Genomic DNA, 72,089 nt, shown 5'->3' with positions numbered 1-72,089 from the left:
TGCTTTTGCGAATCTCGCACCTGCTTCGATATCCCAGGACTGATTGATGTTCCCAGGGATCCGCGAGTGCACTCGCCCCACTGCACAATGCATCTCTCCCGTTGATGATTAATGACGCGGAGTTAGATTACTTACTTCTTCCGCGTCGTATCCCGCGGGTACACCGACGGGGATAATTATCTGCCGAGAGGACTACCCCGGGAAAAAGGGAAGAAAATGGGAAAATCAACAGCCCCGATGAACGTCGGCGGCCCCTTCGGGGGTGCATCATTAAACTGCAGTTCCCATTTTCGCTGCACTTTGCAGGAAATCTGGTCGCTTCGTCTCCGTGATCCGGATATCGGAAGAATTATTTCGATTCATATTTAAATATCTCCCCAATGAAAANCACGGTTTCCCTGTTTCATCGATTTCATTTGAAAAGTTCCCTTCCATTGAGGGTCCAACTTGATATTTTCGACAAAGTCCAAGATCATATCCTCCTCGCTTAGCGCGGGGTTAGGAGGACGTCTCATAACCTCAATTCCAGGGTCCTCCCGTTGCAACGAAGAACGAAACGTTGTCGCTGATGGCACGGTTTCCCTGTTTCATCGATTTCATTTGAAAAGTTCCCTTCCATTGAGGGTCCAACTTGATATTTTCGACAAAGTCCAAGATCATATCCTCCTCGCTTAGCGCGGGGTTAGGAGGACGTCTCATAACCTCAATTCCAGGGTCCTCCCGTTGCAACGAAGAACGAAACGTTGTCGCTGATGGCACGGTTTCCCTGTTTCATCGATTTCATTTGAAAAGTTCCCTTCCATTGAGGGTCCAACTTGATATTTTCGACAAAGTCCAAGATCATATCCTCCTCGCTTAGCGCGGGGTTAGGAGGACGTCTCATAACCTCAATTCCAGGGTCCTCCCGTTGCAACGAAGAACGAAACGTTGTCGCTGATGGCACGGTTTCCCTGTTTCATCGATTTCATTTGTAAAGTTCCCTTCCATTGAGGGTCCAACTTGATATTTTCGACAAAGTCCAAGATCATATCCTCCTCGCTTAGCGCGAGGTTAGGAGGACGTCTCATAACCTCAATTCCAGGGTCCTCCCGTTGCAACGAAGAACGAAACGTTGTCGTAGCAATTAACGTCGACGAGGTGAAAGGGAGCAGAGAGAAGTTGCTGATGGGGTAGTGGAGGGATAAAAAATGGAAAGCTCGAAGTTCGGGATTTAGTCGAGATGCTGGGTCCAGGTCGTGAATCTCGCGCCCTCCTTCGGGGTGTCGGGCTCGGGATTTAATGAAACGAGACCGAGGTACATCCGCTGTTTCGGGTTTACTCGTTCTTCGGGGGTGAAATACCGCGGGCGGTCTCCCTCCCCGGGGCAAGAAGTCGAATAAAAATCCCAAGTCCAAAAGGAGCGGCGGGACTGCGGGGAAAGTTAAAGTTTCATTCATCCGAAGCCGTCAGCGGTGCACAATGCCTCCCAGGACCAACTTCGGGGAAGTTTGTTCCGATTGTGTGCCACCGACACGCGCGTCCCGCCGCAATGGCGTAAAACGCGTCCCCGGTAAACACATCAGGAACCCCGCGGAACTTCTCCGCGCGGGGACGCGATTTTCCGAAACTTTTCCGCCGCCGAGCGAACTGCCTAATCCCGACCAACCACGGGACCGATTACTCGCAAGGGCGATAAAACCCGAGAATTCCCATAAACTTCCCTCAAGGATAATTCCTTCCGAAGAAACTCCAGGATTTCGTTCCTATAATTTTTCCTCATTTTCCATTCCGTGGGGCGAAACGAAAAGTGAAACACTCATGTGTCCCGTCTAACCATGCGATCGATTGCTCGCAAGGGCGATAAAACCCGAGAATTCCCATAAACTTCCCTCAAGGATAATTCCTTCCGAAGAAACTCCAGGATTTCGTTCCCATAATTCCTCCACATTTTCCATATTTTTCTTTTAAGCCCAATTTTTCGTCCCATGGTCCTGGAAGCAAGCTTGTTAAAACTGGGGGCGAAACGAAAAGTGAAACACTCTTGCGAATTATCCCGACTAACCATGCGATCGATTGCTCGCAAGGGCGATAAAACCCGAGAATTCCCATAAACCTCCCGCGAGGATAATTGCTCCTCAGGAAACTCCAGGATTTCGTTCACACACTTTTTCCTCATTTCCCACTTCCTACTCGAATTAATTATACGTAATCTGGAGGCTATGAGACTAATACGTCCATCTTTATGCCCTCATCTACTTCCACCCTTTTCACCAGATTTATAGGTTATGGGAGTAGAAGCCTTAAAGTCTCTTACGGGGGGTACATTTCAGAGAGGGTTAGCAATCTGGGCGACCCAATGACGTTCAATGATGCTCCTTGCATCGGCCATGTCGAGACCTAATCTCCGGCGAGCATCGGTTCGCTATATCGTGTACCATCTAGCCGGTACACGCCATCATGGCCGGTACATGAACGCATTAATTAAGCTGTCAGTTACGAGATGGAGGTGAAACAAAAGCATCGCTTTATCGTCCGTTAACGTGGCTCTCTTTTCCCAGCTTGGTCACTCCGATAATGGCCAGGAGCAACGAGGGATGACAGATTGCGTTACCGATCGCTTTGCCATGACAATAACTGCTCGCTTATTTCCACCCAACTCACGAGTACCGGGTCGAACGCTCCTTGCAATTTGGAGCCGACAATGCGATGATAACGACAATGCCCTGTTATCAAAATTCTCCCCCTGTCCCGGAATCAGACCAAATCAGACCGAGTGAAACCTCCTGATTGATCCAACCTCCTCTTAAGGGACCTTCCTATCAGAGACCGTGAGCGGAATCGATCGCTTTGCCTTTCCTAAAACAATGAAAGTCCTCCAGGGCAACGAAAAACATGTAGGGCACCTGGAGAAATTTATTCCACCCTAACATATTCCGGAATTAATAAATCATGTCAATACCTTCGACAATAACGTTCATCATCTGTTTCAGGTAAGCGGTCCATGGAGTTGTGTGGTATTTCCGGATGGGACTGTCGAAACGTAAGTTTATCTGCATTTTGTCAACATGGTGGAGGTCTTGCGTTTGTGATACGGCAGGGCAAGGAAGGTGGAATGTCGAGGACCGACCAGTCCCCCTGCAAAAAGCCACGCAGAAGGTCTGATGATCATGCTCCCCGGGTCCGCGACGGTCAATTAACGCTTACCGACAAATGAAACGCCGTAAAAGCGAGATTATCCCCAGGCTAGGGAGAATATTCAGTCCAGAGTCGGCTCCATGCTCCACGGCCAGACGAGCGGCACTTGGGGTGTGGGCTTCATTCACTTACCATTATTCCGAAATGCCTGGCCGTCGGCGTCGGTGGCCGCGAGACTGTCGCACTTTGTAGCGCCGCGGAAGGAAGTAGTTACCTTTTATACTCGGCGCAATAATCGTTTCCAGAGTCTAGGGCGGTGTGCGCGGCTTCGCCTTAATCGCGTACTCGGAGCTCTTAGCGGGCGCGCACTTCCAACTCCCAACTTCCACCTTGGGCGAGGACAGCCCAGGAAGAGAGCTTTCCGGATGACAAAAGCACGTCATATGGACTGGCAATCGTCCCGATGATCGTTTTCGAGAACGGGATGAACCTCCGCGAGGCATTCTGTATTTGTAGTCGTAGGGATCAAGGTGCTGGGGCAGGACCACACAAGAAACCATGCGACATGTGGGTGGCATTTGCTAAAGACAACGAAAGATGGGGTTTTTGGTTCGGGAACGGGCTTCCTTTTCTCGCTCCAAGAGGCGGCCAATGGCTCCGGATGGTACAGGCGAAAGCACGTCGTCCTGGCTGGTAATTGTTATCGAGAGTCGGGCGGCTCCGCCATTTGCGGGAGCGTTTATGAGGACTACTTTCCCGCCGTGATTCCGACGCTCACGGGGGAAATGGAATTTCTCATTGATTTCTCCGGTTGCAGACGGGCTGGCTGGAAACCGCGGATTTCCATTTCCTAGGGAATTCCTAGCGAACAGGCGAGGCTTGCACCGCGGAGTTCCGTCGCGCCCATCGAACCACCCGGTGGGTGTTGGGTGTTGGGTCGTGGGCATCGGTTTGCAGGCTCCACGGCCGATTGGAGGTGGCCAGCAGACTCGATTCCGGTTTCTTGGTGTTCCTGGTGGAGGGTACGACCCACCCGATCCAACGGGGGAGATAAACCAGCGTTACGACACCCTGCAATGGCGTCTTCTAGCCGGGACCCTGTTGGGCTAGGACGGCCTATCAGGGTCCGACTAAAGGTGAACGCCTTTGCCGTTTCGCGGCAAGCCGTTAATTAGAGGGAGGTTATTTACCGCCTCGGCCCTCGTAAATTGGTCGATGTGTGCCAGTAATGGTCCCGCGTATAAATAATCGATAGAATTCGTTTCCGGGGCCGAGAGGCGGCGTCCACTTTCGGCCGATGCTCGTTCCACTCGACGCTCGCTAACGAACATTCATCCCAATATCCATGGCCGGGCTAAACATTGGCAATTAATTCTAACCGCGCGCCATGAATGTACAGTATCTGCTGTCTGCTATCTATTCGGAACTCCGGGGAACCGTGCATGTGACAGCCGAATCCATCGCCCCTTCCATTCGTTGCGCACCCATCCCTGATGGCCGACCTGATACCCGACCTGATACCCATCAACCCTTCCCGCCGGCGCCTGCAGCCAACCTGGCTGGCCGGAAAATCTTGCCAGCGATGTTACCGACCCTGGCCCCAACCCTGGCCCCAACTCCCACTCCAACCCCAAGCCCGTCATTTCCGCGGGTCTCCGCTCTCCGGCGCAGAATTCCCTCCTGTCAGAGGTGACGGATTCCCTCGTGCCGTTATGAAACTTTATCCTGGAAAATGAAGCGCGCCGAATGAACGATGGACCAAAGGGAGAGCCCGCTGAATTTGGGTACCGAATCCCAGAAGAGCCACCAACCGAAATTCCAACATGGTGCTGATCATGGACCCCGCAAACCCAAACGTTCCCTTGATACTCTGGCGAAGGCAGCGAAAAGGGACCCAACATATGTCTTATGTTGCTGTTGTCTTTATATTTAGACCAGCATGTTGGGTCTATGTCCTGAGTGGTGCTGATGATCTTTCTTTTTGGATGGCTAGCTTTATCTAGCGTGCTTTTTAATCCCTCGTGCTGGATGTTCTGAAGAGTGACAAGTTAGAAATTCCGTTTAGTGGTTGTCGCGGTCGACTTCGGAGCTGGATTCGGTCCTCGGAGATGACTCTGCAGAGGGAAGACGAGTTTAAGTCTCATTTGTGAGTTCGGCTGAACTCTTGTAGGGGACCGAGTTCCGCGGAAATCTTCTCAACGTCGTTACCAACCGTGACCTCGCCCAATCCTGTTACTCGCGGTGGTTTCTCCTCTCTGGAACCCACTCCTGTCAGAGGTGACGGATCCTCCAGTGCCGTTATGAAACTTCCGGGAATTAAGCAGCCTTGAGCAGATGATGGAGCGAGGAAGGAGACTGGCTTCCATCGATTTAGCATCTGTGCATCCTTAAGTCATCATCTTCAACCAGGAAGATCTGTCATTCAAAGTCCGGCAATATGACGATCACCCCTAGATGATGGACCCATATGATCCAGGAATCTTGGGGTCCGGCGGCCTCCAAAAATCCTGGAATATCATCCCCTTACGAAGACCAGTTCCTATCGATTTTGCACCTCCTTCATCCTCAAGTCATCATCTTCGACTTGGAGCCCCGTCGAACTCAGCCATTAAAAAACAGACGGGGAGGTGATCGTCATCGAACCGATGATGCCACCTAGTCCAGGAATCTTCTGCCTGACGATGGACAAATCCCGAGCGAAATCGTAGGAGCCACTTTTATCTCCGGCTCCCGGGACATGAGCATTTTAATCCCGAAATCCCTGGTCGTATTTTTTATTCCCTCGGGATTGAATGCCTTAACCGCTTGAACCGGGGATCGCAACGAAGCAACCAGGTTAATCTCCCGGTGCGTTGCGTTGCATACCTGTGGATTGCAGCGAACAAATGAACCTACTTCACCGTCCGTATTCGATACAGCGGGATAGAGGAATAATCAGTCGGGCGGATTACATCCCGGCTCGAACCGGAAGCTGGAGCTCGACTCGAACTCCTCTCTCGCTCCACTCCATCATCCACTCGACGAGACTTCTTCTTCTCGAGCAAACTTCCAGGATGGCGAAAGAGGATCCGTTACGTTTGACGGGTGATGAGCAGGACCTTTCCACGGGATGCTGGATCCTGGGTGGAAGGACCAAATTGGGAATCAAGAACTCCTGGACGACCTAATCGACGCATCCGGCAGATCAATCACCTGCTGATGGCACCTTCTTTGGCACCTTCCTTCCGAAGCTGGATGCCATTTTTTAATGCCGTTCGGAAACAAGGTCGATTTTCATGGCTGAACATTGTGTGTGTAGACGTGTTCCTGCTGGTGAGACGAGCACCCTCAGGAGCAATACACGATTCCTGGGCCTCTCAAGGGTGCGCCGTTAAAAGAAATGGTTCCTCCCTTATTGGCCATCCTATTCCACCCCCTTCGTCGGTTTAAAGGGAACTAATAAAAATCCACGGTGTGCATTTCCACACAGAGGGTGGGAATAAGGATTGGAACCACGTTTTCTATCTTCCAGTCTGCCCTGTCATTAAGGGGATGCGAAACTGGCGCCAAAGAGGTCTCGTTCGTGTTTTTCTCCAAACTGGCCGTGCCGATTCGATTTAAACTCCGCAATATAAATATGGAGGGTGCAAAGAAGGTCCAGAAACTCTCGAAATTTGGCCTGCTTAGAAAGGAACCTCCTAAAAGTCTTGGTTGTACGTTCGGACCCGATATCGGAATGATTTCCAATACGCGCCGGGAATTGTTACCGTCAGTTTCCTTTTTCCCATTTTCTGAAACTGGTACGAAGAACACGGTGGTCCATTTCGGGATGCTGGATCCGGAGGTGCGTCAATCGAATGCAGTTCGCCCCGAAAATTGGCCCGGGCCAGCAATTTATAATACACCCCCCACAGCTTTCGCCCTGAATTTCGATGTTTGCCCTCGCTTCATTTGTTATTGCTCGCTCGTTGTTCCGGCCCGGTCGGTGCATGAAACATCGGTACATCCCCCTTGTGATTATTTCCCCTACGCGTGTGCGTCAACGTGTAAATTCGACGCGAGCTTGTTCGACTTACGCTTAAAGCGTCCAACGCATTCTACGCATTTATTCCAAACGTTGGACAACGCTTCGAGTACCCTAAACATAACAAAATCATTATTTAATAACACTTAGAGCATAATAACACCGAACATTCGACGTCACGACGGTGTAACTTAAGGCGATGGGAAAGCGCACCAAGTTATCATACTTTTTTCACATTTCTAGAAATTTATCATTAAACCTTTTATGAAATATGAAATTTCATGAGTCTCTGGACCTTCCTTATGATCTCCACATTCACGTTGCAAAGTTTCAAACGATTCGGTACACCCGCTACGGAGAAAAGTACATGAACCGCTGTTCAATCTGTAGTAATTCGCATTTAAGGCTGGATAGAAGCTATGATTTATCGGAAATATTAGTCAGTTTAATGAACATTTCTAAGAGGCGCCCTTAAATTTAAGGCTCTTCGTTAGGAACTTGCCGAGGAAGTTTCCCATCGCCTAAGTACCAACCACGGATTACGAAAAACCACGGGGAATCCGTCAAGCTGCGGTAAACGCCGAATTATACAAAGTCCTGTGAATTTAAGCCCCTTAAAGTTTGCCTCCCCCCTCTCCCGTGGGGTTTTGAATTTTTATCCCTCGAGGAGAGGCAGTCGTGCGTAATGGAACTCTCTGTACGCTTTGCGACTACTAAACAGCGACGAGCGAAAACGCGCCTCGATGTCGACGACGTTACCCCCTTAATAGAAGGAAAAATGTTGAAAATTGACAATCCTCGTAGTCTGAATAACTCTAAATAATTTATTCCGCGTTTCTTGGGGATTTCTTAACGAAGCGCTGGCGCCTCTCGATGGCTCTCGAGAGCCCTTAAGGCGATACGAAAGTGGCGCCTAAGTACCCTCGTTTATTCCCCTTTTCTGTGAAACGGGTGTAGGGAAAGGTCGGGAATTTGACTACATGAATATTAAGGCTGTGAGGAAGGTCTCGACACCCATGAAACTCCGTTTTTCGAAGTAATTATGCGTTTATAAAAGAAAAGTGAAAATGTTTAAGGGTGCAGCGATCGACCGGGCGATTCGTCGAGCCGCCCCTTTTGGCAGTCCGGCTAAATAATTGGCGAACCCGGGGGGGGTGCAATTACCCTTAATGCATCGTAACGACGTAACGCGGAGTCGCGGGTTAATTTATCTTTTCGTCTTCCCTAACTGCGGGTCATCCGCAATTTACGGGGGTCGCAAATCTGCGAGGCGGCTTCGGCGAGTGCCAGCCACTTTGTTAATTACACGACGGTGGCGCCACCGGAGAGGCGGACTCCCTATCTACATGCCTGGATTTCCAGTAAAATGCACTCCCCGATCCTCCCGGTAATCAAGAGACGACTTACTCCCTTCCTGCGACCTCTGAGGAGGGATCTTGAGTAATGACTGCTCGGTGCCGAGCACTTCCTTCGACGAGACATTGTGCGTGCTGGTGCCGACTTCTTTTGCCAGGATGTGCCCGAGAATTTTTCCGGAGGACCACGGGGGACCTGGGTTTATGCTCGGGAGCTCTGATGGGACGTCATCGGGGAGGAGCTGAAAGGTACTTTCCAGGAATGTCTAGGGTACCATTCTCTTCCCGAGACCAGGAACCTGGTATCAGCAAAAGTTTCAATGTCTAAGCTACTTAGGAAATTCCTGTTTAGTCCAGGACTTTCCTTCATTGATCCTGACGTTGAAAAGCAGAAGAAGCTGAAAGGTCCCTATCGAAGCCTTAAGGAAAGGTACTTTCCAGGAATGTGTAGGGTACCATTCTCTTCCCGAGACCAGGCTCCCGGTGAATGAGCCTGGTATCAGCAAAACAGAGATACTGCAAAAGTTTCAATGTCAAAGCTACTTAGGAAACTCCTGTTTAGTTGATGATATCACTGGTTATCTTTGCCAATATATCGGATTTCCTTTCCATGGCGTATCCAAGACACTAGGCGTTGAGCCACTCTGGTCGTGTCCAGGCTCCAGGACTTTCCTTCATTGATCCTGACGTTGGAGAGCAGCAGAAGCTGAAAGGTCCTTATCCAAGCCTTCTGTGGGATTCCCAGGACCTTGGACGGATATCCTGGTCCCCCAGCAAGGTTGCAATGGCGCGATTATTGGCGCAGCTCGGCAGGATCGAAGCTGATCCCTGGCGCGCCTCCACCAGGAACTGGACCAGCAGTTTTCTTCCAACGTCTTCGGCTCTAACTTCCGGGGATGCGAACATCCGTCGAGTTAGCGAGTGGGCTGAGTTTTCCTGTAAAGTTGAAAGTACCTCGTCGGGTTTATTCAGCAGGATAAATGAATTAGTCGCGTAGCCGCGAATGAGACAGAGCCCTGCGGTGAAACCTTAATACCCAACATCGTCCTGGTAGGTTGCATTACCGCGCCTCCCGCGTACTCCAAACTTCTAAGCGCATCTGAAATTCATCCTGTAGGAGTTAATAAACCAGGGATAGGGGGAGTAGGTGTCGGAGCCTTCCTTTGAGGCCTCTTCGCACCTCGCCGCGGAAAGTTATCCCCAGGAAGAGGTCCCGGGGTTAGGAAGTCGAGGCCTGACTAGAATCCCGCCTCGCTCCCCAATCAAATCCCGAGCCGATTCCTGGAAGAAGTCCTCCTAGGATGAAAGATTACCCTAAATCGGTCCCAACCATAAAACTGGTCCACGTCCTTTGGCCAAGCTCAGCACATCACCAGAACATGGTTAAGGGCATCGTTCAAGAAATCCTCACGTTAAAAACTTCCAGGAATCGAGCGTCGACTCGAAGACGCGTTCTTCAGTTCTTCGGGGCAAAGAGCGGTGGATAGGTGATGAAAAAAAATTACCAAATCAGGAAAACAATCCTTTCAATAATGATTAACCATTCCCAGGAGCCAGGAATTGTCCGAAGGCACCTTCCTTCAGATTCTCGGAACGATGCACCAGGGTGGTTCTTTTTTTTAAGGGGGCGCGAAGCAACGAACGTGCATCCCAACTGCATCAGCCGACGTTGAAACAACCACCCTAGGCGAGATTTTCCGAGAGATAACAAGAAATAAGGGAAAATCCACGAAGGGAGCTCCATGGCCACGCGTTCGAGGTTCCTCATCGAGGATAACGTCGCGCAAGGGCGAAGCCGCAGGGGGTCTTTTCATGGAACCTCCTGCCCCGCGCAACCCGGGCCGAGACTTTGATTATCCTTCGTTTACTTTGAGGTTGCCGCCGGGAAATATAATTACGATGTTTCGCGGCCGGAGCTCGGAGTGTTTGCTGCGTTCCCGGGGCCAGGAGCTCCTTTGTCGGGACGTTAAGGGCGAAAGTATTCGGCAAACGTCGGAGGCCGCGGGGCGCCTCCGCGGAATTTCACCGGAAAACTCGAGTTTACCCCTCGCTGTAATTTCTGCTTCCTGCGACGATGACTCCGGGGTCTTAATTAATTCTTCAGGTCCTAGAGGCGTCTCGTTCAGTCCTAAGACGCTCCAACGAATTTTTATTATTCAGCGGAAAGAGTTCTTACCATTCTATGTCATCGAATCTTTCTCTTTTTCGTCGCAGTCCCCCTTAAAATTAATTTAATGTGGGGTGAAAGTGGCATATCAAGGTTCATTTCGATTCCTGGAATTTGTTCACTGATTCCAGGTGATGTGAAAGCAGCACGTTAGGGTGAATTTCGATTCCTGGAATTTCTTAATCATTTTTAAAAGGGTGAAATCCGTATTCAGAGTCGCTTGATTTATTGTGGTCGCTTGTTAATTGATTTAAGGTGATATGAAAGTGGCACTTTGAGGTGTAATTCGATTCCTGGAATTTCTTAATCATTTTTAAGAGGGTGAATTCCGTGTTCAGAGTCGCTTAGGCTCATAGAGGAGACTAAGGGCGAGGGATGTAGGTGCTCCATCGATCGCGGACGCTCAACTTTGAACCCCGAACCTAGCGTCGCGACGCTCTTCGGCGTCGGGTTCCTTCCTTCTGAGCCAGACGTAATTGTGCTTGGCCTGCCTTTTGACTTTTGTCAAGACACGGAGGGAAGGGAACGCAGTCGGAACTCGAGACCGGCGTTTCGACGCACCCGATCCTTCAGGATCCCCTAGGATCCCCCAGGATCCCCTAGGACCCCCAGAGGAATTTCTCCCCAGGGTCGGGTTTACACCTTTCGTCTGCCAGGCTACTCGGCCGATTACATTTCCTCTATTCATTCCATTCGCCGCTCCTCCAGCTCCCCTTAATTCCCGCCTCTTACCTATCCGTCCTTCTCTTTCCATTCATCCCGACAATTCCCGATGCATAATTCAGAATTCCGGGTTTGGCTTCCGACCTGGATCCATCGTTTGGGCCGAGTTCCTCGAGAACGGCGACTACGAGGCCCCGTTTTGCATTTCATGACGGTGCGTTCTCCATGGAACCCTGGAACGTGTAACGTCCTTTAACGCTTCTGGAGTTCCGATTAAGGGGGTGTGAAAGTGGCATCGGAGAGGCCAGCCGTGCATGAAACTTTCCTCCCCACTGGGTGCATCGAATCGCTTCAAACTTCGCGATATAAATATAGAAAGTATAAGGAAGGTCCCGAAACTCATGAAACTTCAGTTTCTCAATAATTTCTTCATTGATGTTCCTAATATTTTGTATAAAGTATGAGATTTCATGAGTTACAGGACCTACCTTAAGCCCTCCACGTTGACGTTGTGAAGTTTGAGACGATTCGGCACACCCACTTCGTAGGGAAGTTTCATGAACGATTGACACTTCAAGTGGCGCTTTCACATCCCCTTAAAGACGGGAAATGCGCTTCTGGTGTTGGGCAGGAGTGAATAGAGAGAGGAAGAACCTGGGGGAGAGAGACGTTCCTGTTCCGTGCAGCTCCTCAATTTCCTACGGGGCCATTTTCCGGTTCCGGGGTACCGGGGCGCCATCTGCGGCCTGATCGCGCAACAACCCAATTCGTAGTTATCGCGGGGCCAATAACCGGGAAAGAAAAAGCTGCGAAACGACGCTCGTCGCTCGCCCCCCGACGGGGGGTGGGTTAATTGAATCAATTTCGCGTGACAACGCCTCGGCCGGGGGCGAGTTGCCCCCTGAAAGCGAGAAAAGGCGGGGGTTATCGCGCGCAAATAATTGTACCATAATTCCTCCACTCCGCCGGGGTAAAGCTCCCCCAGGAGGAGACTCTTGCGCGGAAGGGAACCGCACAATGCGTCCCGCCTCGCCCTGGGCGGAACTACGTTTCCGCCCTGGGCGGAAAACCACGCGGAACCGCCGCTCCCCTTGGCGAGCTGCGGTTTCCCTACGCCCGGAGATCGCCGCAGGAGAGGGCGCTAAATTTCGAATCCACGCAAGGGAAGTTGCGCACTTTCTGAAAGGGAAATCCTGCGTGAAGTTTCGGACTGACCGCCGGGAAGTTGATCTGGGGAGAAGTGGGAATTCTGCGACGCTGAGAGTGCGTGATCGCCTTGAACAATTGTTCATGATAGGAGACCCTACGAGGCTGAGGGTAGTTAAAATTGCGGATCGGCGCTGCGAAGTAGCCTTTCAACCTATGAACCCTATCCTGACATCCCTATCATCCTCTATCATGGGTCGGAACCCTGTCATGACATCCTTTCCCTCTGATCCTCGACTTATCCATTCCCAAACATGACGGATTAACCCGAGATAGGATTTTGGATTCCTACATCTTGTGCTCTTTCTAGCAACACGAAGATCCTCTCCTAGAGGTCCAGACCTCGACCTGACCCAGACACGGGATCAGCTCCTTTCCGAGGAACCCTATCCTGACATCCCTACCATCCTCTATCATGGATCGGAACCCTATCATGACATCCTTTCCCTCTGATCCTCGACTTATCCATTCCCAAAAAATGACGGATTAACCCGAGATAGGATTTTGGATTCCTACATCTTGTGCTCTTTCTAGCAAGACGAAGATCCTCTCCTAGAGGTCCAGACTCCGACCTGACCCAGACACGGGATCAGCTCCTTTCCTAGCTGGCGCAATCGGGATATCAGGTCAAAAGACACCTGCAATTGGCTCACGAGTGCGCCAAAGAGGTTCCTCATATGCGCAAGCCAGGAAGGAGGGCAGCTTCCGGTGCCAAAGAGCGGAAACGCTCGCGGCCTGGAAGCGACACTTTCAGGCAGGCTGACCGAGCGTGAATGGGGAATTTGCCCAGGTCCTCGTAAAGGCAATTATATTACCCTCTGTACGCTAGGTACCCCAGGGACGCTTTTACATTTTCCGACTCTTCGGAAAATAGCTCTCGCGTTTGAACCAAAAGGTTCACGCTCGAAGGACCGCCGTCGTGCGCCACAAGGCTCCATTCAGGGACAATTTAATCCGCCCCCGTCTTCCGGTTTGTGCTTCTTTCTCCCCGGGAGAAAAAAAGAAAGAAGCCCGACGGATGAGAAGGAGCGGTCGTTAAAACGGAGTCGTTTCGACGCTATTCTGTCGCCGTCTTTTTCTCGGATCGCGAGCCTCTCGCTTTCCGATTTCTTGCAGACTCCACCCCAGCAATTATCACGAGATGAGGGCCTCAAAACTTCCTCTAAGCGGCGTCAACGACGCCTTGATGGGACCAACGACGAATCCGTTTCACTGCCGCCGCACAGAGAATGGATTGCTTGATTTTGTCGAATTTTGGCCAGGTTTTTCCGATTTTTGCCCACTGTGCGTCGCGGCGTCAAAGACGCGTCCGCGTTTGGCATCGTTGCGGCTCGCCGCATCCTTCCTCGACGAAGGCGTCCACCGGAGAATCGGGCACCCAGCGGAAGACCCGCCAGATAACGACCGACAGATAACGACCGCATCCTCCCTCTACGGGGGGTCCTCTAGGTCCAAGTTGGACGTGGTCCATGAAGGTGTTGGGGTCGATCCGTGTTTGTTGTCCGTATAACTAGACAGCAGTCTAGAATCCTAACCTCTTTGTTCCAAACCCTTAAAATGTTATCTCTAGGCGGGAAAAAGGGATTTAAAGTCCCGCAAGTGTTTCGGGAAATGGAATAACCCTCCCAATCCCTCGTTACCGTGTATCCCCTTCCTTCCGAAGAACCTGGAAAAACGCAACTGGGATTTTTTCACGCGAGTCTTCCGGCGATATTTACGAGCACGCGGTGGCAGATATGCACAACAAAGGCTGCAGTTTTTCACGAGAGCCGAGAGCGTCGCTGTCGGGATTCGTATGTTGGGGTTTCGGCATGTAGGTACGTCGGGGAACTCACAGATGGCGGCAGGGTCGGAGCGAGAGAGCAAGAGCTATACGGGGGCCGGGAGGGCGAGAGAGAACGACTGAGAGAGAGCGGCCGCGATGCCGTGTGATATATTTACTTAATAAACGCGCCGAACGGCAGGAAATTTAAATTAAATTTATTCAGCGAAAACAGCGCGCTCGAAACGAAGCGCCGAGATGTTTGTGCGTGGAAAAAAGGGGGCGGGAATAAAAGCGGGAAAACGGGCCGACAGAGGAGTGATATGACGAAGTAAAAAGCTCGGAAAAACGCGGAAACGTGCCGGGGGCAAGCCGCCCCGGCTGAGCTGAAATGTGACAAATTCGCGCGGCGGGCGTTATCGGTCGTTATTCGGCGTTATCGGGCGTTATGCGGAGTTATTCGGCGTTGTTCAGCGTTAGTCGACGTTATTTGGCATTATTCGGGCACAATGGCTGCCACGATACTTCCTCGAGGACCAATCCGTTCCTCTTGGCGCGTTTTTCCGACATTCATGGTCAACCAGGCCGCCGTTGTCGGCCGTTAATATCCCAGTTCTGACAGAAATTCCTGGACAAAGAGCACAAAGAGTCACTTTGCTGTCCCCTTTTCTCCCCGTCCATTGATTTGCCGCCCGGGAACCTTGGGTCTAACCTCCAAATCCATCCAGGTCTCCGGCGGACTTGAAGGCCAGGAATCGACCGGAGAAAAATTCCTGGAAAAATCTTTCCGACGGCGCTACCGGATTATTTTGGAGAGAGGTTACGTACGATTTTGGGACAATTAAAAGAGGCGGACGTGCAGAAGGCAAAGTTTCATCCAGAACGTGCTCTTTCTGGTCCTTTTGATTTATCACGGGGAGATTGCGTCGGTTTAAAACCGTTTATCTTGGAGCTTCTGGATCGTGCGTCACTTTTATCAGCGGCCAATCGATTCCTGGCAAGGACGGAGATTAGAATTGCGGGGAACTTAGGGTGGATGAAATGGGGTTATTAAGGGGATGTGAAAGGGTAATTCCATTCGGAACGTCGAAATGAAATTCTTCTCCAAACTGGGTGGGATGTTTCATATATGAAACCTTTATATTTATACTATGTTCATAAATGAGGCACCATCACCTTAACCCATCATCTCCCAACAATATGGCGGAGTTCTCAAGGTTCACGTGTCGTTAGACATTTCTTTCCTGGATTTCTGATCTCAGATACCTTTCTATGATCAAGTCTCGCGGGGAAAAATGGGAAACCCAATGCCTGAAATCATTTCCACGGTTGAACAGTCCCGGCAGGATCTGCGTCAGAAATCTATTTCCTCGGAGAGATAGGGAGCAGAACATAACTTTTGAAATCCACGTTACCACCGCTCGAACCCCCCACATTACTCGGCCCATTACGCCCATCTACCCTCGAATCGTAATTGAATCCATTATCATGACTAACCGTGCTATTGCAGTGGCGTTATCGCTAGTACCGGTGCAAGTAACTCAGGGGAATTGGGACGTTCAGGGAAAGTTCATCCCCCTCGAGGTACCAGTTCAAGAAAGTACAGGGAAGCACTGCTCTCTTGTAAATAATGGAAAATTCAGGTTGCGCCTTATAATCACTTATGCAAAACCCGATGTACCGAATCGCTTATGCAAAAACCTGGGAACTACAACGCCTCCTGTTCGCGAGAACGACGTCGAGGAAGTATTCCACCCTGAGGTTCGTCTCTTCCTGTTAAGGCGATAGGAAAGTGCTACCTGAAGAATTAATCGCTTATGAAACTTTTCCCCTAACCGAGGCTACCGAATCGCTTCAAACTTCACAATATGAACACTGAGAGTATAGGAAAGGTCCTGACACTCTTCAAACTTGAACTGTCTTTTCAATCTCTTTAGAGCTACTTGTAAAATTACTGGAAAATCTGAAATTTCATGGGCATCATTAATAGAAACATCAGCTGATGCCAATCGACGCTTTGGTGAATCTCTTGACCGGAAACGCGATCCTGGAAGTACTTCTGGCAGGATGTTTCCAGGAATGCGACGGCAGCCAGATCCCCTGGGAAGATTGGTAGCGACAGGGAGAAATGGCCCCGATAGCGTCGTTAATACCATTGTATCGAAAGGAATTCGTTACAGAGAGCTGGTGGAAACAGCCTGGCCTGATTTACCAGCCGGAAGAATTCACTTGCATCCCTCTGTACGGCCATTCCTGATATGGCGCATCCTCGTAAAGAGATACGGCGCCCTTCGCGATAACCATATTTTATCGCCGAGCAAATCAATTGTTCGAAAACCACGGTATACGGTAATGTCCCGGGGGATTTTTCCCCCCGGTGCTTTCACGGGATATTTCCCCCGGAAATGTCGCTTTTACAAATTCTGCCCGACTCGTCGTAAATATGGCCGCGGGCGTGGGTTGATAAATCGCGTCAAAGTACCGACGAAAGGGCTTCCGGTTTACTTTCCCACACGGGTGTAAATTATTTCCACGGGCATTTTATGCGTCCTCGTTGAACCGGGGGTCAAAAGAATGTTAAATCCAGGAATCTGGGGTAGAAATGATGAAACGATCAGGATGAAAGATGGCGACGCGATGCCTCTAATACTGCCGAGGCCGGCCAGAGTTGAGATTGCCAATTTGTTAGTTTTTTCCCGGCACTCGGCTGGGCGGGCTTTCCTTCCCACCCCGACTTTCCCGATATACTTTTTCCATTACGTATTTAGGAATTTAAACGCCCGTTCGACGCTCGAAGGGGAAACTTTTAGGCTGGAATGAGCGGACGAGATGCGAGCCATTTCCTCTTTTTCCTTACTTGGCCCCGAAGGGGAACAAGATATGGGGTTTTTTTTGCTATGTGAAATTAAGACTTCATTTTAGAGACAGGACTGGTGGAGGGTTGTGGTCTTATCAGGACGCTTGGAAGAAATGTGAAGGATGAACTTTTCGATTTTTCGGCATTATTAAATGGGGATTTCATTTTTAAAGTATCACTGATAAGGACTACGATGTTTGGCTAAGGACGCTCACCTACTAAAACCCAAAGCATTAATTAGTATGTCTTCCGGTATCGTTAAATGCGGATTTGATCTTAAAAGTACCATCGATAACGGATTATCTTGTTCGGTTAAGGACGCTCATCCATGATAGTACGAAAGGGGTAATCTTGGGTGACGTTGAAGGATTTGATGCGCCCGGCAGATGCATAAGCAAACTCCTGGAGGAGCGGAAGAAGGGCGAGAAAGAAAGACAAGAGCTGTGGGGGAAGTTAAGCCGCGGCTAATTAATCACGGGAAATAAGACACCTTCATAAACTTCGGCCAATTTTCCGGCCCCGCGTTTTGTGCCCGGCGATGGAGAAGGATGCGGACTAATATTGGATCCATAAATAAGAGGCCCAGCGGAGCAGGCATTACGGGAATTCCTGCAATAACGTCCAACGAATCCACTTGGTTTTAATTCCGACCCGAGATGCCGGATTCCCGTCCAATAAATACTCTTCGATTAATAATTCCCCTAGAACGTAATCTGAAAGATTTGTCTCGATGCAAGCTGCGACTCCAGTTTTAGAGTTCCCCAACGGTGGAGCTAAAAACCACTTCCCTAATTCCCGTTAAATATTTAACGCCTAGAAAGTAAGAAATATGAAAACCCAACGCGAAATAGTTACTCTGAGCAAGTCTTTCATGCGTAAGACCCTAAAAAGTGAAGGATTTCCATCGTTGTACCCGCGCTCATCAGTCTGAAACTCCTTGCAACTCGATTCCTGGACACCTCTTGGAAAATCGATTCCAGGATTTATGCACAAGCCCCGATTCGCGAATCTCCATTTCGCTCTTAACAACGTTACTTCTGGGATCCCCGAATTATGACATCAGCAGGCAAACGACGCGTTCGGTGTCCAGGGGACAATACCATTATTCGGATTACCGTGCTGGCGATCGATTCCCGGAATCGAGAGATCAAAATGCTAATGGCACTATTAGTATTCCCTCGGAATAGATCGTCTCCCGAAATGCATCGAAACTAGCGCATCAATAAAGGCTCCTTGTTGATGAGCTTTTTCCTCCCATTTTCCGGATTTTCGGTCCAATGTCATTATTATTATACATAGCTGGCAATGCCACAGTCCCGGGAAGTTGGACCTTCGATAAAAACGTATCGTCTCGACCATGCCAGGGGATAAATCCCTCTCCAGACTTCGCTCTTCAGCTCCAAGCGGCAGGCACTCGATTCCTGGAATCTAGGCTCTGATTCCTGGAAAAGTGAAGAGGTCGAGACGTCGAAAAGGGTTCAATTCTTCGGTCAGTAAACCTACTGACGAGGGAAAGAGGGTTTAGAGTGGATTCAACCCTTTCGGCACGCCCTAAGGGTGGCAGCCTTGATTCCGACCCGGACGTCATGGCCTCTTTTCCGAAATTAATCCCAGCCAGGGCTCTGAATGAGCTCAAATAATTGCTGTTTGCCTGTTTGGCCAGCTCGTAATTGCTCGCACGAACGTGCGTATACATTTCCACTTGTAAATTACCCCTGGAAGCTGCGCCAAGTACACGAAGGGCTGCCCGGAACTTCGCGCGGCGCTCTTGTTGTAATATCGTTAATGCGACCGGTGTATATATGCCCGGCACCTGTATCGGGTACTAATGCTTCGTGTTGGCAAGGTGTTGACAAATGTTTGAACAGGACGAGACGAGATAAATGCTCGTAATGCATCACGAGAAACGTCGGCCTCGGCTCCGAGAATATGCACCGTCAGTCGGCGCATCGAGGCGCGTTGTAGACGAATGGGGATAAAAGTGAGGTTAGGAAACAATGGATCTGAAATCCAATTTTAAGCTCCACGTATGGGCCTTTGTTAGAGGCCTTGCATCGACGTTTATTTCGGGAATAATGCTTTTCTCGGGTAAAAGTTCCAACTTTCTGCCTGGCTTCTGTTCCTCATCGCTGCAGTTGTTCAATTCCCGGAAAGGGCGCGCAATTCAAATCGTATTACAGTTCAAGGCTTAGTTTGGAGTTTCCTAGATGATTGAGAACTTGCGTGATATTGAAATAATAATCTCTCGATTAAAGGCAAATTATTCCTAGATTCCTGGATTTGTTTTATGCTTTTGCGTAAACAATCGCGGCTAAAAGCGAGGGAACACAGAGCTCTTCGATCTCTCTTCGAGTATTTGCCGAAGCACCCGAAAACCCATATGGGTCACCCCAAACCCATCAACTACGTAACCCAGTTACCTCGGGTCATTCTTCTCTGTTTTCCCTCCACCTGGCGCATTTGTTAAGTGCAATGCCAATTATTTGCCGACCGCTTTTAACGGACCTCGTGAAAGGATAAAACTGAGCGCGCGGTTCTGGTCGAGGCTTTGTTCGGGCTTGGTTTGTTATTTAAGGCCGAAGCAAGCCAAGGGAACATTGTTCCTCGACTACAGAGCTCACGTCGTAATACATAACATATAATTTCTTTGTAAAGATATATTTAAACATTGACGAGGTACAGGAATCGAATAGTCCTTTGGTACCATTCTGGTAGTAACGACATCTGATGTTCCTTTGCGTTGTCAGACGTCGAGAATGGTGGGAAATGCTGAAAAGGTATTTCTCTAAATTTATGTGTGATCGTTATAGAGCCATTAAAGAGGTTTACCTTGTTTAGCTATTGGCAAAAGCGTGGAAGGGCGATGATAGACTTTCAGCTCGTTTAGCTCGTTTTATGCGATGTTTACATCGCTGCGCCACTTCCGATGGAGTCCAATCAAATGGAGGCAGACAACGGACCGTGAGATCGTGCCAAAGCATAAATCACGCAATGTATATTCATGCTCGCGGCTATTTTACCAGGGCGAGGAGGAAGCGCGGCAATCAGAAGGAACCAGATCCGGAAAAACGAATAAATGTTATTCCCAGAGTCGTTACTTCTGACGAGAGGATGACCGACGATTTATGCACTGGTACATTCAATGGTGCAGACTGCTCTAAAGCACACCATAATTGAGAGTTACGACCGTTCCCTTAGGGTGGGGAATTTCCGTGCATTAATTGCTCCATGGAATAAGGGTCACGAAAACTCCCCAGCGGCATAAAAATCGAATCCACGTTCAGTGGGGGAATAAAAACTAAAAGCGTCTTCCCCGGAGCAGCGACGTCTCCTAACGACGAGGAGGACTCGTCCTGGCGTCAGCAAAACCGCTGGAAATTAATCCTCTATCATAGCCGGTGTTGGACTAACACGGGGAAAGGTCGCCAGGGGCCATCAACGCGATGGCTTTTTATCGGGCTAAATCATAAATAATTAATCCGCGTGTTTGTGCCGAGAGCCATTTAACTCCAGTGGTCCAGCGGTCGCCATCGGGATGCGGCAGTCCCTCGTCATTACTTGCGCGTGCCCCAGGGGTCGCCACCAGCAGCCGCGATATTACAGAATTACTACACGGCCACGTCCATCCGAACGTGGATCTCCGTCCAATACCGAGTACACCACGGACACGCAGGGACTCCCAGGATGCAGGACCCGGGACCAGGACCACACCACCAGGCCCAACCAAGTGGCCGCGCCAGCTGCGTCGGTTTCCGATATTAGTTCCAATATCTACGCGGAAATTGCGCCGCTAATGCTAATTAAATTGGCTTGTTTACCACCCCAGAAGCCAACACGTCTTCGAGAGGATCAAGAACGAGCTATGGGGGGCCATTGGAGGTGGGAGATAGGGTTGGGGATGTGTCGGGCAACGCGTCGTTGTCCTTCAGAGTGCCCATCAGCGGTGAGGGGTCTCCAACATTTTTGGATGAGCACCAGATCCACTTTGGCTCGTTCCATCGAAACTTGGAAGGGTCTTCCTTCCTAGAGAGTGTTTCTTAATTGGCCGGAACCGAGGAAGGAGCCCAAGGATTCGCGGTGGAGGCGCCCATCATCGACTTTGGGGGGTCCTATGATCGTGGGACACCTCGGGGATGTCTTCTAGAGCTTTGAACGGGTAGAAAGTCCACTTCTCATCGTGGCATCCTAATTTGGAAAGACCCGAACCCTTAGGGTCGTTCCTAACGAGCCAGAACGTAGGGAAAAAGAGCCCAATAGATATGGCCTGTACTTGTTAGGGGTACCCATCATCGCCATTACGGGTGGCCCACCATCACTGGGTGTCCCCAGGATTTTTACACGGGCACCAGCTCCACTTTCCCTCGTTTCACCCAAACTTGGGAGGATATTCCACCCTCAAGGGTCTTCCTAACTAGCCGGAACCCAGAAAGGAACTGGAGAATTCCCCGCGAGGGGTTCTGTCGCCTGATTCTTATTAAGGATGGAATTACGGCAAGCCCCTCCGTGCACTGGCGGCGTTTTTAAATTAAAAGGAAGGCTTGCGCAATTTCTCGGGGAATGGGGACGGGACGTATATAATAAGGGCAGATGACGAGGGGTGGTGCGATGTGACCCACATCCCTTTCGGGTAACGCAGGGTCCAGGAACGCAAAAAGCATCCTTTTGCGCCGTGGCGCGAAGAAACGGCCAGGAATTAATTTCAGATGGGGCGTTTTGTTTGTTGACCCTGTTCTCTAGGGGAGTGCACTCGGTACTTCATCGAACCCCTCGGTCTCGTTCGCCCTCCAACCCCTTTTCCACCCTCGCTCTGCTTGTTTTTCCTCGCACTTCTCCGTCGACGATTTATACGCCGATATTAATAGGGTCGCCGAAGACTTCCAAAATGCGTTGGAAGGTAAAAGAAATAAAGCCACGGCAAAAATACATCCCGCGGAAAAATATTTCCGAATCATCCAACCGATCTCTAACATTCATGACAAATATCCCCGTATTAAGGGAGTGTCAAAGTGCCATCATCACTCGTTCCTGAAGCTTTCCTCCGATCTTGGTGTCCTTTGAAGCTTCACAGCTTGGACATAGAGGCTATAAGGAAGGTCCAGACACGCATGAAGTTTCTAAATTCTTACTGTAAATAATGTTTGTGGTTATACGCGTTCATTTGACGCGGAAACTCTACCGAGCTTTATGCCAGGGAGGGCAAATTACGCTCGCAAAGTCGTATTTCGAAGTGAAACATTGACGCGATGCCCCATTAAGTCCCTATACCGATCCCTTTGTCCCGTTTCCCGAGGACCGCGGTTTCAGGAGAACGTTCGAGGGAAATGAAAAGAGGCCGGTAGTACATTTATCCGAGGAGAGCTCTTGTTTTCTGGCATGTCTTTAGAGCACTGGGACATGTCTCGGTTTCCTTGTTGGGGCGCTTACAATGCGAGCGTCCTGTATGCGCGTGTAAGGGTGAACTCCTTTGTTCGGAGCTAATGCCTTTACGGTACCGAGCCGTGTATTTCGCGGGACGAGTTTCCGCGAAAGAGAGAAGACTCGGGCAAAGGGTGGGAGAGGGAGGAAGAAAAAAATATCAAAGTTCCCCGAGGGACGCGGTAAACGCACAAAGAAAGCCGCCGGATAATGCCCTCGTAATGGATATTATTTCACGCTTAGCCGAAAGGTGCACGTGAGACCCTGGATGCACCTAGCGCGAGATGAGAACGCCAACACTGCCCCGAAAAATTACCAGAGGTAACTAGGGACCAAGGTTCCCTTCGGAACTAGTAACATCGACCGTGGTTGTTCAGTCAGACCCTGGAACTTGTCTTCTGTCTTGTTCTGGTCGTTTCCGATGACTGAAACATCCAGCTGTTGGTGTCTTTCATTGAAGTACAACACTTGATCAGCAGAAGAGGATTTGGGTCCTTCTACGACCCCACCATCGTGGTTATCCAGTAAATCCCTAGAACTTATCATTTGGAGCATGCTGGTGCATCAAACAACAGCTCCCAGACGTTGTAATCCACCTTTTGATCAACGACCAGCACCATGGGTCCCTCTAAAACCTTCGACCACGTCCGTGGTCGTCCAGCAAATCCCTAGAACGGACGACTTCTCGTTTCTGGATGACCCTAGAACCCAACAGTTCCAACTTGGCAAAGGTGTTCGCTGCATCTGGGGCCGCAACTGCACGCGGGAATTGGTTTATGGTCTTCTTTTTGGGCTGGAACGATCAGCCGCGATGGTGCTGGGCATTTGGGCACGGTTTAACGGCTTACTAAGGTTGTCGTAGGGGGGATAACGGCTCGTTTGTGTTGGAGCTTGACGCCCGTGATAACGTTTCGAGGGTCGGAATCGAACGCGGCTGATCTCTGGCACCACGTTGAGGCGGACCTATTGATCTACCGGCTGCAACATATTGGGCATTTGTGCGCCGTGTACATAGCACCAGCTTTGGCAAACAACGATTTCAGACGATTTGGGCACTTCGTGAATAATTCACGGTGCCCCACACTCTCTCTGGGCTGGATTTGCTGGTCGAGGGCGAAGCGGTCAAGCGGTCAAGCGTCGTGCCCCAAACGAGGAGGCCATCAGGAAACTCGTTTAAACTGTAGGCGTCGCAACGTGGGAGTATAATAACGTTAAATAACGAAGCGGTCAACTCGTTATAACTCGGAGCGTTAATTAAAGTATTAATTAAATGACAAATATAAATCGATTCTTGCGCCGGCCAGAGGGCGCGGGCTGGAAAAATGGCCAGGCGAAACGTGGACGCTCTGGCCATTTTTCAATGCCTTTGCCAATTTCCTGGGAACTAACTTTGTAAATTCGTCGACGAACTTGGGGAACGACCCAGTGGAAGTTGGTTTTTTAGGGGAATGTCTTGGGGGGAGTTTGGATGATCCGCATCGACCACCCATTGCGGATGCGGAACTGGAAGGACCCTCTTTGAAGGGTCGCCTACCCCTTTCCACGAGTCCCTTACGTGTCGTAATACTTTTACAAGCCGTCGCAATTACGGCGACGTCGCCGAGTACGGGCTCGGATTAATCTAACCCTGATAATCAAAGCTTGGCCGGCCGTCGGCCAGGAAAAAGGGAAGCTGGAAGACAAAGGGGTCTACTCCCGAGGCATTTTATCTTAACTGCCGCAGGTTTTCTCGAGCCCGCTCGTCGTCGGTTCGAGTCGGGTCCGGTATAGAGCCCAGATAAGAAGGTAATTAGTATGAAGAGACATTAGTGACGGTAACTGGGACGACTAAGCTCCTCCTCTCTCCGGAGGTGGGAGCTCTGCAGCCCTCTGCGACGTGCCACACAGTGGTGAGCACAGGTAGAGTTGGTTTTGGTCATGCATTTTCCAAGATCAAGACATGGTTGTAATTCCAAGGCCAAGACTACCATGATCTTGATCTTGGTCTTCCATTTTGCCATCGCTGAAAAATGGCAATGCGCTTGGTGTTGCTCTTTTTCCGAGACTACGGTGATTTTGATCTTGCATTTCCTCATCGCCGGCGTCGCATCAGTCCTAACACGCTGCAGCGTTTCGCAACCCCGAGACAGCTTCGTCCCGCACCTCGACGGAATCGATAGTGCAACACCACCACCGGGATGCACCAGAACAGGTGTGCAGACGACCCCTGTCGCTGGGATCCTGTCACCTGAGGGACGGGACGATCCCGGGTAACACCTTCGACGGGTCCTGGGGAACCTGTGCTGGTCTATCGCTTCTTACAAGACTGAGGGTATCCTAGAAGAGGTGCTGACTTATCTCCAAGTTTCTTCGGTTTCCACTAAAACTAGAAGTGGCCGAGAGAGGTGGTCACCGTGTCGTCTAGGGTCCCTATGTTCAGTAGGGTGAAAGAACAACTTCGGTGATCCTGGATGATCTCTTTCGAGGATGGGAAACCCTTCTTCTGGGTTGATTGTCCAGCAGAAGGGTTTGGGTCTCCTGGAACGGAGCCGACCATGTCATATTCCTGATCATGATTCCTCTGAATTCCCGTCGGAGGAACCCGGAGTTTGCTGTTGGGGACTCGGCAAATCTTTGAGGAACACTTAGTTTCGATGGAAGGCAAAGAATTTCCCTGCGATTCCTTCCCAACTCCATCCCTGTGCCTCGGCCCGAATCAATAGTGCAACGCCAGGGATACTGGCAGAACAGGTGAGCCAACAGTTCCGTATCACCTGAATCGCGTCCCCTGTGCACGAGGCTGCTGAAAGGACACCCTTGACAGAGGCCGTCGAGGGTGACACCTGGACGCCAAGTACAACACGACAATAGAAATCAATGGCCGGGAAGCAATGGATGTATCCTTGCTGTGATCCTCCCACGACCGACACGTGTATGTCATTGATTTACGCATTTGAGCTGCATTTGCGCTTTGTGAGATCTTATCAAATACTTAAAACCACATTAGCTAAGTTGAGAGCGGAATATAGGGATGAACAAACAGCGCGTATCTATAAGGACCACCCTGACTACAAAATGAAGACGTGAAGTCAATATGAAGTAAATCCGTCTATCCAGGAATTGTATTTCTATTTCTACCGAATTCTCGTTGTGGACTTGATAAATTGGGATCGGAATAATTGGACTTAAAACATCTTGATATTAAATGGGGTTTGAAAAGGGGCACCCATCCAAGGGCAGTACCTGTCCCAAGGTGGCTTAACTTCGGTGACCTGACCAAATTCGGGATTTTTCCTTCAACTTTGTTTATCGTCGAGTTGTAATCTGGGTTCTTGGTATCACGGGCCCTTTATGAACTGGAGATTAGTTTTGTTTGTACAAGAATGAAGATGTCAGATTCAGGATTGTTTCTTAACAAGTTGACCACTGTGGAGTGAGAGTTGACCTCGTGGGACATTTTCCATGGAATTACTCGTTCAGAGGGAGCTCTGCCTCGTTATTTGGGAGGAATAAACTTATCAGGGGAAAAACTGGGCAGAATTATATGAGATGAATTAACAAAGGAAGGAGAAACATCGCTCGCTAACGAGCGCGTCGTTAGTGTGGGCACGATTGTCGATGATTGATGGCAGACTAAAGAATCGCCCTGGAGACCCATTCTTCGGTACAATGGTCCTGCTGGAACCAATTGAAACGTCTGTCATAAAAGGGAAAAGATAAACGTCCGTCCGAGCCATACAGGGCGTAATTTATTTCCCTCCTGGCGAGCAACAAAACCTATCGATCCGAGGACTCGAATTAACACTTCATAAACTGTTCCGCCTGTTCCGAGACGTTCTATTAAATCCAGAAATGAACAATCAAAAAGTCAATGAATCGAGACATTTCATGCCCATGCACTCTGTTACAGGGTATGTCGGTAAATAAAAACGCGTAAAGGGCGTATTTCACGGGGGTTAGTTTTGGCAGAAGTCCGCCATTTTTTATGCCGGGCGGGTTTTTTCTTTCCTGAGCTCGATTATATATTTAGAAGGTCTCCTGAGCTAGCCTCCACGTGTGGTACAATGCTCAATCACATTACAAGTTAGGGGCCTGGCATGCTTCCGAAACACGAACACGAGTGCGGAACTTAAAGCACGTGTTACGTATAAACTAGCGAACAAGTTCGGGGAGGGCTGACAATATAGGTGCCGACCTTTCGGGAACTCCGGTTCAACTCCGAAGCGAGGAAGTAGCGATATCTCAACAATAAATTCCAGCCCGGCAATTCATTCGAACACCCTGTATCGTGAAACGCTTCTTCGGGGTAGTTCTCCTAGTTAGTTCCTCTCCAAGGCACGAGTCAACATCGTCCTCATGAGTACACCGTGTTTAGCAGTTAAGAGGATCCCAAACCCTTCTCCTATCAACGGAAGACGATTTGCGAATAACCCAATAGCACTTAAAAATGGGAGAAAACTCCCAGATTAAAGGATACTGACCCTTGGGCATGGTCGTCACAAGGACACAACAAAATGGTCCTCACCACACAACAAATGATCATAAGGACCCAATGAAGTGCTCGCCACGACAATGACAACAAACAGTTGGGGTTGAATCGGGGTATAAAGAACACATCGCGACCCGTTGCCAACCCCTGATGTCCTTCCATCCCCTGTTATCGCCCAGTCGGCGACTCCACCCTCAGCACCCCGCCTTTACATTAACCCACGATCCTGGCTCGCACTCTCGTGATGACCCTAACGCGTAAGCGATGCAATTCCTGTCGCTTTAACGGGATGTAAAGGGAGGTCGCAGATCGTGGAAGCTGCTATCAGCCGAGAGTTGGTCGTATTTCGTATCCCAGTCATACCAAGGACACCCAACAAATGTGTTGGGTGTCCTTGCTAATTTCGAACAGACCATGGTCAGCGTACAGTATCGAGTTACTTGTCACGAAGTCGCCTCCTGTTTGACGCCGTTTGAGAGGAATTCCATCTATGATCCGCAACCACGGTGCTCCCCAGGAATTCCCGATCAGCGCCCGTCCCTGCCATCGTGGACATTGCAGGAGATGTATCTTGCTAATGGATGCAGGACCGCTTCGCCACGAGCAGCAGGCCTGCTGTGCTGCGTAAGGCAAGTTAAGGCAATTGTCTGTAAATGATGGATGTGTCTTGGCCTAGAGCAGGCACCGCAGAATTGCGTTCGATGGTCGGGCGGATCAAATGACAATTACCATCCCTGGACATTGAGGAATGTATCTAGTAGTTGGGATGGGTGGTGCGACCCAGTGCAATCCCGTAACAATGTCCTGTCATTTTTTGATGATGGTCGGTCGCCAACAGATTGTTCCTAGCACGTAACTTTCCCAAATTCATCAGCTTGATCGCTCTTAATCGGTCATATTGACGTCGCTAGACCGTGACGGAGTTAGCCTACCATTTTGGTTGGCTCCCAAAGTCAATGTGACGTTCTTGGCGACCATTTGTTGGCGTCGCTGGACTATCCGGGACGTTCTTTAGACAAGGGACGAATAACGCTTCCAGATGATGCACAGGCGTCGGGACGTCCTTCTACAGAGTTGGAGGTTCCCAAATTGCTGACGTCTTGAGGTGCACCTTGCCCGGAAAAGCCTTCCACTCGGCTCTTTGTTGGCAGGATTGAAATTTTGATGGCGACCCATTTGCGGTAGGCAGCGCTCATGATCCCTCGACGTCTGGCTCTCTGGGATTATTCGATGCCAAGCCGCTTTAGCATCGAACAAGACATTAGGAACAGCACGATCCTAATTCTATCGCATTAGCTCCGGGAGATACCTACGTGGTGAGCAAGTCGATTGATGCGTAGATAGGCACACGCCGCCATTATTTCCGGGAATGGATTCATTTTCAATGCTATTACCCTAAGTGCACTGCAGTGCAGTCCGACCGATAGACACAATGGCAACGTTTGCGCTGTACAGATATGCACAGGTAGGCGAGTAAATTGGATTAATAGGTGAGAGGTAGGGCTGGTGAACCACGATATGCTTGCTGGCGTAATAACGCATTATGTTGAATCGAAGTGCCCCTGATGGAGCAAGCGCAACCCTTGATAAGGATCGTACCAACCAAGGAACCAAAATTACACCCAAGTCGCTTTGCCTGCCGAAGACTTTGAAATATTGCTGATGACTTTGTTCCTTCTCTTTCCTGTTGATGTTCTTGCATCCTCTTCCAAGTGGTCTACTTGATGGGAGAAGATGTTACGATTTGTCACGCACAAGTAAAACGCATTTGGGCCGAGAGGATTCTCTTGCTCCATGTAAATTTCATTCGAACTGTCGGATCTAAAACATGTATTGGCATGTCAAAGTGAGAAAGAAACCTTGTTCGGAGTGCCGAATGGTCTGAACATCCGCCTGCCACTCTGCCGAATCCAAATTCCACTATTGGTCCCTCTGGACCACGTCCCCTCTAAGTGAGGAATTTTTTTCGTCTATGGTAGCGATGCTATCCTTTATAAAGAAGATCGCGGTCTTTATAATTTACGCCTCGGCAGTCCAAGGCCACGTACACATGCATTGTACAACTAATTTCATGGCTTATGGGTTATTGATCAGCTCCTTTTGTTTCAGGACCATTGCAGACCGGACCACCAGGAGCTTCAAAGGGTGAGTCTTCTTTGACTTTGATCGGGGCGTGAAATTGACACGCAGGTACCTAATTAGGGGTCCGTAATTGAACGTAAAGGCGATCCCAAGATTTGTGGCCGTGTTACCTCGAGTTATTTTATTCTTAATGCCTCTTGGGGCCTCGGAATCCCGAGTAATGGATGGAGCCATCGATGTGTTCCGCAAAATCGATCCTTTACGTTAAAGCTCCGCTCCACAGCAGGCACCCTCCTTTATCCCCTCGCAAGTCGACCCTCGTCTTCAGCTGCACCTGCAACCATGCAGTCCACATGATACATCCCCGTAGACCATCTTATGTTAGTGTCCGGAAATATGTTGCAGCGAGCTCGGGGCTGTTTGTCTCGAGAGCATCTCCGTTTGCGCGGCCTTACGTTTTCCTTCCATTGTTTTTTGGCTTCCATGGGGTTATTTCACGCCAAATTTCGCGCTCCTTGGGGTTGCAGCTTCGATTCAATGATGACCAGATGCAGGAGAAAAATCGAGGCCAGCAGGATCTTGGTATTACTCAGTCGACAATCTTGGTCTTGGTCTTCCATTGCACCGAAAGAAGAAAGTATCAGTTGACTAAAAGAAATACATATTCTTGCCCGAATGTATAATTGCAAGAAACAATTATTCGATTGGGAAAAGAAACTATTAAATCGTTGATCTAAACGAATTTCCTGAACTCTTCCTGACGTTCCTTTGGAAGGGTCTGATCGCAGGATGTTGTGTGGTATTTCCATTATGTCCCCTAACTTTTTTCCCCGCGTATCATTCTTTGTATTTCCGAAACATCTCTTGGGTCCCACTCAAGGGAACATTTTTCATCCCTTGCAAAGCGTCTCTTCCAGGGCGGATTTCCGCAAAATCCAGAATTTCAGAGGACGTTCCTTTGGAAGGGTCTGATCGCAGGATGTTGTGTGGTATTTCCATTATGTCCCCTAACTTTTTTCCCCGCGTATGATTCTTTGTATATCCGAAACATCCCTTGGGTCCCACTCAAAGGAACATTTCTCAGATTCGCATTACATTTTTCATCCCCTGCAAAGCGTCTCATCCGGAGCGGGTTTCCGCAAAATCCGGAATTTCGGAGGGCCAGCTAGAGAATCTCCAACTCTTGCGGGCACGTTCGAGCGATAATTATGTAATCCCTCAAAATTACCGAGGGTGCTCGAGTAGGTCTCTCCTAATTGTCAACTTTGGCCGGGCACCAACATTGGCCAACAACCTAAATCCAACGCCATGACCCTTCGGCTCTTGACGGGGGGAATTTACACCGAGGAAATGTTAAACACTCGACCCTACTGACCAACTTTCAAAGCCCCCTGGAAATCCTAACAGCCTGGCCTGTTAACAACTTTCCCCACTCGAGAAAAGTTGTCTTGTTTACCGGATTATTTTATACCGAACGTTACAATGCCGCTGGCTAACGATTTCCCATCATAATGGTGTCCATCTTCCGGTCGGCTTGAGCGCGCATTACTTCGGTCAACTATTTTCAAAACTAACGGCCTCGTTACTGGTTCTACGGTATAATGGTATCCCTTCGGGCTGGAAAATGCGCCGGCTAATGAGGAAATTTGATACGGAATGTCCGAGGGAGATACATTTTCGACATGGGAAGGCCCGATGCGAATTTCTAGTCTCGAAGTGACCCAAGAAGATGAAATCTCAAGGCGAAACTTCCTGGACTTTTTGAACAGTCGTTCATAACGCGGAAAATTAATTTCGGAGCGATGTCACTTGAGGGAAATGTCTAAAAGGAAGCTTCAAGTTTTAATTTCATCAATCCCCAATAATTTCATGAGAATAACTCCGAAAATGATTATTAATTCGATGAAATCGCGTAAGGGAAAATTCTTTTCCTCGCCCGGAATTTCCACCTGCCCAGTTTCAGAAATTCCTGCAGATTCTGGAACACCCTGTATACCCGCAATGGCGCCATTGTACAAGTGCACAAGTAACTAAAGCTGTAGCCTATTGTCGGCGGAAAGTTCTGCCGAATCTCTAGTTTTACCATTCAGAATTTTATCGTCCCCCGACTTGAAACTACGCAGTCTCCTGCGGTAACTTCTTCCATAACTGAGCTGTGGAACTACCACGGTGGCGCCATCTCTGGAAGAGCCGGTAAAGCAGAACCACCGATAACATCCCGAGTCTCAGGTAGAAAGAAACCTGCCATACCCGTCGATACTCCCGAGCCGAGTCGTGATGGTAACATCCCATTCCCAGGGGGTCCTAAAGCCCCTAAAAACGGCATTCGGTAGGAAAAGATGGAACCTTCCCCACCAAGTACCCGTCCGCGTGTCGAGATGGCTCTGGATTAGCAAAACCCGTCTCCACCCGACTTCTTTCCTTCCATGATGTGTCTCGCTCGCTCTTATGGCATTCCGCATGAGTTTCTCTCTTTCCCTCTCGTGCAAAATGCCCCTAGAGCTTGCCTGGACTTTTTCTCGCTCGCTAGACGCAATACTCTCATTCGAAAGGGGAATTCTCCGGCAAAAGAGCGATGCAATGGCTGGCTTAACGGTAGTGGGGGGTCCCAGGGGATTTCTTAAAATCTCCTTAGGCGTCCAGGTGGATTCCCTTTGTGATGAAACAATATCCCGCCCTCGGGTGGGGCTCCGGTCTTCGTCGCCTTCTCCCTATCTGCATTCCTAGTTCCAACGAGCCGCAAAGGAATTCCAATTTTAAACAAAAGTTTCCTGACGGCGGTAACCTCGACACTTTACTGTCGGCCTCGGGAATTCTGGCCGTGCGTTCATGCATACGGCGGCCTCGCCGCCATCTTGCTTTCTGAAGACAGCCGTTCCTCGCCTGTATTTTTCCGAGAAAATAACCGCCTCGAGGGAAACCCAGGCCTAAATACGCGAAATATACGGAACTTTACCTCGGTTGCATCAATTGGTGCAATCTTGCGCGACTTTTAGCCATTTCTGACCCTGAATTTCAACGCGGACCTGCACTCGACGTCCGCCATGTTTCTTTTTCCATGCATCCGCCAAGTAGGACTTTTACACCGTGTATTACCCTAGTAATATAACCGATTTACATGTAATTATATTATTATTCCCTGCTATAAAGGATTAAAAGACTTTTCATCTTGTAATTCAGAGTCTACGAGACCTGCTCCAGTTTTTGCGGAATTTACATCCAGCTGCTCCGAGGAGAAATCTTTTCCCATTAACCGGTTTCGAAATCGTTCCCCGGGCAATTTTCTACCGTGGTTTCTTCGACTCTGTACTTAAGCACCACGAAGCCAGGGAGCTGTGTATTTGGCCCCATAAAATTGAAGAAAGAAACTGGGAACACTTAAGCAAAGAGGTCTATGAGACTTGTTTGCTACTTTCACCCTCTTAAAGCGTTCAATGGCAGATAAAAAAAAAATACGTGTCGCTTAGTTTTTAGCCTACTATAACATATTATAAAAGAAATGAAATCGGAGAGGTCGACCTGGGATACCTTCCCTCTAAGAGCGCCTAAAGGCGCCCGACGTTTGGTCCAATATTGCCTGCACGGTCAGGGGAATTTCGCCCGTATGTCGAAGTGGCTCCGCGGTCGTAGGGGTCGGCGCGCGTTGAGCTAGTCGTCAAGGAAAAGTCCGGGAAAAAGAAACATTTCCCTGGCTAATTTCCACGTCCCTACCGGGAATTATTCCGCATCCGGCCTTTCCGTTAAGACACACGCCACTAAACTAGCTAACTACAACGGCAAGTAGGATACTGCAGCGCGGAAACGTCCACTGGAGGCGACACGGCGTGCATTTTAAAGCACTGCGGCACTTTACCTTATTGAATGTTGCAGTCGCACTTCCTGGCGTGTCCACGTGCTCGTGATCGTAAAGCGTGCGCAACAAATCCGACATACGGGGGGACTAAGGCCAAAAAACGAAATCCCCGATTAAAGTTTAACACCTCCTCCACCCCCGGGGGCTCTTCGGGAAATTGCACTCTTTCCGCGGGATCTCCTAACCTAACTTCTGAGTACCCGAAACGCGGCAACGCCACCTATTAGCGGGAAGTTTAAGGTGATATGAAAGTTTGATATATACGTAGGGAAAATATATTTATGAAATATTTATATTCCTTGTATTAGCGGGAAGTTTAGGGTGATATGAAAGTGTGATATATACGAAGGAAAAAGTCAAAATATTTATTAAATATTTATATTCCTTGTATTAGCGGGAAGTTTAAGGTGATATGAAAGTTTGATATATACGGAGCGAAGTCAATATATTTATGAAATATTTATATTCCTTGTATTAGCGGGAAGTTTAAGGTGATATGAAAGTTTGATATATACGTAGGGAAAAGTCAATATATTTATGAAATATTTATATTCCTCCTATTAGTGGGAAGTTTAAGGTGATATGAAAGTTTGATATATACGGAACGAAGTCAATATATTTATGAAATATTTATTTTATTCGGGAAGTTGCACTTTTTTCCGCGAGATTTACTGATACGGGACAGATTTGTAATATTAAATCCACGATAGAGTATATGGAGCTAAATATAATTACGTTAATTACTGAAAGGATGGCAAGTAACCGACAATTAATTAACCGATATATTCCCCTGGAAAATTGTTTAGCGCCGAGAAGGGAACATTTTCGAAACGTGGATTACGTGAAATAGGAAGGCTATTTGTAGACCGTATTGATAAAAGATACTGTAAACAGCTGTACTCACGTTTATCATTACGTATCTAATACTTTACACATGCCGGGACTGATTGCAGTAATCGAAAGGCGGGTTACGGCAAACATGATAACGCGGAGAAGAAAATAACAGTTTTATCACCGAGTGATAACACTGCAAGCGCTTCAAAGTGAAAGTGAGAATAAATGAACATTTCAATTAGGTCATTAAAAAAAATAAATAAAAAACAAAACGTGAAGCTACGCATATAATTACCATCATTCGTTTCACTTTGATTCCGTATAATAAATTGTAACAATTAAAAAGAACCTTTATGACCCACGTTTATCGATATTTCTTATCAACAAGATAATTAATTTTCCACCATTCCGCTTACCGTAAAAAGTAATTGCATTTAATGGGAACAATATACCCAAGCTAGAAAAAGAAAATACACGTAGCGTAAGAAAATATATCCGTAACTATAATGGCTTAAAAAAGTATATAATAAAAATATAACATTTATCATTAATGTCTGCTTTCATAAATCTTTCCTGAAGTACTGAAGCTCGGATAAGGGCCTTATCGTCAAATTCTAGCGATTCGTTCGGTACATATTTTATCTGTAAGTGAGATAAGCATTACTCCTTAAGTAACATCTTAAAGTACTGAGCGTCTAACATTCGATATAATATGAAATCTACTTGCACATTGGATTATAAATTGCGAAGATAAGGACAAAAAAAAATATCTGAATTGAATTTAAATCGCCTTAACCCTCACATCCCCATGAAACTCGTAATAAAATATGAAGATGATAACAGAAAAGAAAAAATAATAATAATTTCCCCCCCTTTCAATATGCAAAACTTAATTTACACGGAATCGGGGGCTCGCGCGGAGGTTAACCGGAAAATCAACGAGCAGTAATTCCGTTATAAATCCGCGATCGAACGTTTCAACCTGAAATTGCTTTGAACATTGACGCCGACCAGTCGCCCCCGGCGTATTCCCCCATAAACCGATAGAGCTATCTCCAATTTGTCGACGATCCTCACGCGACAAACAATACGAAGGAACCTTCGCCGCAACAGTATCGGCAATAACCCGAAAAACCTCGCGAAAACATATAAAAACGGCTGGGAAACATAGAAACTGAACATCTAGTACGCTGCGCCCCCCTCCCGGGGCCGCCACTGGCGTCCAACATGGCAGCGCCCGCCGCAGGAGCATCCTCCTCCACCTCGCAACTTCGAAGCCCCTTTTCTCTCCTCCTTATTACCAGTTCTTCCCAATTCCACGTGTTCCAGGTCGGGGAGTCGTGAACGATACCAGTTATCACGGTTTCCCCCCACTTTCTACTCGTTTAGGACGCAGGTGCGGATCAGGACGTCGCAGACGGCGTAGGGGTCGCAGTTGCTGCTGGGCCTCCTGTCCTCTAGGTATCCCTTGTTGGCCTCGGCGACTCCACGGGGAATTCGGATGCTGACGTTCCTGTTGGCCACCCCGTGGCTGAAGTCGTGGATGCTGCTCGTTTCGCATTTTCCCGTCAGACGTCGCTCGTTGTCTTTCCCTCCTCTCGGGTCGTACGCCTCGATGTGCTTGCTGTGGGTTTTGCTCAGCTTTTCAATCGCTTTTTTCACCTCCACGATGCCGTTCTCCGCGCGCATGGCTTTCGTCGAGAAATTCGTGTGGGCCCCGGCTCCGTTCCAGGGTCCGTCTATGGGTTTTGGGTCCAGGGTCACGATTACCCCGTATTCCTCGGCGATGCGGTGCAGGATGAACCTGGCTACCCAGAGGTCGTCGCAGGCGCTGATCCCCAGGTTGGGACCCACCTGGAACTCCCACTGGGAGGGCATCACCTCGGCGTTGGTCCCGGATATGTTAATCCCCGCGTAAAGGCAAGCCCTGTAGTGGGCCTCGACGATCTCCCTACCAGTCACCTGGGGATGATGATTAAACAAACGTCAATTTTCATATTTTANATTTTCATTTCTTTCATATTTATTTCTCTTTAAATGTTAATATTTATCTGAGAGAAGAACGCGTTGGCGTGAATTATAAACAATAACGAACTGTCGAAATAAAATCCAAGAAAATCGTGTTGGTGCCAAACAATCGTATATGTATTATCACGTGGTAAGGAGTTTCATTAAAAGAAAAACCAAAGACATGGTTATAAATAACTAGTTTATGTAAATACGTATTTGCGGAACGCGGAAGACATGAATTCACACCTACGTTTAGAAATATTTTTAAACATACAAGACAGGCGACTCTGTCCTTGAAGAATAGCCGTCTTTAATTTGTCACTTGGCAGCAAAGCATGTATTAATATTCCGTCAAAATAGTGAAAAAATTAATCAAAGGTGTATCCGATTTTTGGAAATTTTCCGCGGCAGAGAAGTGACCGATTTCATCGCTTCAAGTTCTAACTGTCCATTTCCCGTATGCAAATATTGTTAACAAGTGTCAAGAAGAATTCCCTCCTGAACATAATTGAGATTTTCCTCGAGGACACGTTAAATAAATTTTCATTAACAATCACCTTATCCGCCCCAACTGCACAATAATAGGGCCCCTGGGGCCCAGGGAATCCATTTTTGGGCCAGCCGAAAGGTCTGCCATCAAAATCCAGGAACGTGTACTCCTGTTCAATCCCAAACCAAGGTTCCACATCCTTAACCTTCTCCATCCCCTCATTAGCCTTGAACCTCTTATTGGACTTAGTAGGGGTCTTATCGCTGTGATAAGTGTCGCAAAGCACGAGTTTATTGTTGCCCCCGCGGAAGGGATCAGGGTACAAGGCGACAGGGTACAAGAAGATGTCGCTATCACCACCTTCGGCCTGATAGGTAGAGCTCCCATCATACGTCCACTTGGGCAGTTCCTTGGGGCTCTTCGGCACAAAGTCGAGGGTCCTGGTCTTGCAGCGAAGTCCTTCCCCGGTGCCATCGATCCATATGTACTTGGCCTGCACTTTCTCGCTGGGCTGGGGTAGGGCAAGGTACCTATTCAACAGGGTCTTGTCCAGCACAGCGTTTGGTGACTGCTTCAGGGTCTGCCTGGACTTAGTCGAGGAGAAATTCCGCTGGCAAAGCATCCATTGTGCCCCCCGTTCGGCCAGGGAACGCTGCAGAGTCCCCACCTTGCACACCTTCACCAGAATCCGCAGGCCCATGTCTGAAGTCTTGGTGCGACGGTGGACGCCTTCACTGCTGGACTGAAGCTCTCTTCCTCGCCTCGCAGCTGGCGAACTGACGCCTTCCCACCGCTCCTCCACTCCACGCCCTGGCCACGTGTCTCGAGTCGGAGAGTAGGAGCGAAAGTAGGCCGCCTCTTGGTTCCCGCTCTGCCAGAACCCACGGACTCGACTATATTCGGAGATTAACCGACTGGCCGTGAACCGAGCCCTCCTGCTCCGACGGCGCCGGGAGCAACGGACCCTCCGCGGGCTTCCCCACTGTTGGTGCCAGACTCCTTCCTAATCTGGGGATCGCCGGCCGTTCCCGATGGTTCTTGCCGCACCTTTTCAGGAATTCACGGACTCTACTTGGGAACTGGACCAGGAACCCAGATTCAGGGGACCACCAACACTGGTCTTGGTCAGACGTTGCTATCAGCTCCCAATTCGAGGGACTCCTTGCTTCAACTTTCAAGGTTTCTCGTGGAACTCGTCCAGGTGGAACTCTCCCCAGCCTTGTATAATCCAACAGGTCGACCTAGCTCCCAGAGTAAAGGAACCTGATCAGCCACACACCTTCCTGGACCCTAGTTCCCACTATACCGCTCTGGCCAAGCCCTTAATCGAGGGACTCCTTGCTTCAACTTCCCAAATCGAGACACTCCTTGCTTCAACTTCCAATGTTTCTCCTGGAACTCGTTCAGGTGGAACTCTCCCCAGCCTTGTATAATCCAACAGGTCGACCCAGCTCCCAGACTAAAGGAACCTGATCAGCCACACACCTTCCTGGACCCTAGTTCCCACTATACCGCTCTGGCCAAGCCCTTAACGGTGTCGTCTGGGAGTCTCAGGTCCTCTATTCAGAGATCTATCGACTGGCCATGAACTTCCACGGCTAGGAGGAGATTCGAAGGCCCTGGGATCAACGGGCTGGCTACTCGTGGCCTGGTCGCTCTTTGTGGGGCCGGGATTTCGTAAGACCGACGTCCACTGCTATCACATCGAGCTCGGTCACTGCGGGATCTGACTCATGGCTTGGAGAGGGATTCGTCCCATCTCCGACTAACTACAGATACCATGGAAGTACGGGGGAAACACATACGTGGGGAACCAACAGTGTGTTCAGGAGTCGAGGGCGATGGCGATGGTGTTGCCGACGCCACGCTGATGGACGTGGGACGCCGCCGGGCTTGACGAGGCTTTGTTTCTCCCGATGTCGAATCGTCATTTAATTACTCGTTTAATCCCCCTTCCCTCGAATTCAATTAATATTTACCCCCTGTGTTTAACAACCCGGGAGAGAATCCCAGGAGACGCGACCTGGAGTTCTTTTCCTAGATTTTGCCGTATCCTGGGGGGATTGTTTATTAATGGGACCCTTGTTAAAAGCTCCTAGGATTTCAGGAATTGTCAAAAGACATTACACTTTCTCCCGGAAAAGTCGTAAAATCCTGACAAAGGATTTTGCAACTAGGCCGGGGAATTTATTTCACGTATTGTTGGTTAGCGACAAACTTGAGGTACAGCTCGAATGTTTAAATTAACATTACTCGTTTCTACGTCTCGGTGGAATGATAAACACGGCATTAGTCATGGATTTCGTTTTGTCATGCGAAGGTCGATACGCGACGGTAGTGATTATAATTTAGTCATCGATAACGCTTATTATCAACCTTGTAAATCCGTTACGGAAATTTCGTATCGACCTCGCACGTTCGGTTTAATAACCGCGATTAAATATATTTACCGCGATAAGATATGTCTCATGACTCGTTCAATGGTCAACTAAATGAAGTCAGCCGTAAAATTGACCTGGGAATTTAAACATTATGTATGTAAATGGAAGCTCGTCGACGCCTACAAAACCGATTGGATATGCTAATGAGACAAGACAGAGACAGTGCATATCTCTCTTGCACACGTTAAATCCACGCAAGAGTGAAAATTGTTGTTCCACTCCGATTTATCGAGTGCGCAATGCCTCATGACTCGTTTAATAAATTGCAATTATAGTAGTAGTTAAAATGTAAATACTGGTAAATGTATTTAGGGGAGTAAATGATACATGCCAAAGCTCGTCGTCACTTGGGACTTGATATGTTAATTAGAGAAGACAGAGACAATGCATCTTTTAGTTGCATGCAGTACATGCGTGTTCGAATCGAACTTGTACTATTCCGATTTAGCGAGTGCTCGACGCCTTGGTGCTAATAATATCACATCAAGGTCTTCCCAGAGAGCTTCTTTCACGGTCATTGGAATATTCCCTCGTCACTGCTAACAAAGAATGGAAAAAAGTACAAAAAACACGCCCAAAAGTGCAGAAGACACGCCCAAAAGTGCAGTAAACACGCCCAAAAGTGCAGTAAACACGCCCAAAAGTGCAGTAGACACGCCCAAAGTGCAGTAAACACGCCCAAAAGTGCAGAAACATAAAAGGACCAAATGTATCATTACAGAAAATTTCATAAAAAAATAACCACCCGTTGTAAAAATAACGTAAAGTTCATTAACCGATCGTAACCTTAAAAATAACACTCCCGAAGCCTTAACAATAATATTTTTACAATGAAAATTCCCAGGGGAATATTTCTTTCGTGGTTTAGCAGGAAATAAGTAATAAAATGATATGTCAGAGTGTGTATTATGCAAGAAACATTCGGATAAAAATACCATTATTGTTGTAAATTGATAATCCGTAAGAAGGTAATCAAACTTCTGATTGGAACGACGCGTGTCGTTCGTTATATAATTGTGTAATTATTTAATTCCGTGGATAATGAACATCACGTGAGTTTTGTTATATTTACAGTTGAACGAGAGAGGAAGAATGAGTTTTGCAATAATTATTTCGCAGTTATCAGTGGCGGAGGTCGCTCCTAATAACATTGGCGCACACATCCGTGCTTGTTTACGCCAAAGCGAACAGATAGGTGTTTTGTTTCAACAACCTCTATCTAGGTCGAAATTAACGTCATCGTCGGTAGTAAACTCGTGCGGAGACTTGATACAGAGCTGCCGAACGTGAATTTCAGTTTACGTAAACCGAATGTATCGCGTAATATTTAACCTTTTCGCTCCTAAGAGCGCCAAGAGGCGGCCGACGTTCGGTCCAATATCGCCTGCCCGGTCAGACGAATCTCGCCCGTACGTCGAACTGGCTCCGCGTTCAAAGAGTTAACAAATAAATTACATCCACGGCGAACTTAGGAAAGCAAAAGTTAAGCAATTAAATGGCTCCTTTCAATACTACCGGATAAATATTTATGCTCCTCCGGGAAATATAGACTCATAGGAGATTATTAAGAGGAAACATTTCGAGAGGCTTGAGGATACTCGTTGAAAAATATTAAAAAAAAAAAAGAAAAAAAACGCATATCCCTCTGTTCCGGCTGCGAATACACGTGTCGGCGGATTCGAGTTCGCCAGATAAGCCGGTCTATGAAATTTGGAGGAAAAATACACGCGTGGTAAAAAATGAAAAAAACACACAACGCACGTCACCAGGTCGCAGGATCAAAAATAGCCTCGATCGTTTCATTTCGTTTCACCTGCCGAACTAGCCGCGTGTACCTGCGGATTTATTACGCAATAGAGAAAACGTGACGTTTTTTTTGCAGGGTGGAACAAAATAAAAAATCTTTGGCGAAAATGAAAAATTGGAAAAATTGGAAATTTGTATATTTCTGCAGGATAAGGTCCGGATGAATTTTTAAGACGTGTATTTCCCTGCAATAAATAATAGACATTGTTTAATGACACTGGTAGGTGGCCAGTATACGACTGGCCCAGTATTTCAATTAAGCCAATTTAACGTTGAAACGCATAATGCGTTAACATGGAGACGTGACGTCACTTGAGACCGAACAATAGGCTCGTTCAATTGAGGCACATCTGCAATTGAGCATACATTCCCTAGTTGAGAATATCATACACAGGGTGGTCTAGATATCATTTTGGAAAAGGGGAAAATGGAAATGAAAAATCCCACCGCTTGTCCGGAAATTTAATGCCTGCTCGATTTCCTCCCGTCGTGTTTTGCAACTACAAAAAACGTCCTCATAAGCCTCGAATAAAAAGGAAAAAAAAAGTACATGAAGTCGAATAGGACACGCGTGAAGGATACTTAAGAAATTTGATACAACTCGTGCATAATTGGACACTGCACGTTTATGCGACATGAGGTCACCACCAAATGCAACTGCAGCTGTTAATTCCATACTACTGAATATATAGAATTTTATTTCTTATTAATTGAGAAAAAATTATATTTTTCATTTCTCGTTATGAGAAAGCTTTTCCAGGTGGATTGGTTAAAAAATATTGTGTTCTTGTTCTACGCGGCATTATACGCCGCCATTATACCATAACATATTATAAAAGAAATTAATTCGGAGAGATCGACCTGGGATACCTTCCTTGTAAGATACATAAGAGCTGAGTTTGAGTGGCTCGAACGGGTTAATCCGCCATCTTGCAATTAGCCTCGCGAGTGTTTATACCGCATTGAATACGACTTGTTTACGGTATGGGGTTAGGCCGCTATAATTCCGGTCTCCTTTAATCGTTTGCGTCGTTATGCGTCGTTATACGTCGTTATACGGCATTATACGTCGTTATACGGCATTATACGCCGCCGCACGTCCCGACCTGGGCACTTATCTACGCGATGGAGATCAAAGTGCGAATTTCCAGGGTGGCCGACGAATCGGGAAACTTGCCGAGAGGTGACGCCGTAATTACAACGGCCGATGAACTTGGCAGTGGACGCAAACTCGCCGATGCAACGTTCACAAACGTAATCCAACTGGGCGAATTACTTCCCTCGGGGATCATCAGCGGGTCCTTAATCCCTGCCGGGATCAGCAGAAAACTTAGATCAAAGCCGAGGACGCGTTTATGGTCCTCCAGTTCTGGAAATACATAAACTATACTGAGAAAAAAATTGCCACTGAATCGAAGATTTTGTTCATCCAAAGAATTAGGCTCCAATGAATTGGAACGTCTCTTCGGGATGATGAACATTTATTTAGATTTTATTTAGGTTTATTAGTTAAGTAGGAGGGGCCCTGCAATTCAGAGATATGGTATGAGGCTCAACTAACTTGTAATAATTTAAATCCCTAAGTGAAAGAAGATCAGTTGGACTGAGACATTAGTAGACAACGAGGTCTCGCCTCTCCTAACCTTTCCTTAGGACCCTGTCCCGATATCCATCGGCATCTTCTCCCTGAAGACTCCCAGACGTGGTGCACGTATTACAAAACCTCATGGATGCTATTGTTCGACATCCTCAATGATACGTTTCACGATACCTCTGCTCTTAACTATAAACTATGAATAAGTTAGACCTAACGCTTCTTGTTACCTCCAGCTCGGGTATCTCCAGGCTCGTTACCGACGCCGCCGGCGGCGCCATCTCGCGGGATCGCCGGGAGGCTGGGAGCGCAGCGAATCGGAGATGGCTCGGTATTAGAGAAATCCAGAATCGAGTCGGTATTTTCTCTCGTCTCGGGACCGTCGTAGAAGTCAGCAGACTGTGATTCCCCACTTCGGGGAGGGCTCGCTCCCGGAGACTTCGGTTTCGCCTCTGTTGATTATTCCCCCGGTAAACAAGGCGCATTGTTATCGATTGGGCCAACAATCTGGCGGCCGGTATTGACGCGATACAGCTTCACGGTTGCATAATGAATGGCTGGCTAATGACCCTACGGAGCCTGCGGAAACCCTAGCCAGAGGATGGCGACCGGGCCGAGCACTTCCGGCATTAAACATGCACGCGTTATCTGCCGAGGCCCCTAACCTAGCTTTTATAACCGAGGACTAATGTTTCGTTAACTCCAGGCCCCCAGGATTGCGAGGTTATGTACATCACACTTTCATATCAGGACTGTTAAGGTGATATAAAAGCGTTATATATATACGTACCAAAAAGTACAAATAATTATAAAACATTTCTTCAATCCGAGTGCACCGAATTATGTGAAACTTTAATTCGTGATTATGGAGGCTCTAAGGAAGAGTGCACTGCCGTGAGATTTCACATTTAAATGCACATTTTTTTTCTGGAAAAATGATACTTCACGAGCCGCGCGTTCTTCCTTAAATTCCCTCTCCGTGTTCTCCATGTTCTCCGATAATATCCACACTTTCAATATCAATCTTAATTAAGAATTAACGACGGCAATTTCTTGATTACAGTGGTGCGGCGTGCAAGGACAACGACGAGCAGCGACTCACTACTGCTCTGACGCGTCACTGTAAGTCGCCATTTTGTTTTTCTTCAATTTTGAATTTTTTATTTTATTATCATGTTAGGATGCATCGTTATATCTCGTCATTATTTTACTTAAGCTTGTTATGTTTTGGTTCACTACATTTAGTAATTTAATATTTTGTTTTTATAAAGTAATACCGCATCATTGTTCATATATCCACATTATTTAACATGGAAAACATGTTTCGTAGCGCTGATTACTATACATGTTTTCCATGTAAAATAACGTGGGTATATAAACATATCTACGTTATTTTACATAGAATAATGTTTCGTAGCACTAATAACTATTATAAATAACTACTGCTTCTTCATAATGCGTTATTTAAAAATTCGGTACATCAACATACATGGCCGTATCTCGTCATTTTCTTTCCGTTAAACAAATGGGTCGCTTCTCGCATAACTTTCTAAGATTTCCTAATATTTCCTTCCACTTTCAGTAGTCCTGTAATCCCTGGATTTATCCTTTTACACGCCGCAAGAGAAGGGTGGGAAACATCCCCAAGCTGGGGGGAAAATTCGTCAAAGATGGCGGGGAAAATCTGGACTTAGGAAAAAGATAGCCCAGGGAACAAAGTTACCTCTGATACACTCGGTATCAAGGTTTAACCTTCCTTTTGTCAGTCTTTCCGGAAGACGAAGAGCTTCGTTAACCTTCTGTCAACCTGCTTTCCCTGGCGTGTTCCTTCCTTTCGACTCGGGCCCGAGGAGTTCTTTCATTAAGAATCCCTTTTTGCCGTGAATTTCCCGAGGAAAAGGGGGGAGAGAATCCGGAAAACTTCGGATCCCGGAGACTTTTCCCTACGTAGAATTCCAGATGGGGAGAGTCGAAAACCGAACGCGTCTGAGCACCCCCTCGAACTTCCACCCCCTGAATATCTTTTCGACCCCCCAGGATGCAAGTAAACTTTTAAATTGCCGACTTTTGTCTCGACTGACACGGATAAACAAGGAGATTTATCCGAGCTTAGGAAAACGTTCGCAGATTTTCCCCCGAAATTTCCCGAACACAAGTTCTCTCATGTCGAGAAGTTACCCTTCGTTAAAAATGCATTCTACCACATACCATGCTGCAAGGACTGCAATTACCATTTTTAATAACTGCGTACAAATTAACTAAATTTTTTAGATAGACCTCCGCGGGGAATAATTACACGTTATTAGTTATAAATAATATTTTCATACTTAATTTTCCAAGGGCGCCTTAAGGAGGGCAACCACGTTGGTCGGATGCACCCGTGTATGCAGGTTGCATGCCATAAAGGGGCAGTTTCTCGATTAAACGTCAAAGTTTCATTGTTTCATTGAAAAGTTGTAGTAAAACAATAAATAAACCTTAAAAATGAATTGCTATACATTCATGAATGATATGTAAGCAAATTTATAACGATAATGGATCAAGGCAACACCCGAGTTTGACTTGAAACGAGGCCATTCGGTACAATTACCGAGTAGCTTGACAACAAGTAAGTTCGGGTGATAATTAATTATAACAAATAGCCGGTAACAGTCCAAGGTGGGAAATTCGGCGTGTTAAACATCCCCCAATATGGCTCGGCCATTTCCGGTAAACTGGGTTACAAGTCAGTAATTTTTAATTAAAGCTAAGAAAGCGATAACCATTGTCCACTCGCGATGAAAAGGGAAGCAGAACTCGAGATAGAAAAACGAGCAACAATTTAGCACGTGTGTGGACTCTTCCAGGGCGAAAGTGGCGAAAAAGTTGAGCAAGAGACTCGAGGGGTCGTTATTACCCGCGAAGTTTCTTATATCACCGGAAGTTGGGCCCCGGGAGCTTTCAATATGGCGAATCTCTGGCAATTCCGTTAACAGCCCATGCAGCCGCGTCCATCACTTTTCTCTTTCAACGCAATGCTGAAATCGATCCCCCTTCGGGAACTTCCCGGGCGCTAAACTGTCTTTCACCCCTTCGGACATCCCTCGCGGGAAGGGCGACGTGGGTGGTGGATTTACCGGCCATTTGGAAAATTAAGACGAAACTACCCCCGTAGATTGCCGGCCGCACGATCGAGCTCGAAATATCAAGCATTGAAGCATCGCCTAATGGCTATTCCGTGGAAACCTATCCGATGCGGCCGCCAATTATCGGAGTACTTATATATTTATTAGCGGCTGCCTTATCGAGACGCGGCTCGATGTGATATCGAGACCTGCCGACGGATAAGAAGTGTTGTCGATTAATCATAACGATAAGGTGGATTTACGGGACTATTTACTGGGATGTGGCTGATAACGAAGGGGTGTGTGGTGTTGGATCTATTTTCAAGATGGCAAGACCATACCAACACATTTTGCATACGGATGTGGCTCATAACGAAGGGGTGTGTGGTATTGGATCTATTTTCAAGAAGACAAGACCATGCCAACACATTTTGCATACGGATGTGACTGATAACGAAGGAGTGTGTGGTACTGCATCTATTTTCAAGATGACAAGACCATGCCAACACATTTTGCATACGGATGTGGCTCATAACGAAGGAGTGTGTGGTACTGCATCTATTTTCAAGGTGGCAAGACCATACCAACACATTTTGCATAGATTACACACAAATATATAGAAATTATTCTGTGGTACCAGTGTTAGCGACTACTTGAAAAGTCCAATCTACATGGAATCCTAATTCTGTGTGTGAATTTTATCTCAGAGGAATAATGCCCGATCATCCAGAAGACGAGAAGTAGAAATCCACTCTGTAGATTGGCGACCGCAGAATCGCGTTAGCAGCATCAGGAGCCGAAGCATCATCCGATGTGTCTATGCGTGGTTCCTGTACCATCGAGTCGTAGCAGACACGGCTATGGCTAATTAACTTATGCTCGGTGGCACGTATAAATACAGAAAATCCGCCAACTACTGGGTAGAGCGGCATAATTTCCCGGAACTTTTGATTCCCAACGCGTTCGAACGTCGAGTCGAGTTCTAATTAGTGCCGGAGCGAATTGCTCCTCGGGTTAGAGAGACGAGGTGTTCCCTGAACTTAAGTTCTTACGTTTAAGACCGAAACTTCGAATGCTGGGGAGCTAAGTCGATGTGCCAACTGTCTTAGCTGGTGCGATGCCCCAAGAGATGCGTGGGTTATCGTTGCAGATAGTTTGATTTGGACCCCAAGTCCATCGATGATGATAAGGAGAGGATTTGGCTTCCAAATGCAATTTGTTGCAATTTTTGACCTAATGGGATGTGGACGTTCTCATTAGAGAATTAAATGCAGCTCTACATGCTTTTGTTGTTGTTGCAGATAGTTTGATTTGGACCCCAGGTCCATCGATGACGAAGCAAGGAGATCCTGGCTCTCGAGCAGGATCTTATTGCAATTTTTCTCCCTAATGGGACCTGGACGTCCTCCCCGGGAAATGAAATACATAAGAAATCTCGAGGAGGAAAGTAATATCCCTGGAATCCATTTTGGAGAACTCGAGAGGGTCCGCTACTTGGATTAAGCGGCACAAGTGGCGCAGGGTCCTAACCCTCTACGGTTAGATCTGGAGCATGGGGTCCTCCGAATTTGATGGGGATTCGGGAAATTGCTCAGCAGTTAGATATTTTCGCTCGGACGGTTGGATTATCGAATGTCTCGCCTGCGATCGCTTCCGGCTCCCGGATTAAAATCTACGAGGCCTAAAAAACATGCAAATGTGGGGTCCTGCCCCGAAAGTGGCAACGGTAAGCATTAGCGCCCAACTACGAGATGATGGGATCCTCTTCTATCCAGATGATCCTAAACGCATCTTCCATTGATAAAGTACTTCGAGGAGAGTTTCCAAATTTTCATGACAAAAGGGTGTACGGATCCCGCCCTACCCGAAGGTGTGAACGACTGAGCAACTTTTCCGACCAAAGACCCTCCATGGGGTCGTTGCCGAACTCCATCCTGAGGGTGAACCAGGCCGAAGCACGGGGATATTGCAGGTTGCACCAAAGAGGGAAAATTCATCGAACCAATGGCCGGTTTTAATGACGATGTGTGCCCGAGCTACCAATCACGGTGCGGCAATTCCGGCACGGGTAGCGAGACGCGGGCATAGGTCGTGTGTGGTGGCAAGCACGGTTTGCCAAGGGGACTTATTACGCCCCTGGCATTACCATATAAATTATTTCTTGATGAACCCGCGCATTTCGAACCGAGCACTCGCCCGGCCTTTGTCGAGGTTTCGGTTCTGATTAATCGGCTAGGGGGCATTATTGACACATTCCCTGCGCGCATCCGCCACCTTGGATGGGGATCGTCGGGGATGGAACCGCTGCCGAACCTTTCTTTGTTCCCTGACACCGGAATTACTGGTTTCCGCTTTTATTGCGATTAAATTATGCCCCTCCCGAAATGGGAATGCACCTGGACTGGTGGATCCCATCAGCAAAAGGAGTTGGAAGGCACCATGGGCACTATTGATGGGATCATCCTTGTTACCAGACAATGGTTCTAGGACTAGGAATGGTTTGCATAATTGTTACAGATGTTTCGCATGATTGCGATTAAATTATACCTCTTACGAGATGGGAATGCACTTAGGCTGGTGGGTCCCATCAGCAGCAGGAGTTGGAAGGCACCATGGGCACCATTGGCGGGATGATCCTTGTTATTAGACAGTGGTTCTAGGACTAGGAATGGTTTGCGTAATTGTTACAGATGTTTCGCATGATCGCGGTTAAATTATGCCTCTTACGAGATGGGAATGCACTTAGGCTGGTGGGTCCCATCAGCAAAAGGAGTTGGAAGGCACCATGGGCACCATTGGTGGGATCATCCTTGTTATTAGACATTGGTTCTAGGCCCAGCAATGCTTAGGACTATATTTCCTTGATTTTATGCCACAGTTTCGTCGACTCCATTCAAAGAAATAATTCCATTGAGAGAAGGAGACTTTTCCTCGGTAAAGAATGGTTGTTCTTCCCATCTAAGAATCCGGCAGCGTCCTCCTCGTTGGAATCGTCGAGAGTGGTGCCATTCGGGGCGTTTGAATAATCCCCGGGGGTAATACCTCCCCCCTGGGAGGGGCATCGGAAGAAAATGACTTTTATGCCGCGAAGTATGCATGTCCCCCGACGTGACGCCGACCCCCGTTGGCCCGATGAATATGCAAAGGCCTTTCTCGGAATCGCGGCCGGAACTCTATGTTTCATGCATTCAGATGTCCTTCTAATGTGCCCGAGACTATGATAGGAGATGGCAGGCCGGAGGTCCAACGACGTCGGCAGGCCCGGCCTTAAACGCCGTTTCCTTCCCGGGAAAGAAGTTCCCATCCCCATGCAAATTGCGAGTAATTTGCGCCCGACGCACCGGAAAGACCCCTTTGCCATCCCGGCAGAAGGGAAAAGTTCCCCGCCTAATGTAACGCCCGTCCTCGATTTTTCATCCAAGCGATGTGTGGACAGAAGACCCTTCCAACGTCCCACCAGCTCCAAGAGAACTACCAGAGATTAGACGATAGCCTTCCGTTTATGATTGTCCATCTTCAACCTATCAGCACCAACCAAGATCAAAGCGACCCTGCCTCTTACATTTGACATGTTCAAATCATTGTCGGCATTATGGAAATACATGAACAAAGCTGGTCATCTCTTGCATCTTGGGAGGGAAGTGGTCCTTGGTCTCGAGTACCAAAATGGCGGGTCCTGGCTTGGCGGGCTGATCCCTAAATCCCAAGCCAGGATGCAAACACCAGGTCTCTTGGCGTCGGCATTGCGCCAAGGAGTCCGGCTAACAATGTAAGTGTAAAACTCTGTTTGCAATGTCGCAGATGCCGCAGTGATGGACAGCGAGGGAACCCTGGGCCGTGGACACGCAAGCGGAAGTCGAGGGCTGCGCCGTCAACGATCCCTGGAATGGCGGGAACGTCGAGGATACCCTGGAGGTCCCAGATCCAGCAGCGAGGAAGAGGACGTGGCCCGCCACCCCAAGAGTTCCTCTTCCGTCGCCGGAAGGGACCCCAGGAGTCCCGGGCAGATCTTCGCCTCGCTCCTCGCCCAACAATTTAATGGTCAGTGAGTTTCCTCTTCTCCCATTCCGACTTCCGGCAAGATCCTCCAACTGGGATCCGATTAGCTGAACACCCTACCCAGGTGTACCCAGGTGTAGGACCACGGATTCGCCGTTGGAGGCCCTAGGACCCTACACCCGGGACACTTACATCAAAAAGGAAGCTTTTTAACGTCTCCAAGGACTCTAACTTTTTTTCTTTCACTCCCAAGGACTACTCCTATCGGTCCCAAATTAATGCAAGCTCTTATCGTCATCCTTTCGGCGGTAGGAATTTTTTTCAAGGCAAATTTCCGCCCTGATAGGGCCTTATCGCGTTCTACATAGAGACCACCAGCGGTCTCCGAGCCGAATCGAACGTTTTTCCTCCGGATGCAGTGCCGTTGTAAATACACCTTTATCGGACCGATCTACATTGTAGCAGCCCTGTTGCGGAGCTTTGAAGTATCCGTGATGAAGTATGCCGTAGAATCTGGTGGGTAACGTTCCCGTAACAGAATGCACCCCCGATAATATAGGATGACAGCGATACCAAGCCTCGCGTGTAGGTATGTCATGTCGATATGATGTAAGGTGCACGCTATGCAGCGTAGGCCTACATAACTATTCCCATGGATACATGGGCTTTGTGTTCGATAGTTGGTCCCAGGGCACATACACGAGTGCATATGTAATGCACCAGCCGCCACCGCAACATGCCCTCGCGACGTGTGCCAGCACGCGCGGCCATATGGGGACACATCCACGCCTCCGTTACTAATAAATTTTCGTATTAATTCTCCGCACGCGGACGCTTCCCCGGGCATTATTATCCGACACAATACGACGATCGTTTGGTATTACGACGCGCATTAACGCCGGGAATCGCGTTTTCCTCGGCGCACTTAGAACGAGCCTCCGCGAGATGCCGTTAAATTACTGGAAAGCCGCAGCTCTACGATGCCAGGAATCGATGTTCCAGGGCTTTATGCCTCTTGTTGCGCGGATCGGTCGCGAGGGTCTTGAAGAGGTTATTATCGGGAACTGTTATGAGGTTTCTTTCGGTTTATAGAGATTAATGCAACGAAATTAACGGAATGGAATCAGCTGTTTTGGAATTGGAATCGCACTGAGAGGGTATTTTGCATTTTAGTGCTCGCATTCGAACGAGACTCCGCGAGATGCCGTTAAATTACTGGAAAGCCGCAGCTCTACGATGCCAGGAATCGATGTTCCAGAGAAAATTACTGGAAAATTACTGGAAAGTACTTAAAAATACTTGCAGAAGCGTCACTTTTATAGATCAAATTACGCATCTTAAGGCGATTAGGGTGTTCCAGTAATTATGGACCCTTTATGGAAGTGACTCATTCGAGATTAGTACAAGGGTTAACGCATGTAAAACCGTTTTTACCCCCAAGGTATATAAAAATTCGAAGAGCAGGCTGTTAGCCTTACGTGTTGCCGAATTTATTCGGCATGCCAGCCCAACATAACTCCCATTGTTAAGCCATTAAATAGGTAATGTATACGGAGAATACCTCCGGAGTCTCAGTGTAAGTCATGATGAATATTTGAAATGTCGAGTGGGCAGGTTAAAGGCGCAGGGCGGAGGTTACTGACCAACGCAGAAACGTCCGAGGAGCGGCCAGGTTTCGTTGTCCGGCCCGTTAATTATTCGCAAAGGAAATTAATGCGTTCTTTCGAATAATTTATACCCCCCCGGCGAAACGAATGGCGGCCAGACGGAATTATTCACGCCTACTGCTCATAATCCCGGCCATGGCGCTTTATGTCCCGGACCTAAAAATTGGGTTAAAAGCCGCGGGTTACTTCTTCGCCGCCATTTCTCTTCGGGGTTTCTTCCTTTCGAGGCAGGGATCTAGGAATAAAGGGACGGACTCGAAAGTTTGATTCCGCGTCGGTTTTTCATTCTTACGCGCATTTGCGCAATCTGCTCCTGGACGGTTCTTCTTTTAAATGCGATAAAAAGCGTGCCAAAATGCAAATAAATAGTGAAATTACGCTGTGCCTTGTATTTAAAGACGTAGAAACGATGGGAATCTCATCGATTCCCGAAATCGTACTACTGCCGCTTTCCAGTAATTTAACGGCATCTCGCGAAGGCTCGTTCGCCTTCCAGCATTGTTTTTAAGGACATAAAAATTGGAAACGACACTTGTAATAATTTTAATATCCTCCGGGAATTCAAGATGGCCGTCGCTGATCCCTTCACCCTGCCCTTCGAGCTTAATTCGCGCTTTTCATCCCCTTTATTTCCATCTTAGATCCCTTTTTCCTCGGACCCATGCTTGTTAACCTCTGCAGGGACTCTTAAATCGAGGAAAATTCCTGGACTTTCCGCGTCTCCTCGGCATTTTCCCCCGTAGTTACGTTTTATCGATTCCCCCGGAAGTGGCGTAACAAGGTTCTCGCGCGCTAAGTCGAATTAGGAGAAATTATATTCCGGGTATAAATTATGCTTGCGCACATGGCTCCTGATCCGGGTCACAGGGCTTTTCATCCTCTCCCCCTAAAAATTCGTTTAAAAGCCGCAAAATGAATCCCCCGGGGTGTAATGCAGGTTCGTTACGAATTACTTAAAGGCACTCGGGTTTCCCTTCGGGAAAAAGGAGGGAAAGGGGAGGGTTTCCCGAATTCCTTAAACCGTAGCTGCATCCAGTTAGTCCGAGTTAGTCTTGCCAACTACTCTAATCCCTTTTCCGATAGTTGGGCCCGCCTAGGAATTTTCCGAATTTTCTTTATCCTTAGGCTAACTAAGTTCCGACCCTTTTCCAAAGGGGATGGGAATTCCGGGAGCGGAAAGTCAAATTCCACCCCCGGTAACAATTCCCCCGGGAAACAACAATCCACTCTGGGTGTATTTATTCAACCTCGATGGGGGAAAAAAAAAAGGAAAACCGCCGACGTGGGCCAGGAGGATCGGGATTAAAAAAAAAAGAAAAATCCCCGATACTCGAGCGGAAATTCCGACCAGGACGGAAACCGGCCGCCATGTTGGGGGATCCTTAAATCTGATTTTTAAGCTTTGATAATTATTTATAATAGCATTATGGACATTGGGGAAAGTACTCCTGGGGGAAGCCTCGGACAAAGACGAGGCTCGGGGTAAGAAAGGGAACTCTTGAAATGCGTGGTCATGCGTTCAAATCCGTTTACTGAAAATGTAGTTTTCCTTCTCAAACAACGGAGGAAGCTTATGGTAAACGTCGGGGGAGGAGAATGGGAAGAATTTAAAAAACATTGGAAAATAAGAGGAGTTTAAGCGAGGATATTTTCCCGGCGTCAGGGCCGACATGAGAAAATGGCCGCCGTGAAAGATCTTCATTTTTATCTCACTTTTTCGATAATTAATATGATAACATATATATATATGAGTCCCTAAAAAAGATCTTGAGCCTCAAAACTTCAATTTTTTAAAAATGTCTCCGCAGACGTTCTTTTAATTTTGTTTTAATTTTAATTTTAACTTCGTTTTAATTTCAATTTCGTTTTAATTTTCATTTTAATTTTAATTTCGTTTTAATTTTAATTCAATTCAAAGGGGTATTATCAGAAGACCTTGATTTAAAAAACGGCGCACTGGCACTAAAGAAATTGTTTAAGAATCTTAAATTAATGAATTTTTTTCGAAATGCTCGAAGATACGTGTCAATTTAATTAGATTAATAAAAAGTGATATGCCCAGGAAACGTCCCAAATTGTCAAGATGCTACGATTTAATGAACTCGTTTTAATCAGTTCGGCACACATTCAATTCTACGCACGTACGCAGTATTACGAAGTTACAAAATTACACCCGGGTTTTCACTTACTCGGTATTTGCTCCCGTGTCCTGAATCATTAAAGGGGTATCGGCATCGACAAAATATTTATTTAATTACTCGGCGGGAATTGCTCGCGGAGATTCATACCGACAACGACAGGTGCGGCAAATAATTACTGAATTATAACTGCATCGGTCATGAATCGGTGTCTGCATTGTACGATAACGCTTATTGCATCGGCCGTGTAAATACTTTGGAGAAATCCCCATAATCTTTTATTAAATATGGGCATTATTCAAGAATGACGAAGAAAAGCATGAAATTTTATTTTATTAGGAATTTCATCGTTACAATTTTTATTTTCTGCAGTTCATTAATGAATAAAGTAGGTATTAAAGGAAACGAGAATTAGATGCATTGTCGGAGTAAGACATTGCATATTGCCCTGCGCAATAATAAAATAAGGAGGAAAAAAATCTGAAAAATCCAATTTCCCCCGAGATTACAATTTTTACTAAATAATTCCTCTTTGTACATAAAGTAGACACAATGGCATTGTCAAGTTGTTCATTAATCCCCCGTCACTCCTAACAACTACCAATGAAATTCATTCTACGATTCTTGATTAAACAGCCCTTCAGAATAAAAAGCAAATCCGGGGAATGCAATTTTATTAAAAATCACAATTTCATTTCGAGGGGCTTTCAACGCGAAGTGGGATGGACAGAAAGAGGAGAGGTTAGGTCAGGGTAGGCCATTGTCGTTTTTAGGTTAAGTGTATTTTTAGTCAGGGGACTTCCTTATAATAAACTCATTCGCAACATCGACTGACCCCCCGGGGCTTAAAAATGGCCATTTCTCCGCTCTTTTCCGTCCGGGAGCTCCCAGGGAAGTTGGCAGTGACAGCAGTCGTGTTTCTGATCCGACATTTAATTTACGTCACCGTAACCTCCCTCTTGGACCTCCCTCTTTGTCAACGGCGCTATGATTCTGCCACCATGGCCCCCTCCTGAATATAGTGCGCCTTAAAAAATTGCTTTTCCTCCTCTTGCGTGCTGCGGACCAGCTCCGCTTTATTTCCACGGGATAAAGGGGATTCCTCGGGTACATATTCGCGAAATACCCTCCGCGATTCGAGTCTTTCGCCCGATTTTATAATTCCGCCCTCCCTCTTCATCCGATCTATTGTTTCACAAGACCATGCCTCGACCTTACCGAATTATCACGATTAGGTATTCGTGTGAGGATTGGAAAATCTTTACAAGGCATCACCTTAAGGGGATTTATTGTTTCACAAGACGATAAACCATGCATCGACCTTATCGAATTATCACGATTCTCCAATTCTTCTCTGGGGAAAATGGAGAAAACTTGACCTTTCCCAAGGTATACGTATGAAGATTCGAAGATTTTTATAAGGCATCACCTTAAGGGGATTTATTGTTTCACAATCTATTGTTTCACAAAACGATAAACCATGCATCGACCTTATCGAATTATCACGATTCCCCGGTTCGATTCTTCTCTGGGGAAAATGCAGAAAACCTGACCTTTCCCAAGGTATTCCTCTGAGGATTTGAAAATCTTTACAAGACACCTTAAGGGGATGTCAAAGTATTCCCCGAGTTGATTGTACTAATTAATAAAAGATTATATCACATGAATAAATTCCTGAAACTCGGAAAATTACCTTTTCGACGAAAGAAAAGTAATGTTGAAAATATCTATGAACAAATGCCCTTCCAATTGAAATTTCATGAGTGCCGAGACTTCCCCTACCCCCTTCACACTCACGTTGTAAAGTTTAAAACGATTCAGTACATTCAGTCCGTAAAAAAGTTGCTAAATTGACATGTCAAGTACCACTTTGACATGGCCTTAATTCAAGAAGAAGGAAAGCTCTCTCCTTTCCCAGGCTTCCCCATGAATAACCCATCTCCACATCGCACGTTCTCCATGAAACAAATTAACATCCAGTCTTTGCAAATGTTACATGTCATAGACAAAGTAAAAAGAGAAAAAGACAGGGGGTAAATCTGTAGACCATCTCTCTCCAGAGCCTAAAGTTTGTATTTAGGACGTGGAGGCTTATCGAGTAGGAGGGAAAAGTCGTTCGAATCCGTACGGACTAGAAAATCTAATATAGAGGGCCGCGATGAGGGAAAGAGCGTCGTGGGGAGCGAAGGAAGGAAAAGGGAGGAAAAGGGAGGAGGGAGAGTAGAGGGCATAACACAATTACATGTAGGTTTGATGCTGGGCTTGCTGCTGGTGCGCCGCGCCGCGAGGGGAGCAAAGGGGCGTGGGTGGCAAGATTGAATATGAAAGTTTAATGCGAGCAATATCAGCGCCACTGCTCTTTGGCCCTCGGCTACTCACTTTCAGACATCCCGACTATCGTCCTGCCCATCTTCCCACTATATATGTATGGCCGCATTATGCCGGACGGCCAAACGAAGGCCATACTTCAAAATACCCTGACCTTTGACGGCGCCTCCACGATCGGGTGCGATTCCGCCATCCACTTGCCGGGAATGCTCCAGGATGGGAGCTGGTGGAGGTACAAGGAGCCTGGAGGAACCTCCCAAGGAAATGGGACCTCGATTATGTATGGCTGTACCATGTCGGGCAAATAACCTAGACTTCGGGTTCTTCGACCTTTGATGACGGCCTGAAGGGGTATCGATGCTGATCGACGCCGATTTCTTCGACTATCAAGGGCTTCAGAATTGGGTACTTGGGTTCTATGGGTGGCTGGGAGTTCCGATGATATTAATGCGGCATCTTGTTCCCTTCCGGGTAGTTTGGGTAGGGAAGAGGGATGATCATGACTGACCAGCAAGACGGAGTGAGGGTTCTGAAAGAACCAAGGTGTCCTTCCTCGGGTCAGCGTTAAATTGTTCAGCCAGCAGATTAACTAACTATACCTGATCTGAGGTGGATTGTTCTCATTCTGAGGTCGCAATTCAGGGATAGGGTGGAAATGAAAAGCGAGAATAGCGAGTAAAAGGGTTAAATATGGTCGATCAGCACCTCAGAGTATCAGGGTCCTGAAGGACCCAAGGTGTCCTGGTGAACCATTCACCCAGTCGATTAATTAGCTCTATCTGATCTGTTCCAAGGCTGGTTATCCTTATTTTGAGGTCGCAATCCAGGGATAGGACAAAAATGAAGAGCGAGAATAGCAAATAAAAGGGTTAAGCGTGGTCGATCAGCACCTCAGAGTATCAGGGTCCTGAAGGACCCCATGTGTCCTGGTGAACAATTCACCCAGTCGATTAATTAGCTCTACCTGATCTATCATACTGATCCTAAGGTGGGTTATCCTTATTTTGAGGTCGCAATCCATGTTTAGGACCAAAGGGTGAATTCCTGCGCCAGGATGAAGTAGCATCACGAAGAGGGGACCGGCGCGAAGTGGACGACGGAAATACATCGGCATTTCATTCACGTCCGGGATACTTCGAACTGGATACCCCCTAAATAGATCGTTGACGAGTTTATTTCGACCCGGGGCCAGTGCACCCAATGCTTGCGATGATCCTTTTCTAGACTGGACGGAAGCGGCTGCAGCCGGCGTGATTCCGGCCGCGAGATCGTTTAATTGGGCTAGGGACTTTCCTAGGGGACTCGCGACCGCGGACATTTTCCCTAACGAAACGAGAAGTGAAACGCCGGACGTCTTTCCGAGGCGCGAGGCGGAAACTCGAAAAGACAATGCTTTTAAACTGCCATCAGTACGGAACACCCGTTGTAGTCAATTTCGCTGTATGCTGGCGAATTGGTTTATAGCTTTTTCCACTGGTCGCACTCGGTACACATCGAATGCAATTTCCCTCGATTCCGAGCAATAATACTACCGATACGTCGGGGAAACTGCACTTCGGGTGCAACCGGGGGAAAACGGCATTACTCTTCCAGGAATCAGAAATGTCCTTCCTGGAGAACGCTTAAGATGATATCAATGTCTGATGTGTACGTACCGAAAAGTGAAAATATTTATGAAACATTTCGCCAAACTGGGTGCGCCTAATTATCCGAAAGTTTAACACGTGGAAATTTAATTTTTGTTAGCATTTATACATGTTACCACCCTCGGGGCAGATTGTTACGCCGTAACAATGCTTTGATGTTAACTTCATATGGGTTAGGTGTTTCTTTCTCCGCTTTTCATGAAATTTAAAAACGTCGAAAAAGTAATGGTTTTAGAGAAAAACACGTACATTATAAAAGATGTGTTTCTTGAAGGACTACAACTTTTGTCTGAAACTCTTTTCTCTAAAACCTACCCCAATCGAAATATAAGTGTTAAAAAATGATCAACTATCACATTTACCTTGGTGATGAGAATTTCACCAATTTTCACTGTCACTTTCGTAATCAGCGGGTCGAAGTACGTAGATAAACAAAGTAGAAACAGAATCGAACTCGGGCCTACTTCGCGACGTTGGAAAATAGGCAATAAAGGCAAAAAAAATAATAATCCTGGATTTTGAATTTCTTTTCAAGGTGCTGGGGACCTTTCCTATCGCACGGGATCGGACACCGAGGGTGCAGTTAACACGGACAACCCCACAACGCCGTTTCCAACTCCACCACCGGCCATAACCCCGAATCACCGACAAGCCTCTCCGTTTCCTCTCGAAAGCACAAACTGCTCGAGACATCATTACGGCAGTAACATTGCGTCGGAAACTCGAAGCGGCAACGGTGAGTTACTTGACGACGGATAATTCAAGTTAGATTTGCAAAAGTTGGAAAATATAGGAAACCCCCCGGGAAAAGTCAGCTGGTCGGTCGGGCTTCTCCCTCGGAGTGGATCCTGACATGCTTATTGGTAACCAACTCCATGATTGTTAATTAAGTAATTTCTCAATTGCAGGTGACACTGTGTACGCCGCACCGAAGAAGTCAGGCTCCGCAGGTGGAACATTAGGTCGACGAACACGTCGCGGTCGAACAAGTGCCCTCAGCAGTAGTTCCACCGCCAGTGACAGATCCGAGACAGTGTATCCTGACGAACACACCCTGGTGCACCTGAACAATGGTGAGTGCAACTAAAGAAATCAACTAGATCGACGAATCCATCCCGGTTTGTAGGGTGTCGATGACTTTTCGTAATCGCGAGCGTCAGGGATGGGAATGAAGTAGAACTGGACTAAATCCCTCCTCCAGGCCCAGTTTGGAACATGTTCCGTGTCCAGCTCCCCAAATTTGCCCTAGCTCCAGGAACCAGTTGGTCTTGAGCACCCAATATTTGCCGGCAAACCACGAAACTGTTGTTTGACCTGGACTGGACTGGATTAGTCCAGCGTAAGAATTGGAACTTTGCCTGGGCAGATTCATTGATCACCAGCAATAGGTACCGATCCCTAACGCTGATGGACAACAAAGTCTATTTAATTGTTGATCATCAGCCATGGGTGTTGATTCCTAACGCTGATGGGCAACAAAGTCTATCTACTTATTGATCATCAGCTATGGGTGTTGATCCCTAACGCTGATGGACAACAAACTCTGGCATCGGTTTTCGTGTTAATGACAAGACGCGGAATGTACCTAACGATCATGAATTAGATGCTTGGTTTATTGCTGGGGGTTTGCGATGGAGAGCACTCGAATTTCCGGATTTGGCCATAGAATTTCAGAAGTGGACCTGTTCCATTTTGGGAGGGTCAAAGTGCGTTCGGACAGCGTGGTGCGCACTTGGCCGCGTCACAATGGAGTAATTGACGAAATTACCTTATGCGCCGGCTCATTAAATAACCCGAGGACTTTCTGTTTCCGGAGTTGGAGCCATTGTTGTCCGAGCGGGTAGAGCGCGGCTTCCTTCTAGCGAGCTAACCGAGTTAATAGTTGTCGCGGCCAGGCTAGTTAGGAGGTCACTGCAAAGGGTGTTGCTGGCCGGGGGTTGCGACTACATTGTTTTGGAAGCCGAGAGTATTTAGGCCTTCCCACCCTCAGCTGGGTTAACGCAGTTTTGAACCGCGAGATGAGAAAGTAGCTTTGCGGCTTTGGCACCCTGGCGAACCCCCTTCCTTCTCTTCTGCCGAACCTTCGAGCCCGGCGTCACCTAACTTTTGGAGTAACGCGACCAAGTGCTGATGAGAGGTGGTAGTTATTCCTGGTGATCCCAGGATGTGGAATAGCCGTTATCGGTGACTTCCATTAGAGGTTGCATAGACCTCACCGTGCCCAGCATTCAGAAGCCCATCAGAAAGTTAGTCCTTCATCGTGGAGTAGCAGGAGTATCCTGGAACAAAGATTTTGGTTCTGGCCCAACGGTCGATCCGTTTTGCGAGTATAATCCCTTTTAGGACCTTGATTGACCCCGATCTTCGGATCCTTATCCAAAGTATCCCACCCTCCCGAGGAGCTTCCCAAGCAGCCAAAGTTAGGCCACACCTCGACACCCCGGTTGTCCGGGTTAATGTAGTTTTGAACCGCGAGATGAGAAAGTAGCTTTGCGGCTTTGGCGCCCCGGCCCCTTCCTTCTTCGGCGGCGTCCTAACCTTCAGGCTCGGCGTCACCTAACTTTCGAATTAAATTGACTGGACCTCGTTTCCCAAAGCCTACTACGTGGGACCCTCTCGCAAACTCTCGATAGTGTAACGGTTATCCTTGATATCGAGCCGGGAACACGGACGAGAAGAGCCACCATGACGGCAATGAGGCACCAACACCTAACAAGCTCTTCTTCTTAAAATCGTTAACCAAGCTGTAAATAGTGCCCGATTTCGGGTAAATTGCATCGGTACCCTTCGATTTACCTGCACGATATCCTGGAAAGAGTTCTGGATCGCAGGTCCCATCTGGGTTAATGAGTTCCCCTGGGAGCGCAAACAACCCACCGCGTTGACAATTTGGCCGGCCGCCCGGAAAGTCCAGGAAAGTTGCGATTGCCTTTGCGATTCGATACGTGTAGGATGCAGACGGGCTCCTTGTATGGACATATTTGTGGACCTGCGGCCCCTATTTTACACGGTTAGTTGGCCCGGTTTGCTGCCGAGACGCGAACAAAACGGGGATCCGCGGCTACGGGAACACGGAAGGCCCATCAGACGCGACTCGTGCGAAACGGAGCGGAACTGTTTGTCGCCGGGCACATTTCCCTCGTCCATTAGGCATCAAATCGCGGAAAATGGGGACGGAACTGTTAATGCCGCGGCATCTTTCCTGGCGATGCTCGGGATAGCGCGGATTTGAATGTCATTTACATGATCCCTCCACGCATTACCACTGCTGACCTACGCCTCGCTCGTCACTTCCGAAATGGCTGGCCTCGAAATCACCAACGGATCCAGCTTCTTTTTGTTTGCTTTTTTCCCCTTTATGCAGTCACGAGTCATTTTCTGCCCTACATCGACCTGGAGAGCCTCCCTTTGGGAAGAGCTCTCCTAGCCGGTTCAAGAGCTGGAAACACACGCTCGCATGGTTCAAGTAGCCATTCGCGGTTACCAATTCCGTTTCTTCTTCATAGACCGAATCCCCAAAGCCCAACGGCACAATTAACGTTATTTCGAGGGCGGCTTGGAGAACCTAAAAAAAAATACAGTCGATGCCTTTTCCCTCGTGGCTGGTCCTCGATGCCAAATTTCCCCAGGAGATGCGACTGGATCTGTACTCCTGGATATTGGGGGGTCGGGTTATGGGAATTAATTCGTTAACATTTTTTGCAGGTCCCCTGCTAGACCTAGGTAATTTATATTTTTACCATCGATCAAGTAACCACCTGGGTACGTTCTCTAATTTTCTCAGGTTTATCCCAATGTTCTGATGCATTTCAATTTCGACTTCTTTCCGTGAAGAAACTGAGCAACCTGCTCCATGGTGTAGAAGGTATTCAACTCCTAGAAAAGGTTAGGTTAGGTTAGGTTAGGTTAGGTTAGGCCCTACATTTCTTCATTCCAAATCGCAGAAGATATTTAGCTCCTCCTAGAAGGGGTTAACTTTTAGGTTAGTTTGAAGGATCGCCGAGGAGAGTCCCAGGGAAAGTAGTCGGGGTGTCTCCTGGGGTTAGGGGGCAAATATCAGGGATTTCCACGAGGCCGTCTTCCGGGGTGGTAGCGCTGGTCCGTCAAATCGAATTATCAACGCGGACCGTTAACCCAATCAAGTCGCTGTCGGCCATCTTGCAACCCCTTGCAGTGTCTGACTAACCCGCTCCCCCACGAGCCTGACCCGATGGGAGATAACCCTATTGTACTAAGTGCCACTGACGTACCATCGCGAGCCGGGATAGGACCTCCGATTGGCCGATCTCCGAGTGTCACGTCACTCGAGGCCTGTCCGAGCCTCGTCGGTCCATTTCGAGCCTCGTTTACTAGAAAATATCCCGGAGGTGGCGCCAACTACCGGATAATTTTGCAAATTGCCGGCTGCGCGGCCGAAATTCAATTATACCTCGAACGAGAGAGATCACCTTCCAGAAAATGAAATTCTTGCGTCAAACGAAGCTTTAATGCCTACTTTCGATAAAGGAGAATTTTTTTTTTCGATGATATTCAAATGAAATTAAGGTGGCAAAATTACAAAATGGCGGATGGGAACTCCAGGGTTGGGCCGATATTTAGTTCGCGTTATTTCGTTAATGCTTCCAGACACTGGCCGAGATTCGCCACCGGAACCTGCGCCCCCGGAAGTGCCGCCCAGGGGGCCATCTTTGCACGCCACGCACACCCTGCGTGCGCAGCAGAACCGGAACGGATGTCTTCCCAACGCTTCCGCCGGATATACCGTACCTCTTGATCAAGTGCAGCCCGAAGCCTACTCTGGTGAGTCTACGATCTTCCATTACCGTTTATGACGAAGGATAGCTGGGGATGAAAGGGTTGTTAGAAATGGCGATACGCCCTCCTAGGCGCCATATTTTCTTTTTCCGAAACTTTCCAGCTCTTCCGAGGTCGAATTAATTCCGCCGTTTAACAGAATACCCATTTACATCTCATCCCAAAACACAAGAAACTCGTAACTTATTGTTAGGACGTGACAATTGGTAAAAAAGTGATGCCCCAAGCGTCCCAAGATGGCCGCCGCGTTTGTCCCGCTTTTCCAAAACTTCCCATCTCTTCCGAGGTAGAATTAATTCCGCCATTTAACAGAATACGCATTTACCTCTCAGTCCAAAAAGGAAAAAACTTATATCCCACCCTCAGGACGCGATAGTTGGTAAAAACAGTGATGCCCCAAGCGTCCCAAGATGGCCGCCGCGTTTGTCCCGCTTTTCCGAAACTTCCCAGCTCCTCCGAGGTCGAATTACCTCCGCCGTTTGACGGAGTGCCCTCGGAGGTTCTGAGCACCTCCTCCGTCCCGGGTGTCCCAAATTTCCGACTTATTCGAAACGTCGTCGGGAGCCTCTCCACCCCTTGGAGAACAATGGCGTCTAAGTCGAAGAGACCGCTCGAGTCTTCCGCATCGCGAGGGCGATATCGGCCCCGGTGATAACGGAATCTCGGGTAATCAAACGGCGTCCAAATAATTGTATAAGGTTATAAATAGGATGATACGATCCGCGGGTAACGACGTTCCCGACGAAATTAGAGGGAAATTGCAAACAACCCCTCTCAGTTCTCGTTCGTCCCCGTTTAACCTCTTACCCCTGGCAGGCCGCGCGTCGGCGTAACAACCCTTCATTCGACTCGTTAGGGTGACTGGAAACGCGACGCCAAACGGTAATGAAAGGCCTATCCTATGCTCTGCTCCTCCTAGACTTGTTTATGCCACGTCCTGTACCCCCTGCATTAGTATGCACTGGCACCGACCGAGGGGGTGAACTCAGTCCCGGCCGAAACCCCCGGAGGGGCGGACCACCCCCGACTTTGCACTCGCCGCCAAATCGGGTAAATCGATCCATGCCCACGCAAGTGGGAATTTTATATGCCATTCTTTTACCCACCTTTTATTTTTAGGGGGTGGGAATATGTGTATTAATTTAATTGAAAGATTTCCCCGATTTTTCCTTAGCCCCCTAATCAGCCAAATCGGATCCATCCCACGCAAGTGGGAATTTTATGCGGCATTCTTTTACCCACCTTTTAGTTACAAGAGTAATGTGCCTTGCGCGTAATCACCCCTTTCGGCCCTCGGCTCGTAATTAATTCATTTGACGCGGAGGAGCAAAGGACTCGAATGGTAATATCTATTGACTTATTAGCAGTGCATGCGAAATAGCCGTCTCGCGTTATTTCCTACGCTCCTGTCTACAGTGACCCGTAGAAGAGCAAATAGCCGATGGTGGAGGGCAAGGCACCAGTCAATAATTAAAGGGTGCGTCTCCTTTGTTTGGGCCCGGATCAATAGATCCTCTCTCAAAAAGGAAACTTTTCTCATTCCCTACTTCCTCATTGGCAGTCCTTCTTTCAGCCCTGGCGGTTCATTTGCCTCCACTTTGTTTCCGTCTCTTAATTTTGTGTCGTCGGGACCAGCCGATGTCCCTAATCACCACTTTTTAGAGAGGGAAGGAAAGCCCCTTGGATTGGGCTCGATTTAATCATCGACGTCTTTCGGAATCCCTTGTTCATCCTTAGGATCGGTACCATGACAATTGAAACATGGTGATCCTAATTAAGGCATTGACCATCATGAATTTGTTGCTGGGGATAGCGACAGGGATCAGCTGTTGCATCTTTCGTATTAGTGGTCCCCAACATCGCTGGTAGGAATTGCTTATCTATCCCAATCGTAGCGTTATCAAGCGCGACTCTCGAGACCCGATCATCATCACCTAGGAAAGGGATTCCCTTTCCCACGGTTTTTCCGATCCACCCTTAGGCTTAGTTCCTTCAATCACGACCCAGAATCTGCGATATAGAGGTCGGACACTATCGGCAGGAAGTGTGGCAAAGCACCGCAGGGTGTTTGGGACGTTTCTATCAGTGGCGAGACCACATCCTTTGTGTGGAGGCAGCGTCTTCAAACGCGACATCAAACATCTTTCGCATTAGTCATTGCTAAAACGATTTCTTCATAGGTAAATTTCCCACGGATAAGGAACATGAACATGGTGGTCCCCAACATCGCTGGTAGGAATTGCTTATCTATCCCAGCCGTAGCGTTATCAAGCGCGACTCTCAGGACCCGATCATCATCACCTAGGAAAGGGATTCCCTTTCCCACGGTTTTTCCGATCCACCCTTAGGCTTAGTTCCTTCAATCACGACCCAGAATCTGCGATATAGAGGTCGGACACTATCGGCAGGAAGTGTGGCAAAGCACCGCAGGGTGTTTGGGACGTTTCTATCAGTGGCGGGACCACATCCTTTGTACGGAGGCAGCGTCTTCAAACGCCGCGAGGATATTGGATGGGCACCCTCGGTGGACTTAATTGAACGAAAGTAATATTCGACCAGGGCCATGGTGCATGCCCAACGGCCGGTATTCACATTCGTTCGATTATGGCGGGGTATTCACTGCGGCTGGCCGTAATATGCGTCCCCGGTACAACGGCCCTTTCGTATTAGTCCATCAGTGGCCTGACCGGCCATTGTCACAGTGTCATATTGTCGCGCAAGTGGCATTGATGGGCATTGCTTTAGCTGGACGGGCACGAGCCGCGGACACTTTGGTCAGTCCATCCCACTTTGCACGGCCTGCTGCCTGCACTACAAGACTGCGGGGGAATCGGCCCGACGCACATGCACTTTCCAGCTTGATAGTATATTGGGCGACACCCGATGCAGTTGCACCGGTGCACCCGAAACGAGCGTCCCCCCTCTAGAGATGAGGCCGTGTCGAAATAATAATGTAACCAGGTCCATTGTCCCGCGATATCTATCGACGCACCGCTGCTGGTGAGCCCTGGTGCGTGAAGCGTGCGCGCGGATGACACGAGCGATGCCCAAGCCCCGGGGAAGTTTTTTGGAAAATTGAGGATTTTCGGTTCGCTGCAGGTGGAGGGAAGGGTTGTGAACGAGGGTGCCAAATATCAGAGGGAAATCGTCATAGGCGACGGGGTTGGAGAACTTCTACGAGTAGGGGGTCCGTCATCCAAAACTGGAGGCCAATCGTTTAGGCGGAGAACGGTCGTCATTTTCGGGGGGATGTTCTTGGGGAACTGAGGGTTTTAATTTCCCTGCAGGTGGAGGGAAGGGTTGTGAACGAGGGTGCCAAATATCAGAGGGAAATCGTCATAGGCGACGGGGTTGGAGAACTTCTACGAGTAGGGGGTCCGTCATCCAAAACTGGAGGCCAATCGTTTAGGCGGAGAACGGTCGTCATTTTCGGGGGGATGTTCTTGGGGAACTGAGGGTTTTAATTTCCCTGCAGGTGGAGGGAAGGGTTGTGAACGAGGGTGCCAAATATCAGAGGGAAATCGTCATAGGCGACGGGGTTGGAGAACTTCTACGAGCAGAGGGTCCATCATCCAAAAGTGGAGGCCAGTCGTTTGGGTGGAGAGCGGTCGTCATTTTCGGGGGGATGTTCTTGGGGAACTGAGGGTTTTAATTTCCCTGCAGGTGGAGGAGAGGGTTCTGACCAAGGATCCCAAATATCAGAGCTAGATCTCTGTAGGCAACGGCGTTGGAGCAGTTCTCCAGTTAGGGGCTCCATCATCCAAAAGTGGAGGGCCCCTCGTTTGGCCAGGAATAGGTAGAAAACGGTGCTTCTTTTTCTCTCTCCTCCCGCTTTAATGTAACGGGGCCAACGAGCGTTAGGTTTAAGCGATGGAACATCCGACCTCTGGCAGGAATTATGGTTTATGCTTCCATAATATGGGTCCACCCTCGGGATCGATTTTATAGCCGCTATTACGTGTCCCCCTTTTTTTTCTTGTTCCCCCCAGCCACGTGATATTTTCGGCGGAGCTTAAAGACGGCTTATTAATTCTCTAGGATCTAGATAGGACTCCGACTCCCTTCCAGGGATTACCCGGGAACTTTAATAATAGGATGTATTGAGCTTTGCCGAAGCTTAATACCATCAGGAGTATTAGGGAACGATTATTCGGGACTGAAGGGACCTAACGAAAAGGCATTCGATGATCAGCCATGCCGACATACGAGCGGACTTAAGAAGATATAAAAGCCGCTAAGAAATTTCATCTACGTCTGTAATATGAAATTCATATATACCATTTTTTGGTGGTAATGTTCTGTTAAATAAAATTTCAATACTCAAGTAGGAGCATAAGCTGCCGCGTCCCATTACCGACATTTACAATTTACGTCGGTGTGTTTTACAGTCCACCTTGAGAATTATGAATTATTATTGATTAATTACATGACTGTTCATACTTTGACGAACCAACGTTAGAAAAATGAAACGTTGATGAAAGTTCGCCCAACAAAACATGAAACGACTGTCCAGGGAAAGTGACGTCGCGTCATCACGTCCTATAGGAGATGGACTGCAATTAGGGCCGTCATTAAATCCCACCTCTCGGTACGAATGCATTAGGCTGCGTTTCATGTACACATCTCGTGTGCAACAGTTTGCTACTGGGTCGATTAGCCGCTCTTTAAAATCATTTCAACCGGCACGGTCGACGTAGGGTCGTAAAAGAGCCCTAAAGATTTATCCCGATACCTTTCCTCGGCGTTACAGGTGCATCCGTGCAACCGATGCACCCGAAACGGTTGCACCCGATAAGGAGGAGGCAGGGAAATTCCCGTGCGTAGGTGTTATCGCATCGATAACCACCGATCAGAAATCGTTATTAAATGCCGCGGCCCCCGGGTGCACCGGCGTCATATTGCGCGGCTGCAATTTCCTATGCAACGGCTCGCCACGTGCTCGGTTATCTTTATTATCAATAATATCTGGCCGTGGGGTCCGGCACTTGCAGATCGTAAAAAATCCCCTAAAGATATCCGGATATACCGTATCTTGGTTATTACGCTCTTAAACTTTTGTTAACGGGGATATGCTCACCGATATAACGTATGTTGTGCCTCGGACTTCTAAGGGTACTTGCTTAGCCCTTTGGCTACTAAGAGCGCCCGACGTTTGGTCCAATATCGCCTGCACGGTCAAACGAATTTCGACCATGTGTCGAAATGGCTCCGTGTTCAGAGGGTTAAGAAATTATTCGATTAGGCGGTAGGGTGATGTTGAAGGGTCATTTTGTATATATGAACACCTGAAAATATTGATGAAACTTCTCTCCAAACTGGGGGCAGACATTTGACAGTTCAGCACGTGGTCGTGAAGGCTCTAAGGATGAACGCGATGCCTCGTGTAATGTCATTCTTTCGGAAATGAAATCTCTTTTTTCAACCTAGACTAGAATTAAAGTCATATTTTTTTTATGAAAAATTTAATTGTCACCTGCATCGCGTTCTACCTTAGGGACTCCATAATCACGTGTTAATGTTTTTCTTTATATTTTTTGACGTTTTGATATATTTTGACGTTTTGACGTTTTGATATATTTTGACGTTTTGACGTTTTGATATATTTTAACGTTTTGACGTTTTGATATATTTTAACGTTTTCATATATTTTGGCGTTTTGATATATTTTGGCGTTTTGATATATTTTGACGTTTTAATATATTTTGACGTTTTGACGTTTTGATATATTTTGACGTTTTAATATATTTTGACGTTTTGACGTTTTGATATGTTTTGACGTTTCGATACAGTTTGACGTTTTGATGCATAGAATGACCCTTTCTTATCACTTTAACAGCAAATTATCCTTGCACTTGCGGATAACTCCCACAACCCTTGTCATGGGAAGGGATGTCGAAGTTCAGGAATCGCTACCCTAGAAATCGAGCCGCTCGTTTTTAATCAATTTCGCCGAAGAGTCAATTAGCGATTAAGCCCCTGCGGGGCGGTTAATTATCGCGTTATCTCCCGGCGGAATGGCCGCGACGAGAGTTGAGAAAAATGGCCGACTTATTAAACGAGCGGCTATCGGTGCGCAAAGCGATACCAGGACCCGCGGAGCCTGGACCAGCGAGCTGGACTAATTAGATGGCAACGCGATGACCGAGTTCTCGGGAAATACAATTCGATGCTCGTCCGCCATGCGTGGCTCCGCTCGTCAAAGGATTAAGCCCCTGACTCCATCATTTCCGAGGTAAATGCATCCCCTAGAAAGGTATTGTCCTTCGCTCCCAATTTTCATACATTTTTCCGCCTTTTCCTTAAGGCGACGCGAAAGTCCTTCTAAGAGTTCTCGTCCGTGAAGCCTTTCTCCATATTGGGTGTACCGATTCATACTTGACAATAGAAATGTCGAGGGTGTAAGGAAGGTCCTGAAAGTCCTGGATTTTCAATTTTTTGTTTAATTTCTAAAACATTCTCAAACGACAATAGAAATATCGAGGGTATAAGGAAGGTCCTGAAAGCCCTGAAATTTCAATTTTCTTTTTAATTTTCAAAACATTCTCAAACTTGACAATAGAAATATCGAGGGTATAAGGAAGGTCCTGAAAGTCCTGAAATTACAATTTTCTTTTTAATTTTCAATTTAAAATTTTTTTTTAATTTAATGGGCGTCAGGACCTTCTTGATACCTCCCATATTCACCCTGTCAAGTATGAAAGGATTCGGTATACTCAGTTCGGATAAAGATTTCATAAACCTCTTGGCGGCACTTTTGACATCGCCTTAAATCCTACGTCCGTGGATTTCTCTTCCCTTTTTTTTTCCTTTTCGTCGGCGGCACTTTGGAGCATCTTCGGCTGTCATGCACAAATGACACCGACATGTCGGTGTGCACTTAATCCGAGCCGCCGGAACCGAAGTGTAATAGAAGCTCATTCAGCTTCTATTACACCAATCTGCAGTTATTGGGCAAGGTGCGATATGATTGGCGGAGTAATAAAGTAGCCGACGTTCCTGCGCCATTACCATAATAGTTGGCCATGATCCCGAGTAGTCGGCTTTACACCGAACCAATGGTAAACCCATCATCGACTCGGTGCATTCAGGACCCACCAACACTGCACTGCGGTGCATCCGAATCCCAGCTTTGTTCCGCTTTCTTAATATCTCCCATATTCGCCCTGTCAAGTATGAAAGGATTAATAAACCTCTTGGCGGCACTTTTGACATCCCCTTAAATCCTACGTCCGTGGATTTCCCTTCTCTTTTTTTTTTTTTCCTTTTCGTCGGCGGCACTTTGGCCAATTGGAGCATCTTCGGCTGTCGTGTGATGGCGATGTTTCTCACATTTCAGAAAAATTAGGTTAGGTTAGGTTAGGTTAGGTTAGGTTAGGTTGCGGTCTCTGAGGCGATGCGGCAATTGTAATGGTTTCAATAGGAGGAAAATGGTATAGAATGTGGTTTTTTAGATGTCAGCGAATTGGGGGAAAGAATCAGAGAATAATATGATGGGGGGGGCGAGGGATCGAAGGGGGTAGACACTTTTCTCATTGCGCTAATGCGGGGAAATTGATATATCAAGGATCGATTTTGCCCCCAGCCGCGGGAATATAATCAACCCTAATCGCAAACTTCCACCCATCAATCCATCAAAATGATCGATCAAATTCCCTCCTTCGAGCTGTCCGATTCCCCCTCGGAGGTCTACGTACTATTTCGTTTGTAATAATGCATGCGGTGTAGGTACTCCTAGATGTAATCGAGGTACACCGAGGAATACCTATACCTCCAGGAATAGATGTGCCTAAGGGACTAAGTTATTTAATACCCAGACGGGATCTTCACCCTTGTCGTTAATTTTCTCAAGTAATTTTATATTAACATTGGAAGTCATGAAAGTATTTTTTTTTGTGACAAAGACCTTGGATGAATTTATTAGGAAAATGATTATGAAAGAATTATCCTGTAAAATGAGGTGAAGGCTCTCTTTCTGGGGTGGCCAAATTGCAAGGTTTCTGGAAATGTGACAAAGACAATCGAAGCCATGCGAAGAAATGAATTTATTAATGAAAAGCCTTCGGCAAGTCATGAAATGGTACATGTCACGGAAAAATCAGGCATGTTTGACGTGCTAAATTCATATTTTCCGAAAATGTGACAAAGATAAGGAAACGTCAACCTCAGTCAAAGCCATGCGAAGAAATGAATTTATTAATGAAAAGCCATCGGCAAGTTATGAAATGATACATGTCACGGAAAAGTCAGGCATGTTTGGCGTGCCTAATTGCACATTTTTCGAAAATTTGACAGTGATGAGGAAACAACAACCTTAGTCAAAGCCACACGAAGAAATGAATTTATTAATGAAAAGCCATCAGTAAGTCATGAAATAATACATGTCACGGAAAAATAAGGCATGTTTGGCGTGCCAAATTGCAAGTTTTCCGAAAACATGACAAAGGGTTTCCTCATCTTTGTCACATGGATGAACCGTAGTCAACGCCACGCGAAGAAATGAATTTATTAATGAAAAGCCATCAGTAAGTCATGAAATGCTACATGTCACATAAAAGTAAGGCATGTTTAGCGTGCCAAATTGCAAGTTTTCCGAAAATGTGACAGAGTCGGAGGCATCGACCTTAGTCTAAAGTTGCTAGGCAGCGTGTGTCGTCTTTCCTTCCCTCTCCTGCGCGTCCAAGTAAGATGGCAGGCCGGAATAAGAAAATATTGATTTAGTCGCACGGCTACCGACGAGTGGAAGAAAAATAGACGTAGACGGACTAATATCCTACTCTCATCGTCGAAGACATTTATCGTACATCTCGGGGACAGGCGCGATCGCTGCGCCGTAAATTTACATGTCTCGGGGCTTCGGGAGCTCCAGCTGAAACTTCGCGATGACGGAGTCTCGGAAGTTGGCCGACTCCGGAAAAACAAGGAAGATCGGTCACGATATCGTAAACGTATCAACAGTTAACTTAGAACTTGGATTTTTCACCCAGCAAGCGTTCGACATTGACTGACTTCGCTCACTTTCCGCCATTTCACGAGCAAACCGCTCTACCGCCATCTTGGAATTCGGAATCGCCCAATTAACTGTACTTCTCGGCGGGTATAATTAACTGAAGCGTGGTAAAAACCTTAGGAGGGGAAAAGTTCACGTCCCGTGGTTATGAAAATCCATTTTGACATTATTTTGCATGACTTGTCATCGAAAACCAGCCTTCTCTATCTTTGAGGTGGACTAATCTCGGAGGTCCCAACCTCTGTTCGCGCCTCACGGTGCCGTTCCTTCGCGTTTGTCAATACACCCGATACCCGGGGCTCATTATCGGCGCTTCCTTTCCTAATCACCCACTAAATGTTAATCAAGTGCAACAAAACGGATGGGCAAGCCAAACGAGCCAAGAAGGTCAGCTTTGTGGGGCGTTAAACCGACCGGACAATGCACCACTGTTGCAGGGCTCGTTGTGGTGGTGCATTGAATCTGTATTCGGTAACAAAAGAGCCCTAGGAATAAACCCAAACAATGGCGGCTCGAGTGGGCACTTCGCCTCCAAAAATTCAAAGACTCGACGACGCTCACGGGGATGCAAGTGTAAACTCTGCGTATGTGCTTTTTCTGTACGGGGGCATGTTTATGGAAAGGATTTTCTCCCTCGTGGTTCAAACTCTGTCCAAAATATACGCCAAACGCGACGGATATGAAATTGGAAACATCTTCGGTACAGGATGCGCCTGGAATTATGTTTGGTTGCCGGCGGCGCCGCTAGATGCCACCGCCGAGCGGTTTCCCGCAAACGAGATGCGAGCCAATATGTATAAATACTCCGACTTTCTTTATTTCTATCTTGATCTCTTGACGCGTACTATCGTCAATACTATCAGAAATGAACATTTTTGGAAAAGAAGTTTCAAAAGCATATTTACAGCCTATTCTTCAGAATGTTATTATCTTTAAGAAGTCGATTTATTGGGTCGAATGAAAAGTCTTGCGAGGTTGACGCGATCTTTAATCTTTGTCTTGATTCTTTGACACGTACAAATCATTTATGCTATTGGAAATTAGTACAAGACGTTCATAATCACATATTGAAGTCTCAAATTAATTGGATAAAAGTTTTATATATATCGGACGAACCTCTCATATCATATTAAAAAATGTTTAGTGTGTCAAGAATTTTTAGCCTATCCAATAAAAGCGAATCGACAAGATTATACTCTTTGAAAGATCGTCTTGGATGTAATCGATCTTCCAAGATTCGATATAAAATTAGTGTATTCTTTCCA

At 47.5% G+C, this 72,089-nt stretch overlaps 1 protein-coding gene across 1 annotated transcript; it reads right to left on the bottom strand.

The window, feature by feature from the left end:
- Positions 1–33,563: 33,563 nt before the first annotated feature.
- On the bottom strand, positions 33,564–37,112 carry LOC105703417 (glutamine synthetase 2 cytoplasmic). The gene is made up of 2 exons (XM_012431798.2): positions 36,347–37,112; positions 33,564–35,741 (listed from the first exon to the last, which is right to left on the bottom strand). The coding sequence occupies exons 1-2, from the start codon at positions 36,977–36,979 to the stop codon at positions 35,157–35,159; spliced, it is 1,218 nt and encodes a 405-aa protein (XP_012287221.1). The 5' UTR covers positions 36,980–37,112; the 3' UTR covers positions 33,564–35,156.
- Between the last annotated feature and the right edge of the window lie 34,977 nt (positions 37,113–72,089).

This window comes from Orussus abietinus, unplaced genomic scaffold (genome assembly GCF_000612105.2).
Source record: "Orussus abietinus isolate OABI.00-Male unplaced genomic scaffold, Oabi_2.0 scaffold50, whole genome shotgun sequence".
Lineage (NCBI taxonomy): Eukaryota > Metazoa > Arthropoda > Insecta > Hymenoptera > Orussidae > Orussus > Orussus abietinus.
Note: the sequence above shows the minus strand (reverse complement) of the source record. Positions and strands in the feature narration are given on the sequence as shown.

Excerpts from the sequence above, each read along its gene's own strand:
- LOC105703417 (XM_012431798.2), bottom strand. The coding sequence starts at position 36,979 with ATGGGCCTGCGGATTCTGGTGAAGGTGTGCAAGGTGGGGACTCTGCAG. Across the intron at positions 35,742-36,346 it reads GTGCAGTTGGGGCGGATAAG|GTGACTGGTAGGGAGATCGT; the intron begins GTGATTGTTAAT and ends CATCATCCCCAG.